Source organism: Cavia porcellus, unplaced genomic scaffold (genome assembly GCF_034190915.1).
Source record: "Cavia porcellus strain 051 isolate PalLab524CR breed Dunkin Hartley unplaced genomic scaffold, mCavPor4.1 scaffold_10, whole genome shotgun sequence".
In the NCBI taxonomy this organism is placed as follows: Eukaryota; Metazoa; Chordata; class Mammalia; order Rodentia; family Caviidae; genus Cavia; species Cavia porcellus.
In genome coordinates this window covers 16,069,822-16,141,910 of record NW_026947493.1, presented here as the reverse complement: position 1 = coordinate 16,141,910, position 72,089 = coordinate 16,069,822, and the positions used below count along the sequence as shown (strand labels likewise).

General features: G+C 37.0%; 1 pseudogene; it reads left to right on the top strand.

Annotated features, from left to right (window-relative positions):
- Positions 1-15,431: 15,431 nt before the first annotated feature.
- Positions 15,432-62,053, top strand: LOC111754622 (anaphase-promoting complex subunit 7-like; annotated as a pseudogene).
- The last annotated feature ends 10,036 nt before the right edge of the window (positions 62,054-72,089 follow it).

Below are 72,089 nucleotides of genomic sequence, written 5' to 3'. Positions count from 1 at the left end.
TAATACATTCCTGAGCAATCAGTGGGTCACAGAGGAAATTAAACAATATCTACAAGCAAATGAAAATACAAATACAACTTACCAGAACTTGTGGGATGCAATGAAAGCAGTCCTCAGAGGAAAATTTATTGTGGTGAATTCCCACATCAGGAAAAAGAACAAACACAAATAACCTGCTGCTACACTTCAAACATCTACAAAAAGAAGAGCAAGTCAAGCCCAAAGTCAAAAGAAGGGAGGAAATTCTAAAGATCAGAGTGGAAATCAATGCAATGGAGACTAAGAAAACAATACAAAGAATCAGTGAATCAAAGAGTTGGTTCTTTGAGAGAAGCCCTAGCCAATCTTATTTTTAAAAGGAAAGAAAAAACTGAAATTCATGCAATGAGGAATGAAAAGGGTGAAATCACTACAGACTCTGTGAAAATACAGATGATCATCAACACCTATTTCAAAAACCTCGGCTCTCATAGGTTCGATAACACAGAAGAAATGGACACATTCCTAGAAATATATGAATTACCAAAGCTGAATCAGGGTATAAAACTGCTCAATAACCCAATTTCCATTAATGAAATTGTAAATGTAACTAAAACATTATCAACAAAGAGAAGCCCAGATCCACTTAATGCTGACACTCCCTCAAACTATTCCATGAAATTGAAAGGGAGGCAATTATCCCTCACTCATTCCTGGAGGCAATGTTACTCTAATACCAAAACCAGAGAAAGATTCAACAAAAAGATAACTACAGGCCAGTTTCCTTAATGAACATGGATGCAAAAATTCTCAATAAAATATTGGCAAACAGAATGCAGCAAATCATCAAGAAGATTATACCCCATAATCAAGTGGGATTCACCCCAGGAATTCACGGATAGTTCAACATATGCAAATTAATAAATGTAATACACCATATCAACAGAACCAAAAATAAGAATCACATGATCATGTCTATAGATGCAGAAAAAGCTTTTGATAAGGTCCAACACTCATTCACAATAAGAACCTTACAGAAAATTAGAAAAGATGGTCTTTACCTCAATATGATAAAAGTCATCTATAACAAACCAACAGCCAGCATTATATTAAATGGCCAAATACTGAAAGTTTTTACTCTAAAATCAAGGATGTCCATTATCACCACTCCTATTCAATATAGTGCTGGAAATACTAGCCAGAGTTACTATACAAGAGAGAAAAATAAAAGAAGTAAGATTGGAAAAAAGAAGTTAAATTATCATTATTTGCAAACAACATGATACTCTACATAGAAGACCCCCAAAACTCCATTGAAAAACTCCTAGGTATAATAAATAAATTCAGTAATGTAGCTAGATACAAAGTCAGCACTCAAAAATCAATAGCATTCCTATACACTAACAACAAACTCACTGAGCAACAAATAAGAGAAGCCACACTCTTCACAGTAGCCTCCCAAAATATGAAATAATAAGGAATCAGTCTAACAAAAGAAGCAAAAGATCTAGTCAGGGAAAATTATAATACCCTGAAAAAAAGAAATTCATGAGGATCTCAGAAAATAGAAAGATACCCCTTGTTCATCAATGGGAAGAACAAATATTGTGAAAATGGACATTCTCTCAAAATTGTTATACAGATTTAATGCAATCCCAATCAAAATACCTCTAGCATACCTCACAAATCTAGAGAAATCATCGCTAAAATTCATCTGACACCAGAAAAGACCTAGAATACCAAAAGCAATTCTGAGCAGCAAAGGCAAGGCACGAGGCACCACAATCCCTGACTTGAAGTTGTACTACAATGCTGTAATAAAATTAACATGGTACTGGAATACAAACAGACCTGAAGATCAGTGGAATAGATTAGAAGATACAACTACAACTACAAATACATTTAGCCACCTTATCTTTGATAAAGGGGCCAAACACATTCACTGGAAGAAAGATAGTCTCTTTAATAAATGGTGCTAGAGAAACTGGCTCTTCATCTGCCAAAAACTAAACCTAGGCCATGCCTACCACCATGTATTAAACTAAAGTCAAAATGGATCAAAGATCTAAATATTAAAACACAAACACTAAATCTGTTGGAAGACAAAGTAGGTAGAAATTAAGACATAGGGGTAGGTAGAGAATTCATTAACAAAAATCAAACTACACAGGAAATACTTCCCAGAATCAATAATTGCAATCTCATTTTATTAAAAAGTTTTTACATCTCAAAAGAAATCTTGAATAAAGTAAAAAGGAAACCCATGAATTTTCAAAAATCTTAGTCAACTGTCCCTCAGACAAACAGTTCTGTCTAGAACATATTAATAATTTTAAAATATCAAACCCCTGAAATTCAAAGACCCAATCCATAAATGGGCATCTGAGATGAATACACAGTACTCAGATAAAGAAATACAAATGGCAAATAAATACATGAAAAAATGTTCAGTATCATCAGTCATTAGAGAAATATAAATTAAAACCACACTGAGATTCCATCTCACTCCAGAAAAAAATTGCCAAATACAAAGGAAATTAACAAGTGTGTAGGACTGATAACCATATTACTAAGTTTTTGTTAGATCATTGAGCAGAACTGTTTGCAGTGTCACTATTTGAATGTCACTTCACATACTTTAATTTTGTAACCTGAACAACTATTTCTAAGACGACAATATGTAACTTATCAACTGGTGATTTCTTACCATTTATTTTTCTGTAATTCTGTATTATTTCTGCCCTTTTTTTTTCCTTTTTTTGTGTTTTTTTCTCTTTAAATAAATAGAAAAATCAAGATAAAGGAAACTACCAACAACAAATGCTGGAGAAACTGGGGGGAAAAATGAACTCTCCTGCACTGTTGGTGAGGTCAGTCTGGAGGTTCCTCAAAAAGCTGGATCAGAAGTACATTTGAGCTAGCTATTCCACATCTGAGCATATTCCTAGAAAAATTAAAAGCATCATATTATAGTGACATATGTGCACCCATGTTTATAGCAACACAATGTGTAATAGCCAGATCTTGGAAACAACCTCAATGCCCATCAACTGAGGAGTGGATAAAAAAGATGTGGCATTTTTATACAATTGAGTACTACTCAGCTATAAAGAATGATCACATTGAGATATTTATAAGTAAGTGGATGCAACTTGAGACTGTACTTACAAGTAAAATAATTCAAACTCACATGAATAAATACTGTATTGTCTTCCTAATGTAAGAAATGGTAAGAGTACACAAGATACAAAATCCTCAATAAATACAGTGAAAAGGTAAGAATCTGCTCAAAGGGGGAAAAAAATAATATCTCAGGGAAAAGAAGGAGAAAGAAAAAGGAAGGGAAAAGAAAAATATTTAGATTTGTATAAACACAGTTATGATAGCAAATATGATTGTGCTATAAATTCTATAAGTTCATAGGACAAATCATTTAATATTCATAGGATTGGAACAATTTTGTATGTTTGTGTCAGGTGACCTGAGGAAGTCTTGAAGATCACTATGTAAAATATCAACCTTATTTCTGCTCCTACCATCGTGTTTTGAAAGACTATATCATTATTGTTTTGGAGTCTTTGCTATTGTTATTTATTTGTCCTTTGGTTTATTTTTCTAGTAATCTGTTTTGTTTGTTTTGTTTTGTTTTGTTTTGTTTTTCCCTCAAATGCAGAAAGGATAGATTACATGTAGAGGCTTATACATGTTTAGAACTTCTCCTAAACAATTTATGAGAATCGATTATACTATGTGTGATAAAATGAACAGCTACTTTGAAGAAAAACAGACACGATGATATCCATTGCTGATTCCGTATCATTATGCTGTGAAATCCAATAATGCTTCTATTCTTTGTTCAAAGTGATTTTAGTCTGTTTTGTATTGTTTAATTTCAGCATACATGAAGGTATAGACAGCTATTTTGAAGAGAACAAGAGACATTATGGCAGCCATTGTTAATTTTCATATTATCTGGTTTTGAAAGCCTGTAATGCCTGCATTACTCTGTTCTGATCAGTTTTATACTATTTTGTTTTGTCTGAATTTGTTGTGTGTAAAGACATAGAAAACCATTAAGAAGAAAACAAGAAACATTATGGTAGCCACTGTAGATCTCCTGTTATCTTGCTTTGAAATCTGTGTCACTTACATTGTTTTCTTCTGATCTGCTTTGTTCTGTTTTTTTATGTTTAGTTTTACCCTTTTTTAAAATAAAATAAAAAGAAATAAACCAGACTCACATTTGTAAATATCATATTGTCTCTTTAGTGTAAAAAAAAAATGAAAAAAACTGAAAGAGCAATAAGATCCAAAACATATAATAGCTATTGTAATAATGAAAGGAAAAAAAGTGCTCTAAAGGAAAGAACAACTTGTAGGTATACACATATAATTGTATGTATGTTTAAATGTGCAAGAGAGATAACCACACTACTAAGTTTTTGGTAGTTCGTCAAACAGAATAGCTTGTGCTGTCATTGTTTGATTGTTCATTTTTTTTCCTTTGATTTTATAACTTGAACAACTGCTTCTAAGATAAAATATGTAATATATCAACTAGTAATGATTTCTTAATGTTACCTTTTTTGAAATTCTGTATCATTTCTATCCTCTTTTGTTTTGCTTTTTTTATTTAAAAAAATAAAAATATTCAACCAGGAATAATACATCTATGACAGTTTAATTTAGGTGCAGTATAAAATAGTGCAATAACAAAAACTATGTCAAGGATTTCATCTCATACGCATCAGTGAGTGACAAGATTAACTAGAATACCCATTACCAAAGGCGGATAGCAGATACACACTTGTGTGTTGGGAGAGAGACAGAGATGGAGGCTGGGAGCTATATGTTGAGAATTGAAAAGGCAGAGAAGAGCTAACTCTTCTGCCTGGGATCTGAAGCCAACAGAAATATAGCACCTGAAGTACAGCACCTAGCCAGGTAGGAAAAATTGCCAAAGAGAGAAATCTTTTTCCCATTTTCTGATATTTAAAATTATTGCTTTAAACAAAGTGAAGAACCTAAAGCACTTATGCTTTATATATGATACCAGAATAACAGAACAGTACCTGGTAATGGTTGGCATGAGAAAACCAAGTGCTTTCCACTTATCTTAGTGAATCACCTAAAAATAGATATTAATACGCTCATGTCAGAACCCCAGAAAGATGTTGCTCATTAGGGTGAGAGACAGCCTAGTAAAACTAGCAAATTCTTAACCTTTTTTATGCAATCACCCCTTTTGATGTCCTGTGAAGTTCACGAATGCCTTCTCACAATTATTTTTAAATGCATATTGTTAGGCTTTCTGGCAGAGTTGAGAGACAGAGAGAGATAAAATGACCTTTACTGTGGGCACAGAAGGATTGCAGAAGAGTGCAAGTTCCCTTTCACCAGAAGGAAGGAGAGGTTGGGCTTTCATGAGCTCTGGATGGGGGTGGAGTTTGGGAGGTGGGCCAGGTGACATATTTGCAACTGATTGGAGGAGCACTGGCGCACATGAAAGAAGAAACTGAAAGTTTATTTTGGGTTGAGGAGAGAAGAAAGAAGTTGCTATGCTGTTATTTTTGGCTCCTCTATCATGCTGGACCAGCACCATAATGACACAGCAAATTTCATAGGGGCAGAAACCCACTACACATAGTTAACAGGTAAGATTATAAAGGAAAACAGCTGTGTGTGAATCACAGTTCTCTCCATAGACTCTGTGGAATCATGGTAAAGAGGGGTACAACTCCACACAAACAGAGAAACTGGGTGAGTTTGATAAAGGTGCTATTTATTAAAAGGTGGGTTGGTTTAAGGGAAAGGTCAAGTAGCCTGATTGAACTGGAACATTTGCTTTATAGCTCACAAAGGGGCAAAAAAAAAAGTAATAGTTTCAGAAACTCGTATGGGAAAACGAGTTCACTCTCTCCACCTTGCAAATCCTGAGAAGTCTGAAGGCCTCAAGGCCTTAAAGTACAGAGCAAGGAGGAGACAGGAGAGTAACTTGGAGAGACAACAGAGGCCAGCCAAAAGGAAAAAACAGCTAGAAAGAGGGAAGGAGAAAAGGAAGAAGGGAAAGGATTATATGTATAGAGGTGCATATACATATGCACATATATACACACAAGATAGCTAACAATAATGCTGATCTGTGTTAGTTCATCAGGAAGAACAGTTTGTGTTTTCACTGATTGATTTTTTTTCATGTCTTATTTTATAAACTGAACAACTATTTCTAAGATAATGATTCATAATATATTAACTAGTGTTAATTTCCTATTTTTTTGAAATTCTGAATTATTTCTATCCTATTTTCTATTTTGCTTTTTAAAATAAAATAAGAAATGTATAATTTTTTTAAAAAGGAAAGTGAACTCAGTTTTCACTATTTATAGGAAAAGGATGGCAAGTATTTTTTTCTTTTATTTAAAGAGAAAGAAACAAAAAATACATGGAGATTTAAAAAAGGGTAGAAATAATACAGAATTACAGAAAAATAAACAGTAAGAAATCAGCAGTTGATAAGTTACATATTGTCATCTTAGAAATAGCTGTTCAGGTTACAAAATTAAAGTATGTAAAATGACATTCAAATAGTGACACTGCAAACAGTTCTGCTCAATGATCTAACAAAAACTTAGTAATATGGTTATCAGTCCTACACACTTGTTTTATATCTTAAAGAGGGTGAGATTAAACATACCAAAACAGAACAAAACAGTTAAAAGAAAAACAATTTAAAGAAATACAGATTTCAAAGCAAGTCCACTGGAGATCTTCACTGTTTATCTAATTGTCTCTAGTTTCTTCCAAATAGTTGTCCCCATCTTCACACACATTAAATGCATACTGCATATTATAGAACTAATCAAATCACTACAGGATGATGAAGGCTTTTTAGGTCTTCAAGATCGGACATTGGGGAAGACAATAATAACTACCATCGCATCTCTCATTCTCTTCGTAGTAGCTGTCCTTATCTTTGCATATGCTGAAATTGAACTTAAGAGACTAGACTAATATCACTCTGATCAGTGAATAATAGTATTGCTAGATTTTATATCATAATGCTACAGAATTAGCATTGGGTTTCTTCTTCTTCAGAGTATCTGTTCATTACATCTTGCATTATATAATCTGTTCCCGTAAATAGTTTTTTTTTAATCTCCTCATGCATGAATTTCTACATGTATATCTATCCTCTCTGCATTATAGGGAAAAAAAAATCATAACAAGACAGCAAAACAAATTCTTAGAAAAATATGCAATAAATAAGACACATGAGACCACAATATTAGGTGATCTACTGTAGTTACTATGCTTTCTCTTGTTATTTTCAATAGACTTGTCTACATCATCAGGCTTAATATAGTTAAACATAGTATTACTAGCTATTTTTATAATAACACAACTTTGAAAACATTGTAGGACTTGAGAGCTGTTAATAATTAATACTGGTTTGGATATCTTTTACATCTTGTCATCTTCAGAGTAGTTGCCTCTACTTTTAGGGTTGATACTATCAAGCATACCAAATTCAAATAAAATCAGCCAAGGCAAAACCGTGGTCTTCTGAATTGGATTCAAATAAGATCAGTCATAGTAAGACAATGTAAGTAATACAGGATTTCAGTTTAAGTTAATAGGAAATTAAGGACAGTTACCATGGTATAACCTGCTGTTTTTGGGTCCGATGTCTGCCCTCAAATCTAATATGAGTGGACAGACCAGAACAAATTAAATTCAAACTAAGCAGGGCGATAAGACTACTGTGTCTTTTAAATCCCGATGCACTATTAACAATGACCTCTGCCTTTTTTATAGTGTATCAAAGCTATCTGTACTAAAGACTATAGCTTACCATCTCTGCCTCATGTCTGCTACTCCACTTTACTGCTATAATTTGTCCACCTTACTCCCTCATTCCACTGTCTGCCCTGTTCATTGAGGCCTCTCTGCCACTGTTACTGGAATCCTGGTATCCCTTCCTCTCTTTCTCTGGAATGTCCTTCAGCACTCTCTGTAGGGTTGGGTTGGTGGCCACGAACTCCCACAGTTCCTCCTTGTCTTGGAAGCATCTTATTTCTCCATTAATTTTGAGAGAGAGTTTTGATGGGTATATGAGTCTTGGTTGCATATTATTTTCTTTCAGAACTTGGAATATTTCTCCACATTCCCTTCTTGATTTAACAGTCTGTGTTGCTAAGTCTATTGTTGTTTTGATAATTTTCCCATTGTAGGTAATCTGCTTCTTTTCTCTGGCTGCTTTTAATATTCTGTTCTTTTGGTGGATTTCTGGAATCTTGATTATTATATGTCTGGGTGTAGATCTGTTTTGGTTGTAGGTAGCTGGTGTTCTGTATGCCTCTGTTATCTGGATATCATTTCTTTTTGCTATACATGGGAAATTTTGCTTTAATGTATCTGTGAATATTCTTTGTATTTCATTTTTGGTAGCTCCTGCTTCCTCACTCACATTCTTTATTCTTAAGTTATGTATCCTTTTATCATCTTCTAGCCTTTGAATTGTTTCTTTCTGGTTCCTTGTTATTTTTAAGAGGTCCTTTCTTTCATGATCATAGATCATAAATCTCTCTTCAAGTTTCAAAAGGCTAACTTTAGTTTCTGTCAAGGCATTTTGCCAATATTCAATGGAGTTTTTAGTTTCCTAGTAATCTCTTTGGATCTGTTTCATGTATTCCAAGTTATGTTTAAATTCTTCTTCAGAAGTTTCTCTTTCTTTTCTGATTTCCTCAGTTCTTCCATCTGTGTTCTCTTGGGTGGGGCTTGACATTTCTTTAATTAATCTCTTTATATCTTGCCTCACTTGGATCAGGAGTACAGCTTTAAATTCATCTATGAGGTCATGGAGGTATTTTTTTATTTCGGCTGATGCTGTGTCCTGTATTGGATAGTTACTGTGCTTGTTCTCTTCAGTGTTTACTTCTCCTGGGCTTATTTTCTCATGTTGGGCAGCTGGATTTTTTTTTTTATTTCTATCTCTTGTCATGTTTCTGGTTTCTTTCAGACTGGAGTGTCCTGGGGGTCTCTGGCCCTCTCTGTATTGCTTAGGGCCTTTCAGAAGTGTATTGACTTGAGGTTTTGCTGTCCTCCCCAATTTGCTGTTATCTGGGGTAGGCAGGGATGCAGGGATGATGCAGGCTAGCCTCCAGCCTCTGTGCCAGTCAATCTGCAAATTAGGCTCTACTTTGTGGATGTCACAGAGTTGTGACTGTTTTGTATCTGCTTATTGGGTCCCAACCAGAGGCTTGATTCAGCCCCAGAAGATCCTGCCAGTTCTCTCTATGCTAGAAGCAGCTGTCTAATGTCACCGTGGCACAGGGCTCTGCCCAAATCCCTCTGTCCTCTTCCAGACCTCTCTGTGCCAGGAGCGACTATCTAATGTCACCGTGGCAGTGGGTCTGCCCAATTCCAAGACGTCCTCCACTAGTTCTATGTCACTGATGCTGACACGGCACCGGGCTCTGCCCAATTTCAAGATGTCCTCCACCAGACCTCCCTACACCAGGGGCAACTGTCTGATGTCACTGAGCCGTGGGCTCTGCCCAGTTCCAAGATGTCCTCTAGCCAGCCACAGCAGCCATGGGACCCAGTCCCTAGTACTCACCAGGACTCCGTGCAGGTCTTCCTCTTGAGTCTACTGTACACTACGCCACTTGCCTTCACTGCGTTCCCAACACAGCACAGAATAGTCAGAAAACTGCACAGTGCCCGGCTTTAGAGCTCCTGAGCTTCTCACAATCTCCTCTGGGGCAGCCAGGCAGCCCTGGCTGCTTCATGGGGTCCCGGGGTCTCAATTTCCAGTAGTCACCAAAAGCCAATACAGCTTTTCCTCTTGGATCCACTGGTCAGTGTGCTGCGTTAAAGGTGCGGGATTTGCAGCCTCCCGTTATCAGCCATCACAGTCTCAGCATGACCTTAAATCCTCCAGCAGCACTGTCTTGGTTAATAAGAATCATTATCCATTCATTTGGCCCTCTCCATGTTGTCATATTTTAGCATCTAATATGATTTCTCTGGAGAGACTCTCCACCCAATCCCCTAGCAAGCCGCCATTTTTGAACAGCAAGTATTTTTTTAAGATGAAAAGATACATCTGCTAGCCTAATCTTATGGGAACGATATAAAATTTAAAATACAACTGGAGAATTTATATTCCTAGCCATATTCTTGTCATTTCTAAACAATTGATAAGAGCAAAGTTACATTCACAAGCTCCTGCTTTAAAGGGAAAACCAGTACAATTTAGATATAGACAAGACAATTGTATATGTTCCCGGTACTTTTTAAGCTATCTATTGCCTCAGATCAAATTCACACTTCACTGTCTGCTCTTTGAAAATATATATAGCCCTTTGAATGTTTTTACTTTGTCAATAGAGACAGCTTTGTTGGTAGAATGCCCTGAAGAGACTGCAGGAGAAAGCCATTTGCTCTGCAAAATAAAATTCATGAAGGGTCTCTGTTCTGAATTCCTGTTCTAGGTCCCAAGAGACTAGACCAAAATTGAGTAGAGTCACTGATAGTAAGTGTCTCATAAACTGTACTCAGAATGAGTCTGTTCTTAAAAAACAAACAAAATAAACAGAAGATTCACAGAAATCAATGAAAAGTGTCCCAACCAACCTAAACCAGCAAAAGACAGCCCCATACCCTGTCTCTGCTTCAACACCATGAGGAAAGCAACTTCCCAGTGACCCATCAGCCTCTTCCCATCAGCCTCACTTCCTTCAGCCTTTCCTGCCTAGAAAGGTCCCACTTCCTCTGAGCTCAGCAAAAACACTATTTTGCAGGTAGAATACTACCCAGCTCATCAATCACTAATAAAGCAAATTAAATCTTTAAACTCATTTCAACAGCAATTTGGAAACTCCACTATCTGACTTCTTTTCCAGTATCCACCTACTATAACACAACATTTTCCTGGCATGTATTTGCCACAATACACAATAATCTAAGATATTTGCCATTTGGATTTCTTCATCTGAGAAATGTGAATTCATCTCAGATGCCCATTTTTGGATTAGGTCTTTGAATTTGGGGGGCATGATTTTTTTTAAATTCTTTAAATTCTCTAAATAGAAGTCCTTGTCTGAGAGAGAGTTGGATACAATTTTTCCCTAATTTGTGGGCTTTCTTTTCACTCTGTTGGTGATATCTTTTGATGTGCAAAAACATTTTAATAAGGTGAGATCTCACAGGTTGATTCTGGGAAGTATTTCCCATGCAGTTTGGGTTTTGTTCATGAACTCTCTGCCTACTCTTGCGTCGTCAAGATTTCTACCTACTTTCTCTTCCAGGAGACTTAGTGCTTCTATTTTAATATTTAGAACTTTGATCCATTTTTACTTTAGTGCATTGTGATAATCATGCATCTAGTTTTCATCTTTGGCATGCGGAAAGCCAGTTTTACCAGCACCATTTATTAAAGAGGCTATTTTCTTCCAATGAATGTGTTCGGCATCTTTGTCAAAGATAGCATATCTGAGTGTCTTTGTAGTTGTGTCCACAGCTTCTACTCTGTTCCACTGATCCACAGGCCTGTTTTTTGTTTGTTTGTTTGTTTGTTTGTTTCCTTTTGGTTTTTTGCCAGTACTGTGGTGATTTTATCACTGTAGTATAATTTCAAGTCAGGGATTCTGATGCCTCCTGCCTTGTCTTTGTTGCCCAGGATTGTCTTTGCTATTCTAGGTCTATTCTGCTTCCAAATGAATTCTATGACTGTTTTCTCTAAATCTGTGAGATATGTTAATGGTATTTTGATTGGGATTGCATTAAATCTATATAACTGTTTTGGGAGTTCTTCCTATCCAAGAACAATGGATATCTTTCCATTTTCTGAGATTCCCTTCAACCTCTTTTTTTTAGAGTACTGTAATTTTCAATGTAAAGATCTTTTACTTTGTTAAATTCATTCCTAAGTATTTCATTTTGGGGAGAGTGTTATTGTGAAAGATATAATTTCCCTAATATCTCTCCCAATGAGTTTATTGTTTGTGTATAGGAATGCTATTAATTTCTGAGTATTGACTTTGTATCCAGCTACTTAATTTGGTTAAGTCTAGAATTCCTTTGGTGGAATTTTTGAGGTCTTCCAGGTAGAGTATCATGTGATCTGTGAATAATGATAATTTAACTTCCTTTCCTATCCTTATTTCTTTTATTTCTTTCTCTTGTTTAATTTCTCTGGCTAATGTTTCCAGAACTATATTGAATAGGAGTGATGAAGAAATACAAACAGAAAATAAATATATAAAAAATTTTCAACATCATTGGTCATTCGAGAAATGCCAGTTGAAACAAAACTGATATTTCATTTCACTCCAGAAAGAACAGCTGTTATCAAGAAATCAAGCAATAACAAATGCTGGAGGGACTGTGAGTAAAAAGGAACCCTGTTCCACTGTTGGTGGAAGTATAGACTGGTGCAACCACTGTAGAAATCAGTGTGGAGATTCCTCAAAAACCTAGGATTAGTGTTCCCATTCAACTCAGCTATTCCCTTTATGGGTATTTTTTCCAGAAGAATTTAAAATATTATACCACAAAAATATATGTATACTCATGTTCATAGCAGCACAATTTGTAATAATTAAATCTTAGAACTGATCTAGATCATCAACCAAGGAATGAATGAAAAAGATGTGGTAGGGCCAGGGATATAGCTCAGTGGCACAGTACCTGCCTGGCAAGCACAAGATCATTAGTTCAATACAAAAAAGTACAGAAAAAATAATAATGTGGTATTTTTATATGATGGAATACTACTCAGCTATAAAGAAAGATAAACCCAAGGCTTTTTTTTTATACTTTTTTTTCTTTTTTCTTTTTATTGGTACTGGGGATCAAACTCATGACCACCTGCTTACAAGGCAAACCCAAGACTTTTATAGGGAAATGAGTGCAACTAGAGACATACTCAGAAGTGAAATAAATCAGACTTGCATGTGAAAATATCATATTGTCTCCCTACTATAAAACTCTAAAAGAGTAAATAATATCCAAAAGGTACAAAAGATATTATATAAAGGAAAGAAACTGCTTAAAAGGAAAGAACTGGGATAGAGGGAAGAAGAAAAGGAGGAAGGGGGAAATTTTATATATACACATCCAAGATAGGTAAGACAATTGCACTGTTCATTCTATTAGTTCATTGAGAGGAACAGCTAGTGCTTATATGGTTTGATCAATTTTGCATGCCTATATCTGGTAATCTGATCAACTATTTTGAAGATAATAATATGTAATATAATAACCATTATTAATTTCCTATCACCTTGTTTTGAAATTCTGTATTTTTTATTCTCTTTAAAATAAAAAATAATAATAACCTACAACACTCAACAGATAATTTAGGTTTTTTAGATATCTCTGGTGAGATCTTCCCATGAAGAGCTTGCCCAGATAGCTTAGAAGACAAATTTCCAGCAGTGAGCCCCACAGCAATCTCTACCATTCAGTGAGCCAGAGCCACACCCTCACCAGGTCTGGAGCATAGCCCTAGTTTGGGGAGTGGTACTTTTTCTCTGGACTCCTACAGCTATTCTTATATTTCTTAGCAATCTCTTTACTTAGCAGCACATCCTTGTTATATGGTCCCTGCTGGGAATGATTTTTTAATTTGGTTGTTGTTGCTGAGGAAGACCAAGACTTCAGAAATGCTAGGAATGCACTCTACCGCTGACCTGTATCCTCAATCTGTGCTATTCCTTTATACTAAACTTTCACTGTCCAAATTGTCATGTAATCTCTCTCTCCTGGATGGATGCTGACAAGGTTCATTTCTCAATAATTTATAAGTTTTAGTATATAATTATCTAAAATAGCTCACTATATGTGATAACTTTCTTCCTCTAGTATGTTGCTGTCTTCATTCATATATTCATTTGATTGTCTATTCACTCAAAAAATGTTTATTGAACTCCTATGTACTAGGTGTTGGGGCTACAAAATGTTGCTTTCCATGAGCTTGTAATCCAAAGCAAAATAAACACTGAATAGTGCGGACCACATAGCATACCAAGATGAAATGGGTTTTTTCCCAAATCTTCTCTCTGATTATCCTAAGTTCCTCGTTCCCATAACAACATCTCAGGAAGATCTTGCAGCTTTCTGATCATTTCCAGACACTAAAATTCCATTTTTAAGCTCAAGTATGAATGTTTCCTCTCATCCCTCAGGTCAGGCATGACTCATAGCAAAAGGGTGAGAGGAGTGTGTGCTGTTTCTGCAGCAGCTTATTCCTCTGCCTCCTCTGTACTGAGGTGGGAGGGAAAAGAAAGAACAAAGATCTCATATACTCATGCCTGACCTTTAAGGAAACACATGGGGTGCTCCTTACTGTGAGATTCTGTGCTGAAGGCTTCTGACACAGAAGAGCCAGCACCAGCTCAAACTCTTTCAGGTACCCTGGCAGAGTCACCATGGCAGCTCTCGTTGGGGTCCCTTTGCTGGAATAGAGTCTTCTTGCCTGGAACTCCAGTAAGATACTTCATATCCCCATCTCTCTCCAGTTGCCTTGGCCCTGCTCTGGTGGGCCCAGGGCTCACCAACAAATCCTAATTTACTGTCTGAGCACTAATTCATCTGAGTCATGAGACTCCAGGCACCTATGTCTGCAGATACCTTCAGCCCTTGAATTTTATTCTACAGAATTAAGGAAGCAAAGCTACTACCCTCCCACTAGGCTGATGACCTGCATTTTTTTAACTTCTTATTTTTTTAGTATATATTTGTCATACATATCAATCACAATCATCATAGGGAATTTGTACCTGTATATAATATATCTTAATCCTTTGTTTTTCTTCCCCATTTCCCTCCCTTACCTTCAACCCTTTTGTCCTACCCTTTTACAAAAGCTGACAACTTGGCATTCTGAAACAACCCCTTCTACTCTCCCAAGTCTTCATTTCAAAATTGAGACTGGCTTTTAGGTTATGTGCAGAGGAAGCTTGGAGATAATCACAGTTGGACGGTATGTGAACACATACAGCATCCACTGGATTACTACCTAAATGGCAGAATAAAGCAGTGAAATACAGAAAAGGGGGGATCTAGAATAAGAAACAAAACTACCTGCAACCAGCTTGCAGTTCCCAGGCACAAGTCTGGAGTCAGCCATGCTGTCAAATGCACAAAATTTTCCAGGGAAGAAGTTAGGAAGAGGTGGCCTCAGCTGATCACTCACCCCAGATGCCAGTGTTGGCCAAACTTCAGGTTTCTCCCACCTGACACTGCCCAGAGTCTGAGATAATAATAGAAAGGTGCTTCCCTGTTCATAGACCCTGCTCCCAGTGCAGGTCTAAAGACCAAGTAATTCTGTGAAATACACAAAAGCTTTTGGGGGAAGTGACAAGGGTCAGGGATACCACCATCACCTTCAACTTATGCCCCAGAAGAGTGATTTTTTCCACAGGACACAACCCAAAATCAGAGATATGAACAAGAAAGAGTTCCCTATTCACCAGCACCTCAGAAACCACAAACCAGATGGACATGTGGAGCGCTGCAGCAGGGCCAAAAGCTGTGACTGCTGGAAGCACAGTGAGATGTGCCAGACAGTCTACACTCATACTTTCATCTCTACAGCAGCTGTCCCCGGGGGAAACATGATCAAACAGAGTCTCATGGCTCTGAGTCAGAGCCACAAGCAGTAAGTAATAGACCACACAATCTTGGCTCAGGATTCTGTCTCCCTGGCACCTGAGACAGCAGGAAGCAAGTACCAGAGAGAAGCACAGAGGTCTGTCACAGCAGGGACCTACACACTCCAGGAGTACAGAGAAACAGCCTTCTTAGCTGAAAAAGCCTCTCCTGGCCCTAAATCCTACTGCAGCCATGGGAGTCTAAATCTGCCAATAAATGGAAGCCAAGAGTTCCAAAGATAGACAGCACAGGTGACTGGTTGGGACACCAAGCTGAGAATGACTTGAAGGAACAGCACAAATCCTCCTGTACTGATGCTGAGAACATTAGAGGTGTCTGAACACAGTGGCCCAAAGACAGCAGCAGCACCATGAAGAAATCAAGCAATAACAAATGCTGGAGGAACTATAGGGAAAAAGGAACCTTCTCCACTGTTGATGGGAATGTAGACTGGTGCAACCACTGTGGAAATCAGTGTGGAGAGTCCTCAAAAACTAGGACTGGAGGTTCCATTCAACCCAGCTATTTCCCTTCTGGGTATCTTCCCAAAAGAATTAAAAACATCATACCAAAGTGATATATGTGCACCCATGTTTATAGCAACATGGTTTTAATAACTAGATTTTTGAAACAATCTAAATGTTCATTAGCTGAGAAATGGATAAAAAGATGTGGCATTTTTATACAATGGAATATGATTCAGCCATAAAGAATAATAAACTGGAGACTTTTGTAGGCAAATGAATGCAACTTGAGAACATACTCATTAGTGAATTAAATAAAACACATTTGTAAACATCATATGGTTTCACTAGTATGAGAAGCTGAAAGAAAAAACATACATATATGTGTATGAGTATGTGTGTATATATATATATTATATATATATAAAATAGTTGAGCTAAAAAACAAAGATAGCAGCAGCAAAAAAATTGCTGATTTATCCCAATCAGTAGGATAGGGCAGTTGTCCCTCCTGTCTTATGTTTATCCTTTTTGCCCTTTTATCAGTATATAGTTTATTTTTTATGACAAGGTTTAATCTTTTTTACATGTACATGTAGACACAGTATAGCTGTGTTGTTTGCTTTTACTGCATAATATCATACCTTGTATTATCATGTATTGCCACACTAAAGGTTAATGTTTAAGAATAGCTAAATGCCTTTGACTGATCAATAATTGTATACAATCTCCTTTTTCCCTCTTGACCTCCCACTTATAAACCCTTCCTTTCTCTACTCTCTTTACTTCCCTCCAGATACCTTCTTCTATCCCTCTACTCTCCTCACCTTTTCCCTTTTAAAATTTTATTATTTTTAATTTCTTTTTCTTTCTGTTTTTTCCTTCTTCTACTCTCTTTCATCTATATATTTTTGAAATATGCATAATATCATATGTCAATTTTTTTCTAGGCTACTAAACAATATTTCTCTCTCCCTACCCCTCAGTTATGAAACAGCAGAGACTTTTCTTACTTTTCTTACCAGGCTTTTCTTTCTTTCTTTACTTATCTTTCTTGTTGGTACCAAGTAAGCTATGGCTAGCTTCTTAAGTGCTGGAGTTATGGGGCCTGACTCTCTCCTTTCAAAGCACTGCTAAACCTAGCACCCAGTCCAGGTTGAAAGGAAACTCTCAGAGACACATCTATAACCCAAGGCACATCACAAAGAGAAACCCATCTACAAAAACAGCCCTGTGTGACAGTGGAAAAGATATTCTTCCCTATTGAGCTACAAACTTTAACACAGAAACACAACTGAAATGAGAAAATAAGGGAGCAAGATGTCTCCCATAGCAGATATACCAGTGCTAAAGTAGATGAAATTCTAGACAAAAAATTTAAAAGTTAATAGTTAAAATGATCAATGATCTCAGAGACAAATAAGCAGCTGTTTGAATTTATTTTTTTAATTTTATTTAAAGAAAGACTAAACAAAACAGAAAATAGGTAGAAACAGTACATACATTCAGAGAAAAAAATAAACAGTAAGAAAACACTAGTTGATGTTTACATATTGCTGTTTTACAAATAGTTGTTCCAGGTACAAAAATGGAACATGTAAAGTGGGAATTCAAACAGCGAGACTGCAAACAGTTCTGTTCAACTGTCCAAATAAAACTTAGTAACATGGTTGTCAATACTATGCACTTAAACATACATGCAGTTATCCATATCTTCATTTATGTTTAGATTAAACAAACTAAAGCAGATTAAAATCATTCTTAACAAAGAATAATAGTATTGCTGGATTTCACATCATGACACTCTGTGATCAGCACTGGGTACTGTAGTGTTTTTTTTTTTTAATTTAAAGAAAGACTAAACAAAACAGAAGACAGGTAGAAATAATACATAATTTCAAAGAAAAAAATAAACAGCAAGAAATCACTAGTTGATGATTACAGATTGTCTTCTTACAAATAGTTACAAATGGATACTAAAGTGGAGCATATAAAGTGGGGATTCAAACTGTGAGATTGCAACCAGTTGTGTTCAACTACCCAACAAAAACTTAGAAATATGGTTATCAATCCTATACACTTAAACATACATGCAGTTATCCGTATCTTCAATTATGCTGAGATTGAATAAACCCATGCAGACTAATATCACTCTGAACAAAGAATCATACTGTTGCTAGGTTTCACATTATGACACGCCAACATTGGGTACTTTAGTGTCTCTTTTTCTTCAAAGTATCTGTTCATTTCATCATGTGTCATAAGATCAGTTCTCATAAACTTTATAGATTCTACACATGCATGAGTCTTAACATGTATTTCTATTCTTTCTATATTAGAGGGAGAAACAAAACAAAGCAAGACAAAACAAAACATATTCCTAAAAACACATGAAATGAAAAAACATATAAGACCATTGTACAAAGAATTCTACCATGGTTCCTGTGTTGTCTCTTGTTATCTCCAATAGAATTGGCTATACCATCAGACATAGTATAATTGAATATATCAATACATAATAATATTAATGAAAACACAACTTTGTACATAGCATAGAACTTCAAAAACTGGCAGTTATCAAACCAGAATGTGTATCATAGAGTCTTGTCATGTTCAATGTAGTTGCCTATACTTTCAGACTTGATACTATCAGTTTTAAATAAAATCTTCTCTGCTTCATTTCTGTTATGCTCTTTTCTTGCCATCAGTTGTCTGCTTATCTTTTCCATTCTATTTTGTGCTCCATTCATTGAGGCCTCTCTGCCACTGTTCCTGGAATCCTAGTACTTTTCTCTCTCTCTAGAATGCCCTGCAGTATTCTCTGTAGAGTTGGATTGGTGGTTGTGAATTTCCCAAGTTCCTCCTTGTCTTGGAAGCATCTTGTTTCTCCATTAATTTCTAGACACAGTTTAGCAGGGTATATCAATCTGGGCTGGAGGTTATTTTATTTCAGGGCTTGGAATACTTCACTCCAGGCTCTTCTTGACTTAATGGTTTGTGTTGAGAAGTCTGCTGTTATTCTGATGGGCCTTCCTCTATAGGTTATCTGTTTCTTATCTCTAACAGCTTTTAATATTCTGTTCTTATATTGAATTTCTGGAATCTTGATTATTATATGTCTGGTGTAGCTCTGTTTTGATTGTAGGTGGCTGGAGTTCTATATGCCTCATATATCAGAATATTATTTCCTTTTCCTATACTTGGGAAGTTTTCCTTAATTATTTCCATGAATAACCTTTGTAGTTCCTTTGTTTGTTCCCAGCTTCTTCATTCACATTCTTTATTCTCAAGTTATAGATCCATTTGTCATCTTCTAGCCTTTGTATTGTTACTGCTTGTTTCCTTGTTATTTTTTTAAAAGTCTTCCCTTTTATACTTCCACATTGCAAAGTTGTCCTCCAGTTTGGATAATCTATCCTTAGTTTCTTTCAAGCTGATTTGCCATCTTTCCTTAGCGTTTTTAATATCCTGGTGATCTCTTTGAATCTGCTTCATGTATTCTATTTTTTATATTCTTCATCAAATGGTTCTCTCCTTTGTTTGAGTTCCTCCCTTCTTCCATCTGTGTCTGCTTGAGGGGTGCTTACTATCTCTTTTATTAATCTTCTTATATCTTGCTTTATTTGGCTAAATATTTCACTTTTGAACTCATCTATGAGGTTCTGAATATATCTCTTTATGTCCACTAGCACTGTGTCTGATATTGCATGTTTGCTGTTCTCATTCTCCTTTGTATTTACCTGTCCTGGGTCAATGTTCTCAGGGTTGGGACCTGGGGACTTTTTATTGTTGCTTCCTCTTCCTATCTTTTTTGCATCTTCCAGGAGGCCCTAGTTTCTTTCTTTGTTGGTTACAATTCTTCTGATGCACGCTGGCAAGATGACTCTTCACACTGCCATGTGCTAGTGAGTTGCAGACAGGGACAGCATATGCTGGCCCCTCCCCTCCGGATCAGTCAAGCTGCTGTGGCCTGCACTGTATTACTTTACACCGCCTTCCCTCCAGGTGGCAGGCTGGAGTACAGCAGCAGCAGACTTTGCGCCACCTCCCCTCTGGATCAGCAGTGGCGGCAGCAGGGCAGGGGTGGGTCAGCCGGTGGGTGTGGAGTCACTCTGCTCCCCCAGCCTCTGGTGGGCCCCTGGCAACAGGTCTGGTCGGCAGCCCAGAGGTACCAGAGGTGGCTGCTGGAGTGCAACAGTGCTGGGATCAGTCAAGCTGCTGTGGCATGCACTATATTTCTTTGTGCTGCCACTGTTTGAATTTAAAGATTATGCAAAATATAAAAGACCACTTCACTGGGTATTATACTGCAGACCAATAATTTCAACACTCAAGAGGCTGAGACAGAGAACTGCTGGGTGTTCAAGACCAGCCTGGATTACATAGCAAGACCTTGTTTCAAAAATAAATAAATACTTCAGTAAAGAAATAGATGTTCTGAAAAGGAACCAAGGAGAAATCCTATAAATGAAAATTTCAGTGAGTCAAATAAAAATGTGGACTGAAAATCTAGGCAGTAAACAACATCAATCAGAAGAAAGACTCTCAGGAGATTACAATGGAGCGGAAATGCTAGAACACCCAGATAGGATTACATAAAGATGAGTAAGTACTACTGCATAGACTACACAAGAGTTTCTGGGTGTATCTGTAACTTAAGGCTCATGGGCCTAGAAGAAGCCATTGAAATATGAGGTATTATCTTTAAAAATGTATTCACTGAAATTCTTGTGGAAATTTTCCAAACTCTGTGTTCTGTTCAAGATAGATACCCATGTAAAAGAGGCATTTAGAATCACAAATAAACATGATCAGAGAAGAATCTCTCCATGACACATCATAGTCAAAATGCCAGAAACTCAGAACAAAATAAATTAAAAGCTATTAGAAAAGCCAAAGCATTTATAAGCCAAGCCCATCCAGAAAAACAGTAGATTTCCCAACAAAAACCTTAACAGACAGAAAATTTTGGAATAAAGGTTTTCATGCATTGAAAGAAAATAATCACCAACTCAGATTACTATATCCTACAGAGATATCCTTCAAACTTGAATGAAAAATAAAAACCTTTTAAAATTAAGTATAAACTAGAGATATTCATAACAATTTATGAGTGCCTATATTAGAACAAACAACTAAAACAAATAACTTCAAGCAGCTGAAGGTTCCAGAAAAACAAGAATAAACCAAACACCAAAACAATAGATGGAAAAAACCAGAAGAGAAAATAATGAAGTTGAAACTAAAAAATAAAATTACAAATGATCAATGAATTCAGTATTTGGGTCTTTGAAGAGATAAAGATTGACAAAATCTAGCAAAATTTACCAAAAGAAAGAGAAAAGCCTATGACCATATGGATTTACTGTGAGATTCTGCAGTAAGAACTATCAGAGAAGATAGAGAACTATCATTAATGCTCCTCACCTGTTTCCATGCACCCTCCAAAAATCACTCTATGAAGACAGCATTATACTGATACTAAGATGAGCTAAAGCTACAACATAAAAAGAAAAACTATAGATTCCCATAGATATCCAAGAGAATTTTTAAATCCATTGAAAGTATACTCAGCAGAATGAACCAATAAGAGGGAAAAAATACCACATCTAGAAGACAGGATTGCAGTTACTGATCATGAAAAGAAAGATTTTTTAAAGTAGTAATGGGCCATGAGAAATCAATAAAGCAGCTACTAGATGTTGTAAACAAGAATAACATAAGATTGATCAACATAAATAAAAGAGCAGGAGATAGTGAAAATGACATAAAACCTCTCAAAAAATTAATAGCAAAAAACTTTTCTGACAGGGAAAAAAGAATTTGACGTACAGATAACTGAGGCATATATAATTCCAATTAGCCATGAAAAAAAAATCTACACCAAGGCATATAATAGTCAAGATTCCAGAAATTCAACATAGAATATGAAAAGTTGTGGGAGAAAAGAAACAAATAGCTTATAAGGAATGCATGGAGAATTACAGCTGCTCACAAAACCTCAACTCAAAGAAAGCTTGGAGTGAAGCATTTCTAGCCCTAAAAAAAAACAATCTCCAGTCCATATTGATGAACCCCACTATGACAAAGAAATTCACAAACACAAAACCAACACTCCAAAATGTTCTTAAAAAGCCAGGGATTTAGCTCAGTGGTATAAGTGCCTGCCTGACACCACGAAATCATGAGTTCAATCCCTGGTACCAAAAAAAAAAAAAAAAAAAAGAATGAATCATCCAGAATGTTCTTAAAGACATTCCAGAAAGAGATCACAATGATTACATCTCCCTGAACCCCAACAGAATGAATCCACCAGGCAAGCAAACAAAACAGGGAGCCAAAAATAGGGGAAAAAACATGACAAGCATAAGTCAATACATATCAGTTATAACCATCAATGTTAATGGTCTCAATTCACCAATCAAAAGAAATAGACTGACAGAATGGATCAGGAAGCAAGATCCAGAGCTGGGAATGGTAGCACACACCTGTTATCCCAGCACTCAAGATGCTGATGCAGGAGGATTGCTCTGAATTCAAGGCCAATCTGAGCTACACAGTGAGTTCAGGACCAGCCTGAACTACATAGTAATGCTCTGTCTCAAAAAACAAAACCAACAATATGCTACATATGAGAAACACATTGAATTCAAAAATAAATTCTCAAACTGAAAGTCAAAGATTGGAAGACAATATTACATGCAACAGGAACTTAGAAAAAAGGAGCTGTATCTTCTATTTGGAGACAAAGTGGATTTCAAGGCAAGAATGATTAAGGGAAAAGAAGGTCACTACATCCCTCTGAAGAGGAAGAAGTAACAATAATAATATATATACACCAAATACTAGTGCACCCAACTATATAAAACAAATATTAATGAACATGAAAACTCAAATAAGCAATAATACAATTGTAATGGGGAACCTTAAGCCACTGTCACAAACAGACAGATAAACTAGAAAAAAAATTATCAAAGAAATATTAGAACTGAACCAAACATTTGAATAAATGGACTTCATAGATATCTGCATAGTGTTCCTGCCCATGACATTAGAATATACATTCTTCTCAATTGTACATGGGATATTTTCCAAAACAGAACCCATACTAACTCATAGAACATGCTTAAGTAAATGCAAAGGAATTAAAATTATGTCAAGCATATTATCAGACCATAGTGCAAGGAAATTGGAAATCAATGGCAAAAGAAACCACAAAACCTTCATAAACGTATGGAAATTAAATAACACTGAAGCTGGGGCTATAATCCAGTGGCACAGCACCTGCTGGCAAGTGCAAAGTTGTGAGTTCAATCCTCAGTACAAAAAAAAGAGAGAGAAAACCAAAAAAAAAAAAGAAATTAAATAACATACTTCTGAATAACAAATGGGTCATGGATGAAATTAAAGAAAAATTAGACAGTTTCTACAAGTAAACAATAAAGCAAATAAACATACCAGTACTTACGGGACACAATGAAAACAGTCCTGAGAGAAATTTACAGTGGTGAATCAGGAAATCTGAGTGATCTCAAAGAACCTAATGTTAAACCTCCAGCTTCTAGAGGAACAAGAGCAAGCCAAGTCCAAATCTCCTTCAAGGGAGGAAATTATAAAGAGCAGAAATTAACCCAATTGAGATTAATAAAACAATATGAAGATTCAATGAATTGGAGATGATTCATTGAAAGTTTAAACAAAATTGACAAACCATTAGCCAATCTTATCAAAAAAATTCACATCCATGTTATTAGAAATGAAATGGATGAGGTCATAACAGGTCCTACAGAAATCCAGAAGATCATTAATAACTACCTTGTGAACCTGTATTCTAATAAGATGAAAAACACAGAAGCAATGAACAGATTCCTAAATGTATATGAATTATGAAAGTAGAATCAAGAAGGTATAAATATTCTAAATAACCAAATATCAGTCAATGAAAGTCAAGATGTAATTAAAAGCCTAAAAAGAAACAAAAAACAGTCTTAAGTTCTGATGGATTTATTGTTGAATTCTACAAGAAATTTACAGAAGACCTAATGCTGCTACTCCTCAAACTGTTTAATGAAATTGAAAGGAAATAATACTTTCAATTCTATTCCTAGAAGAAGCAAGCATTACCCTGATACAAAAATCAGAGAAGGATCCAACCAAACACGGAGTACTACAGGCCAATCTCCTAAAGAGTACAAATGCAAAAATCTTCAATAGCACACTGGCAAATAGAATGCAGCAAGTCATCCAGAAGATTATACACCATGAAATAACTACTCAGAAAGTTAGATGCCCTGTTTTCTAGAAAAAACCTGAAACAGACAAATTAACAAGTAAATAAACGAAAGACAGGAAACCAGGAGAAAGATTTCTGCAGATAGGAAAGGGAATTAGCACTGGGGCTGAATTCTCAGTTGAAATGAACAGTCAAGATTTCCTGTCATGCCAAGCTTTCAATTCTAAGGTTACTTTTTTTTAAATTTTATTTAAAAGGAAAAAGAGAAAAAACAAAACAAAACAAAGCGGTGTAAGGGTACAAGTAATACAGAACTACAAAAAAAAAAAAAACAGTAAGAAATCACCAGTTAATAGATTACACATTATCATCTTAGAGATAAGTTGCTCAAGTCACAGTATCAAAGCATACAAAGTGGACAGTCAAACAGAGAGAGTGCAAACAGTTGTGTTCAATGATCCAGGCAAAAACATTAATATGGTCAGCTATTTAACACCCCTAAACACACTTGCAGTTGTATCCTTTAGAGCACTTTTTTCCCTCTCTTTTTTACAACAAAATTTACACATTTTGGGTTTTATTACTCCTTAGTTCTTATTACTTTTTTTGGAAGAGAATAAAGTCAAATATGGCAAAACAAAGCTGTCAGTCAAAACCAAAGATAGACATAGCACATGATGTAAAAACAGAGTACAAGGTTATCGACAATGGTTACCATAATGCCTCTTGCTTCCTTAAAAAGAATTGTCTATCTCATTAGGTATTATAAAGTTGAACAAAACAGTAGAGAACATGACCAATAAAACTTAAACATTGCAAACATTACAGACCTTCCAAAGGAGATAATAAACCAGAATAGGCAGCTTAGTGAATCTTATTGCCCTCAAAGTAGTTGCCTATACCCTCAAACTTGATACTATCATACAGAATGGAACAGAGTCTAATCAGTCAAAACAAGATAGTAGGAGTATTACAGGACATTAAATCAAGCTAATAGGAAATAAAAAAGTTACTATAATATATCCTGCTAATTATTAAAATTTTTCCCCTTAATTAAAAAAAACATAAAAAATAACTAAATAATTTTTATGAATAAGGGAGTGATTGAGATAAAAGAGAACATAACAACATAACAATACAGGTCAAAGCATGACTGTTTAAGCAACCTAGTGCTTCACCACCAAATAACCCGACTTAATAGTAGTTACCATAGTGTCTGTCTTTTTCCTTGAAATATTTGAATAAAACTTCATATACTATAGCTTCAAATATTTCCATATCAAGAAGCCCAGAATAAAGCCTTTCCAATTAATAAGTGAAAACTTTGTAAGGCTTCAAGGCCACATAATGAGGAATCATGATTACCACATACTTTTATATATTTGAATCATTACTTACATTAGGGAAGCTATTTGGTATTCACACATGCAAGATTGATTTATTTCACTTATGAGGATGGTCTCAAGGTGCGATTTATTAATAAATATCTCAATGTGATTCTTCTTTATAGCTGAGTAATACTCCATTGTATAGAAATACCACACTTGTTTATCCATTCCTCAGTTGATGGACACTTGGGTTATTTCCAAGATCTGGTGATTACAAATTGTGCTGCTATAAACATAGGTGCACATATATCACTGTGGTATGATGCTTTCAGTTCTTCTGGGAATATGCCTAGAAGTGGAATAGCTAGAACAAATGGGACTTCCAAACCCAGCTTTTTGAGAAATCTCCAGACTGACCTCCACAAAGGTTGTACCAGTCTACACTCCCACCAACAGTGTAGGAGAGTTCCTTTTTTCCCCACAGCCTCTCCAGCATTTGCTGTTGTTGGTTTTCTTGATTCTGGCCATTCTTTCAGGAGTGAGATGGAATCTCAGTGTGGTTTTAATTTGCATTTCTCTAATGACCAATGATGATGAACATTTTTTCATGCATTTATTAGCCATTTGTATTTCTTCATCTGAGAAGTGCATATTCACCTCAGATGCCCATTTTTGGATTGGATCTTTGAATTTTGGGGTCTGAGTTTTTTTTAATTCTTTATATGTTTTAGACAAAAGTCCCTTGTCTGAGAGAGAGTTCACTAAAATCTTTTCCCAGTTTGTGGGTTTTCTTTTCACTATGCTGGAGATTTCTTTTGACATGCAGAAACTTTTTAATAAGAAGTGGTCCCACTTATTGATTCTGGGAAGTATTTCCCATGCGGTTTGAGTCCTGTTCGTGAATTCTCTACCTACCCCTATGTCTTCAAGGTTTCTACCGAATTTGTCTTCCAATAGATTTAGCGCTTATGTTTTAATATTCAGATCTTTGACCCATTTAGATTTTAATTTAGTACATGGTGATAGGCATGGGTCTAGCTTTAGTTTTTGGCAAATGGAGAGCCAGTTTTTCCAGCACCATTTATTAAAGAGACTGTCATTCTTCCCGTGAACCTGCTTGACTCCTTTATCAAAGATAAGGTGGTTTAGTGTGTTCGTAGTTGTGGTTGTATCTTCTAATCTATTCCACTGATCTTCGGCTCTGTTTTGATTCCAATACCATGTTGATTTTACTACTGTTGCTTTGTAGTATAACTTCAAGTCAGGGATTGTGATGCCTCCTGCTTTGTCTTTGCTGCTTAGAATTGCCTTTGCGATTCTAGGTCTCTTCTGGTTCCAGATGAAATTTAGGAGTGATTTCTCTAGATCTATAAGGTATGTTGATGGAATTTCTATTGGGATTGCATTGAATCTGTATAACAGTTTTGGGAGAATGGCCATTTTCACAATGTTTGTTCTTCCTATCCATGAGCAAGGGATGTCTTTCCATTTTCTGAGATCATCTTCAATTTCTTTTTCAGTGTATTATAATTTTCCCTGTATAGGTCTTTCACTTCTTTCTTAAGAGTAATTCCTAAATATATCATTTTTTTGCTTGCTAGTGTGAAGAGTGTGGTTTCTCTTATTTCCCTCTCTGTGATTTTGTTGTTAGTGTATAGGAATGCTATTGATTTCTGAGTATTGATTTTGTATCCAGCTACATTACTGAATTTATTTATTATATCTAAGAGTCTTTCAATGGAGTTTAGGGGGCTTTATGTAGAGTATCATATCATCTGCAAACAATGATAATTTAACTTCTTTTCCTATCTTTACCCCTTTTATTTATCTCTCTTGTCTAATTGCTCTGGCTAGTACTTCCAGTACTATATTAAATAGGAGTGGCAATAAAGGACATCCTTGTCTTGTGCCTGATTTTAAAGTAAAGGCTTTCAATCTTTGGCCATTTAGTATGATGCTGGCTGTTGGTTTGTCATACATGGGCTTTATTATATTGAGGTAAAGACCATTTATTCCAATTTTCTGTAAAGTTCTTATCATGAATGAATATTGGACCTTATCGAAGGTTTTTCTGCATCTATAGAAATGATCATGTGATTCTTACTTTTGGCTTTATTGATATGGTGGATCACATTTATTGATTTGCGTATGTTGAACCATCCTTGCATTCCTGGGATGAATCCCACTTGGTCATGGTGTATAATCTTCTTGATGATTTGCTGCATCCTATTTGCCAATATTTTATTGAGGAATTTTGCATCTGTGTTCATTAGGGAGATCGGTCTATAGTTCTCTTTTATAGTTGGGTCTTTCTCAGGTTTTGGTATAGAGTAACATTTGCTTCCAGGAATGACTTAGGAAGGATTGCTTCTCTTTCAATTTCATTGAATAGTTTGAGGAGTGTCGGCATTAGGTGTTCTTTGTATTTCTTGTAGAATTCTGCAGTGAATCCATCTGGGCCTGGGCTCTTCTTTGTAGGTAAGGACTTGATTACATTTTCAGTTTCATTAACAGAGATTGGGTTATTCAGCAGTTTTACATCCTCTTGATCTAGCTTTGGTACTTCATATGTTTCTAAGAATCTGCCTATTTCTTGTGTGTTATCAAACATTTGAGAGTAGAGGTTTTCGAAATAGGTGTTGATGATCTTCTGTATTTCTGTAGAGTCTATAGTGATTTCACCTTTATCATTTCTTATTGCATGAATTTGAGCTTTTTCTTGCCTTTTTTAATAAGGTTGGCTAGGGGCTTATCGATTTTATTTATTCTTTCAAAGAACCAACTCTTTGATTTGTTGATTCTTTGGATTGTTTTCTTAGTCTCTATTGCATTGATTTCTGCTCTGATTTTTATAATTTCCTCTCTTCTTTTGGCTTTGGGCTTGACTTGCTCTTCTTTTTCTAGCTGTTTGAGGTGTAGCATCAGGGTATTTATGTGTATTCATTCTGTTTTCCTGATGTGGGAACTCAATGCAATAAATGTTCCTCTGAGGATGGCTTTCATTGCATCCCACAGATTCCGGTAAGTTGTATCTGCATTTTCATTTTCTTCAAGGTATTGTTTAATTTCTTCTTTAATTTCTTCTGTGACCCACTGATTGCTCAAGAGTGTGTTATTCAGTTTCCATGTGTTTGTGGGACTTTTGCAGTATCTTTTATCATTAATTTCTAATTTCAGAGCATTATGATCCAATAACATGCAAGGGATGATTTCAACTTTTTGCATTTGTTTGAATATGTTCTGTGAGCTAATATATGGTCTATTTTAGAGAATGATCCATGTACTGCTGAGAAGAATGTGTATTCTGATGTTGTTGGGTGCAACATTCTGTATATGTCCTTCAAATCCATTTCTTCGCAGGTGTGATTCAGTTGTTATTTCTTTTTTTTTTTTTTTTTTTTTTTTTTTTTTTTTTTTTTGTCTTTTTCGTTTTATCGGTACCAGGGATCGAACTCACAACTGCCTGCTTGCAAGGCAGGCGCTTATGCTGCTGAGCTAAATCTACAGCCCCAGTTCAGTTATTTCTTTGCTCATTTTCTGTCTGGTTGATCTGTCCCTTGGTGTCAATGGCGTATTAAGGTCTTCTGTTACAATTGTGTTACTGATGATTTGAGTTTTCATTTCTGTTAATAGTTGTTTTATATAACTGGGTGCTCTGGAGTTTGGCGCATATATATTTAAGATAGTTATCTCTTCCTCTTGGAGTTTTCCCCTAACGAATATGTAGTGACCTTCTTTGTTCTCTATGGTCATTGTTGGTTTAAAGTTCATGTTGTCTGCATACAGAATGGCTACTCCTGCTTTTTTTTTTTTTTTTTTTTGATTCCTGTTGCACGAAGTATTGTTTTCCATCCTTTGACTTTCAGTCTGTGAGTATCCTTCTGGGTTAGATGGGTTTCCTGAAACAGCATATGGTTGGATTTTGTTTCTTGATCCATTCTGCAAGTCTGTTTCTTTTGATTGGTGCATTGAGACCATTTACATTAATGGTTATTACTGTTAAATGCTGGTTTATTGTTGACATGTTATCTCTCTGCTGTTGCACCTTTATCTTTCTGTTCTGTTTAATTATCTGCTTTGCTTAGTGGTTTTTTTTCCTTTGTGTATCTAAACTGTCCTTCAATATTTTTTGCAGGGTTGGCTTGGTGTTCATGAAGTTCTTCAGCTGTTCTTTGTCATGGAAGTATCATATTTCACCATCCATTTTGAATGATAGTTTTGCAGAGTACAACAGTCTAGGTTGGAAATCACTTTGCTTTAGGATCTGGAATACTTCACTCCATGATGTTCTTGACTTTATTGTTTGTGCTGAGAAGTCTGCTGTGATTCTGATAGGTTTTCCTTTATAAGTGTTCTGTCTTTTCTCTCTGACAGCTTTTAATAATCTATTCTTGTGTTGGATTTCTGGGATGGTGATTATTATATGTCTGGGTGTAGTTTTATTTTGGTTATGACTATTTGGAGTTCTATGCTTCACTGATCCTGATGTCGGTTTCTGATCTCATGCTTGGGAAATTTTCAACTATTACTTCTCTAAATATCCTCTTGACATCCTTTATGTTGTCTCCTTCTTTTTCATTAATCCCTATCAATCTTATGTTATTTTTCTTTGCATCATCTTGCAGTTGTTGAATTGTTATTTCCTGGTTCCTTGTTATTTTTAAAATATCTTTCCTTTCCTGTTCACTAGCTGCAATCCTGTCTTCAAGGTCTGAAATTCTATCTTCACTTTCATTGAGGCAGTTTTTACAACTTCCAGTGGAGTTTTTTATTTCCTGTATATCTCTGTGCAACTGCATTATGTATTCTGTTTGTTTCTTATATTGCTCATCTAGGGATTCTATCTTTTTGTTTAGTTCCTCCAATTTTTTAACTGTGTTTTCTTTAGGTATATTCAGAATCCCTTTCATTTCTTTTATCATTTCTTCTTTTACCTGGGAGATTATTTTGAGTTTGAATTCCTTTAAAGCTTCCTGGAGTTGCTTGTTTATTTCAGTAGCTATTATGTCCAATATTTGAGGTGTATGGCATATATTTTCTTCTCTATACATCGCTCCTAGAGTTTCTTGAGATGGGCTGGAGGTTTGAGGTTGTAATTTGGTCTTTGTTTTGTCATTTTCCTATATTTCTGTGGTTCAAGTGTTATTTGAAAGCTTCCTCTGGGTCTGTTGGAAATCCACTTCTATGTTCCCAGCTCCTGGGACTCTGGCACCCAGTTCCCCCAAGCCACTGGGCCTGTAGAACCAATGGCCCTCTTCTGCCTGTTTAGAACTCCGTAGTTCCAGATAAGTTGGGCTCCAGGGACACTGTGCGCCCATCTGCTTGCTGGAAGCTCCACAGTTCTCCAAGTACAGCCAGAATGGGGAGGCGGATGTAGATGCCTCAAACCCACTTATGCACTTCACTGCACCCAGAAGCCTGGAGGGTCCCAAACAGTTTGGGCTTGGGGCAGAGTGCACTGAGCACTTACCACAGGCCACGGGGCCTCTGGAACCTGTGATGCTCGCCTGCTTGTAGTCCTCCAGACACACTGGGAGGCGAATGCAGGTGCCCCAGATCCACCCAGCCCTTCCTTTGCACCCAGATGGTGCGGTGCAGGAGTCCCAAATAGGGTGGGCTCCGGGGACAGTGTGCGCCCACCTGCTTGCTGGAAACTCCACAGTTCTTCAAGTGCAGCCGGAATCTAGGTTACATTTTTGTCCCCAGTCATTTTTCCTAAAGATGAATATCTCCCCCCCTCCCAAAAAAGATACAATCAGATCAGAAAAGAAAGGTCCTGCACAATTTATGCATGGGAGAAGGCATCTCTAAAGAGAGGAGTGGTCTTCTGAGGAAAGGCCCAAGTTCAGAGGGGAGAAAGAAAGTGAGCAGCACCAGATAGGGTACAACTGGGGCAGCTGATTGTGTGCTTGATGAGGGTGACAGATAGAGGCAGGCAGGTGTTTCACCTGTGAGATGTGGGCCTACAGAGTAAAGCAGAGGAATACACACTTGGGTATAAACGATCTACAGTCCCTGGGACAGATGCAGAGACCCAGAATTGCATGGGATCTGGCCATTATGTAACTGAATACTAGCATCCAGTTGATCTCACATCCCATTGTTCTCCACTAGTGGCAGAATGACTTTAGTACAGCATTCACAGCCAGGCTAGTGGGAAGATTTGACCATGCAATGAACATATAAACAATGAAGTGCTAACATTTGCAGGAAGCAAACACCAGGAAAACAGAGGTGCTATGCTCAACAGATAGAATTGACAACCAAGGAACAAAGTTAATGGCACAGAGAAAAATATTTTTAAAAAGACTGGGAAAGGAGAAAAGAGGAAATCTTAGGGGGAAAATTAAAGGCATAATGCACACAGCAGAGGAGCAATTAATACATCCAACACAGAATGCAGCACAAAAGAACAAAGCATTAAAAATATGAAAGTCACAGTGCCATTTAGACTGCATTCTATTGAAAAAAAATCAGTGACAGACTCAGCTCAGAAATACACAAATAAAGCTGACAACAGATGATTAGTAACAGTGAAGATTTAAATAGTGTAGTCATACATTGACTAAGGTTATAAACTAGAATTTTGCAGCCAGTTGTGTTCCAACACACATGGTGTATTTTCAAAACATAGCATCCCGAGTGCGTCCACTATGGCGCAGATGGAGGCCAACCTGTTGCGCCAGTTCTCCCTGCTTCTGCCCCCAGAATCGGGCGAAAACGGTGTACGCAAGATTCATTTCATTTCAGGGAAGAGACTTTCACCTTAGAATTTTGTTGCCTGAAGATTTGCAGCTGAAGAATGCAAGATTATTGTGTAGCTTGCAGCTGAAAACTATCCTTAAATGATACCATTAAATAGTCCAACAGAAAATGCAGCATGCTCCTGATCCAATGAACTTCATGATGGATTTGAAGATGATCTTGGTAAGATTTTTCTAACATCGTTATCACATTCTATAAGTCTTAAAAATTAACTGCGCCAAGCTGGGACCTGGAGCGCTGAGAAACCAAGCAACCCCTCCCCTCCCTAGTGAGGGGCTGTGAGCCTGCTGGCCAGCGGGCTGAAAATCAAACATCACACCCCTAAACCCGTGGTAGCAAGTGGGAGCCAGTGATCTGGACATCCCTTGAGAGGCTGACCACAGGCAATGTAGCAAATAGAGGGGATTTCCTTTTACCATCTCTTTGAAGGCAAATACTTCTATCGCTGCTTTGCTTTGTTCTAATTAATGTACTTTAACCTGTTTTGTTTTGTTGAACTTCTATGTACATGAAAGTATGAACAGCTATTTTGAAGAGAACAAGAGACTCTATGACAGCCATTAGTGACTTCCCTATTGTCTGGTTTTGAAGACCTAAAACGCCTTCCTCATTTTGTTCAGTCTTATGTCCTACTTTGGTCTGTTTTGTTGTGTTTAATTTTTCCACTTTAAAAATAAAATTTTAAAAAATAAAACAAAATGTAGCATCCCATAAAGACCTCAAAAGCTCAGTTCCAAAACAAAAAAACTTGGGCTGGGGATATAGCTCAGTAGCACACCACCTGCCTGGCAAGTGTGAGGTTGCGAGTTTGATACCTGGTACCAAAAAAAGAAAAAGAAAAAAAACTGCATAAATCAGTCTATAACACAATCTAAGATTCATTACCCCCCCCCCAAAAATTGACATCCTTCCTCAGCAAAGAATCTAGACACTTAAAAACTAGCTGCACCAAGCTGGGACCTAGAGCGCTGAGAAACCAAGCAACCCCTAAAGTGCTGAGAAACCATGAGTCTAGACACTTTCAACCTAAAGAGAACACAAACAAAATGAAAATTTAAAAATAAAGATAATCAAAAGTCTCCTCTCTGAAATTGTATCAAGTTCAGATAATTTTCCAGGAGGGTTCTACAAAGTTAAAATAGTGAAAAGCTTTTTAATTGTTATGTAAGGTTAGCATAATACTGATAATAAAATCAGAAAAGGAACATACACCGAAAAATCATAAGCCAATCTCAAGTATGAACACTAATAGCAGAATATTTAAATAATGGAAAAATACAATTGATTCCAGGAATTCAATGTTAAATCACATTTTAAAACACATGATGACTGAATTACGTTAATAGATCCAAGAAGAAAATTCTCATAAACATGTCAACATATGATGGAAAATTTGGTTGTAAAAGTTAGTACCCATTTCTTTAAAACACAGAAATTTAACAAGTCAGAATAGAAGAAAATTTCAAAAACCAAAGCTAACATGGTGAAAATCAGAAGTTTTCCTCTAAGTCAGGTACATTTGAGGATGCCTGATAGCACTATTACACATAAAATGTAACAATAATAGCCAATTCATTGGCTATATAAATTATTATAGCCAATTAAATATAATTGGCAACAGAATTGTATGTAATGGTAATATAATTATATAATGTGAAAAAAAAACAAGATAACTGACAAAACAGTAAAAGAAAGGTAACTGGAGATAAAGTCAATATGCAGAATTCCACAGCTCTAATATAAACCAATAACAAACTGGGGAAAAGACATATCCCATTTACAATAATAATTATTATAACCACAAATAAATTAAAAAGTATGATACCTATAGAAAGAAACATATGACTGGGATTATAGATCGGTGACAGAGTGCTAACCTAGTATAAATGAGGCACTAAAAAAGAAAGAAAGAAAAAACCTATGCAAATTTAGTGACTTTACTGCATAAAGGCAGCTGTCAACATATCTTATCAAACTAATTTACAATTTGAAAGAACTCTCAATTTAAAATTTCCAAAAGAATTTCATGGAAAGGTACATTCTAACTCAAAATTTATCTGGATAAGAAAATGTCCAAGAATAGACAATTTTACTTTTTCAGTATTAAAAATAATGGTGCATTAGAGCAGAAACAGATAAACAGATAAATAGTACAAAACAAGAAAAACCTCTACCATACCCATATATGTAATAGAGACTTAGTATATTATTTTAAAATATGGTACAGTGAATCATTGAAAAAAAGATAAAGTATGCAATAAGCTTTTACAACTATCAACTATCAGTTTTGAAGAAAGTAATTGAATTTCCTATTATTCACAAAAATAAATTCCAGATGGATTAAGCAATTGAAATTAAAAAACAAAATCATAGAAGAAATTCTAGAAAATGTTTATAACCTTAAGACCCTTTAGAACTAGATTTTTAGATAAATTACAAAATCTGGATGGTAAAATATTAATAACTTTAGCCACATGAGAATTAAACATTTCCAAAGCAGAAAAACACCATAATTGAATATAAAAGATGACAAATTACAGAATTTTGGTAATATTTATGACAAAAGATTAATGTCCAGAATTTACTAATCTCTTTTAAAGTTGAAACAAATAGAAATATGATCCAGTAGAAAATGATCCAGCCAAAGAGAACAACTGGTTAATCTATTTAATGAACATAGAAGCAAAAATTCTCAATAAGATACTGGAAAGTAGCAGCAACCCATCAAAAATATCACTAAGTAGGATTCATCCCAAGGACTCAAGATTAATATGCATAATCAATAAATGTAATATACCACAAAAACAGAAGCAAGTGCAAAACTCACATGGTCAACTAAATAGACATAGAAAAACATTTGACAAAAACCAACACCCACTTGTGTTGAAGAAAAATCTTGAAGAAAATAAGGAGATATAGGTCTTTCCCTCAATCTAATAAAAGCCATATATGACAAAACAACAACCAACATCATCCTAAATGTAGAGAAGCCAAAAGCTTTCACTCTAATACCAGAAACAAGGCTCCCCCATGCCCAAAAGATCTCAGCAGCTCATGGGATCATGGGGCACCCTGCACTCCACCTGGACGACCTCAGCTGCCCTTCCCCCACACCTAGATGACCTCAGCAGCTGAAGGAGCCTCACTCCCCCGACACACACACCCAGAAGACTTAGCAGAAGCAGGGAGCATCTGCTGTCCTTCCCCAACACCTGGATAAACACAGCAGCCAAGGGATTCTCAGTGCCCCTATGCCCTGCACCCAGAGTCCTCAGCAATTGAGGGCAGCCTCAGCCCTCCCAAGCCCCCCAAACTCAGATGACGTCAGCAGCCCATGGGATTGTTGGTTGCCATTCCTCTGCACTCAGAGGACATCAGCAGCTGAGGGGAACCCCAGCTGCCCTTCCCCTACACCTGAAAAACCTCAGTGGTCAATAGGATCATCAACCACACTTCCCCCACACCAGGATGACCTCAGCAGCCCATGGGCCATCAGCAACCCTTAATAAACCTGCAGTACCTTGGTGGGCTACTGGGAGCCATGGCAACCCCTCTCTCAACCCTGAGATGGAGGCTAGCCACAGTGCAGCAGGCTAGCCACAGTGCAGTCAGTTTCCACCTCAAGCAGAGGACCTCAGTGAGTCAACAGGAGCTTCAGTGATTGCTTCCCCCACCCGGAGGACTGTAGTGAGCAGGCAAGAGCATGGGTGAGACCTTCTTCCATACAGAGAATCCCAGGTAGGTTGGCAAGAGTGCCAGTGAGGCCTCCCAGAGGAATCCAAAAGGGCCTGCGAGACACTGGGTGATACTGTAGGGACCCAGGTAGGGCACATACTATAGGAAGCCTGGAACAACCTGAAGTCACAGTAACAATATGAGCTAAGGGTTGGCTTACATCAATACTCCTATCCTGTCAACCTAAGAAAATAGGACTCATGCAACAAGTCCCATAAGAGGAATTGAGGTGACTGGTCCCTCCCCTACATTGTAGGGCATAGCAAACATCAACTACACAGTAGGACTAATACACACATGACGGACAGTAGAGACAACATGATTGAAACAACAAAAATATTAACCTAAGAGGTGAAAATGACAAAATGAAACAGCAAAATGCAATCTCAAATGCCTAGCCCATCAGAAACAAGTACAGGAGATATCAAAATAGAGGACATTGGAAGTTATATGCATGAAATTTCTGAAAAGATAGCAAATGAAATAAAGAAACAAATTCATGAGGCTATAGAAGATATCCAAATAGAATAGAAATAATCTCTTGGATAAATAAAGAAATGACAACCTTAATAAAGGAGCTGTTCAGCATAGCTAAATAAGACATAGATTTTTTAAAAAGTACAGGATCTTGGGAAGATGATGAAAACCTTAAATGAACATTATAGGAAAGAAATACAATGCATGAAACAAATTCAAAAAATATCCAGGAAATTAAAAATTCCATTGAAAGCTGGCAAAACCACTTGAATGAAATGGAAGACAGACTTTCAGACCTTGATAACAGATCACAGCTAATGATCATGGAAGCAAAGAGCTCTTAAAAATAACAAGGGATCATGAAATAACAATTCAACAGCTTCAAGATGATGCAAAGAAAAACAATATAAAACTGATGGGTGTCAATGAAAATGCAGAAGTCAATGCAAATGACACACACAAAAACTATTCACAGAAGGAGTAGCAGAAAATTTCTCAACCACAGGAAAATAACCCGACATACAGATAAGTGAATCGTATAGAACTCCAAACACACATAACCAAAATAAATTTACACCCAGATATATAAAAATCAAAATCCCAGAAATTTAGCATGAAAACAGAATACTGAAAGCTGTTAGAGAAAAGACATGACTCAACTGTCAAGGAAAGTCCATCAGAGTCTTAGCCAACTTCTCTACACAAACTCTCAAGACAAGATGAGCTTGGAGTGAAGTATTTCAAGCTCTGAAAGAAAACAACTTTAAACCCAAATTGATGCACACTGCAAAACTTTCTTTGAAAATTAATGGAGAAATAAGATACTTCCATGACAAAGAACAACTGAAGAAATACATGTCCACTGACTCAAATCTAGAAAGTACTGAAAGACATACTAAAGAGAGATAAAAATGACTACAATGCCCAGAATAGCAACAGAAATAAGCCACCAGGCAAGGAGAGCAATTAAATAAAGGGGGAAATCAGGGAACCAATGACAGGAAAATTACACAAGATAGATATCTATCCTACAAAACTGTTAGTTCATCAAAAAGAACAGTTTGTGCTTTCATTGTTTGATAATCTTTTTCATGCCTAGATCTTGTAACTTGAGCAACTACATCTAAGATAAAAATATGTAATATATTTAGTTTTAATCTCCTATTTTTTTAAATTCTGTATCATTTCTATCTTTTTTTGTTTTGCTTTTTTAAAATTTAAAAAATAAAGTAAAATCAGAAACAAGATAAGGATGTCCACTATCACCACTCCTGTTCACTGTAATTCTCCAAACATTAGCCAGATCAATTGGACAAGAGAAATAAAAGTGATAGAAACCAAAAAAGTTGAATTATTATTTGCAGATAATATGATCCTCTACATAGAATGCCCCAAAAACTTCACCAAAAAACTGTTAAGAGTTAATAATCAAATTCAGTAGCATAGTCAACACTTAGGACTCAGTAGTATTCCTGTACATCAATAAAAAACTCATCAAAAGAGAAGTTTAGGAAACAATATCTTTCATGATACATCAAAAATGAAATAATGGGAACCCAGAAAATCAGCTGGTGACTGCGGTGAGTCCACTCCCCATCCAGAGAGGGGAGACTGTGTTAAGATCATAGCTCCCAGAGCTCAAGGGCCCACCCAAAGCCCAACCACATTAGGCTGTGATCACCTGGCAGGTTTCAGGCCTGCCCAGGACATGCTCAGCGACCTTCTCTGAAACCAGAAACCAGGAAACTCAGCTGGCATCTGGGATGAGTCCCTATGCCATCCTAAGCCCAGGACATTGTGTTAAGATCATTGCTCCAGAGCTCAAGGACCCGCCCAGAGCCCACCCACACTAGACTCACCTTGGGAGGTTTTGAAGACTGACTAGATTACCCCCAGCAACCTTCCTCAATTACAGGAGTTGAGAGCAAGTGAAGTGAGTTCCAGGGCATTGGTATTTTCCTGGGGAGAGCTTTAGTCCATCATCCAGAGGAGTTAGGTGCTTACCCAGCTACCTGGAACACTGAAGGTGGCACGGGAGGGCCTGAGGGTTTGGCTGGACCATGCTCAGCAACCTCCATTCAGTACCAGGAGCCTAGGGCATAGGAGATGCTTTCCAATAAATCCAGGGGAAGCCTTAGAAAAACACATGAAACACAGAAATATAGAAAATGACAAAACAAAAGACCAAAATGCAATCTCAAACCTCCAGCCCATCCCAAGAAAGCCTAGCAGCCATGTACATAGAAGAAAATATATGCCATACACCTGAAATACCTGTAATAATAACAACTGAAATAAAGAAGCTACTACAGGAAGGTTTAAAGAAATTCAAACTAGAAATAATCTCCCAGGTAAAGGAAGAAATGATAAAAGAAATGAAAGAGAATCTGAACACATCTAAAGAAGACGCAGTTAAAAAATTAGAGGAACTAAACAAAAAGATAGAATCTCTGGATGAACAATTTAAGAAACAAACAATACATGAAGCAGATTCAAAGAGATATACAGGAAATCAAAAATTCCATCGAAAGTTGTCAAAACCAACTGAACAAAAGTGAAGATAGAATTTCAAACTTCAAAGACAAGAATGCAGCTTGTGAACAGGAAAGGAAAGATCTTTTAAAAAAACAAGGAATCAGGGAATAAAAATTCAACAACTGCAAGATAATGCAAAGAAAAACAACATAAGATTGATAGGGATAAATGAAAAAAAGGGGGACAACATGAAGGATGTCAAGAGGATATCTACAGAAATCATAGCTGGAAATTTCCAAAACATGAGAATGGAAACTGGCATCAGGATCAGTGAAGCATATAGAACTCCAAATAGCCATAACCAAAATAAAACTACACACAGACATACAATAATCACTATCCCAGAAACCCAACATAAGAATAGAATATTCAAAGATGTCAGAGAGAAAAGACAGATAACCTATAAAGGAAAACCTATCAGAACACAGCAGACTTCTCAGCACAAACAATAAAGTCAAGAACAGCATGGAGTGAAGTATTCCAGTTCCTAAAGGAAAATGATTTCTAACCTAGACTGATGTACCCTGAAAAACTGTCCTTAAAATGGATGGATAAATAAAATACTTCCATGATAAAGAACAGCTGAAGAACTTCATGATCACCAAGACAACCCTGCAAAAAATATTGAAACACAGCTTAGATACACTTAGGAAAAAAACACTAAGCAAAACAGACAATTAAACAGAACAGAAAGATAAAGATGCAACAACAGAAAGATAACATGTCAACAATAAACCAATATACAACAGTTATAACCATTAATGTAAATGGTCTCAATGCACCAATTAAAAGAAACAGACTGGCAGAAAGGATCAAGAAACAACATCCAACCATATGCTGTCTACAAGAAACCCATCTAACCCAAAATGATACTCATAGACTGAAATTCAAAGGATAGAAAACAATATTTCATGCAACAGGAACTCCCCAAAAAGCAGGGGTACTATTCTGTTTGCAGACAATGTGAACTTCAAACCAAGAATGATCAGAAGAGATAAAGAAGATCATTACATACTAGTTAGGGGAAAACCGCAAAAGGAAGAGATAACAATCTTAAATATATATGCACCAAATTCCAGAGCACCCAGTTATATAAATCAAATATTAATAGAAATGAAAAACCAACTTAGCAATAACACAATTATAACAGAAGACCTTAACACACCATTGACAATAAGGGACAGTTCAACCAGACTGAAAATCAGCAAAGAAATAACAGAACTGAATCACACCTGTAAACAAATGGACTTGATAGACATATACAGAGTGTTCCATCCAACAACATCAGAATACACCTTCTCAGCAGTACATGGGACATTCTCTAAAATAGACCATATACTAGCCCACAGAACACATTTAAATAAATGCAAAAGAGTTGAAATTATCCCATGCATGTTATCGGATCATAGCGCCATGAAACTAGGAATTAATGATAAAAGATACTGCAAAAATCCCACAGACACATGGAAACTGAATAACACACTCTTGAGAGTAATCAGTGGGTCACAGGGGAAATTAAAGAAGAAATTAAACAATGCTAACAAGCAAATGAAAATACAACTTACTGGAATCTATGGGATGCAATGAAAGCTGTCCTCAGAAGAAAATTTATTGCACTGAATTCCCACATCAGGACAACAGAATGAATAAAAATAAACAACCTGTTGCTACACCTCAAACATCTAGAAAAAGAAGAGCAAGTCAAGCCCAAAGCCAAAAGAAGGGAGGAAATTATAAAAAGCAGAACAGAAATTAATACAATAGAGACTAAGAAAACAATCCAAAAAAATCAATGAATCAAAGAGTTTGTTCTTTGAAAGAATAAATACAATTGATAAGCCTCTAGCCAACCTTATTAAAAAGACGAAAGAAACATCTCAAATTCATGCAATAAGGAATGAAAAAGGTGAAATCACTACAGACTCTGTGGAAATATAGACGATCATCAACACCTGTTTCAAAAACCTCTACTCTCATAGGTTTGATAACACAGAAGAAATGGAGAGATTCCTAGAAATATATGAAGTACCAAAGCTAGATCAAGAAGATGTAAAACTGCTGAATAACCCAATCTCTATTAATAAAATTGAAAATGTAATTAAATCCTTATCTACAAAGAAGAACCCAGGCCCAGACGAATTCACTGTAGAATTCTACAAGAAATACAAAGAAGACTTACTGCCGACACTCCTCAAACTCTTTGATGAAATCCAAAAGGAAGCACTTGCTCCTAAGACATTCCTGGAAGCAAATATTACTCTAGTACCAAAACCTGAGAAAGACCCAACCAACAAAGAGAAGTACAGGCCAATCTCCCTAATGAACACAGATGTAAAAATCCTCAATAAAATATTGGCAAACAGGATGCAGCAAATCATCAAGAAGACTATACACCACGACCAAGTGGGATTCATCCCAGGAATGGAAGGATGGTTCAACATACATAAATCAATAAATGTGATCCACCATATCAATAAAGCCAAAAGTAAGAATCACATGATCATTTCTATAGATACAGAATAAGCTTTTGACAAGGTCCAACATTCATTCGTGATAAGAACCTTACAGAAAAGTGGAATAGATGGTCTTTACCTCAAAATGATAAAGGCCATCTATGACAAACCTACAGCCAGCATCATATTAAATGGCCAAAATCTGAAGGCCTTAACCTTAAAATCAGGCACAAGACAAGGATGTCCCTTATCACCGCTCCTATTTAACATAGTACTGGAAATACTAGTCAGAGCAATAAGACAAGAGAGAGAAATAAAAGGGGTAAAGATAGGAAAAGAGGAAGTTAAATATCATTATTTGCGGATGACATGAAACTCTACATAGAAGACCCCCAAAACTCCATTGAAAGACTCCTAGATATAATAAATAAATTCAGCAATATAGCTGGATACAAAATCAGTACTCATAAATCAATAGCATTTCTATACACTAACAACAAAATCACTGAGAAAGAAATAAAAGAAGCTACACCCTTCACAGTAACATCAAAAAAAAGTGAAATACTTAGGAATTAATCTCACAAAAGTAGTAAAATATCTATACAGGGAAAATTATAATACTCTGAAAAAAGAAATTGAAGAGGATCTCAGAAAATGGACAGATATCCCTTGCTCATGGATGGGAAGAACAAATATCATATAAATGGCCATTCTCCCAAAAATGTTATGCAGATTCAATGCAATCCCAATAAAAATACCATCAACATACCTCATAGATCTAGAGAAAACACTCCTAAAATTCATCTGGAACCAGAAGAGACCTAAATAGCAAAGGCAATTCTAAGCAGCAAAGGCAAGACAGGAGGTATCACAATCCCTGACTTGAAGTTACACTATAAAGCAAGTGTAATAAAATCAATATGGTACTGGAATCAAAACAGAGCTGAAGATCAATGGGATAGATTAGAAGATACAACCACAACTACCAACACACTCAACCACCTTATCATTGATAAAGGGGTCAAACCTGTTCACTGGAAGAACAACAGTCTCTTTAACAAATGGTGCTGGAAAAATTGGCTCTCCACATGCCATAAACTAAAACTAGACCCATGTCTATCACCATATAGTAAACTAAAATCTAAATGGATCAAAGATATGAATATAATCTGTTGGAAGACAAAGTAGGTAAAAATCTTGAAGACATAGGGGTAGGTAAAGAGTTCATGAACAGGAATCAAACCCATAGGAAATACTTCCCAGAATCAATAGCTGGAATTACATCTTATTAAAAAATTTCTGCATGTCAAAAGAAATCTCCAACATAGTGAAAAGAAAACCCACAAACTGGCAAAAAAAATCTTAGTGAACTGTCCTTCAGACAAAGGACTTCTGTCTAAAACATGTAAGGAATTTTAAAAAATCAGACCCCTAAAATTCAAGGATCCAATCCAAAAATGGGCATCTGAAATGAATACACAGTTCTCAGATAAAGAAATACAAATGGCAAATAAATACATGAAAAAATGTTCATCATCATTACTCATTAGAGAAATGCAAATTAAAACTACACTGAGATTCCCTCTCACTCCTGAAAGAATGATCAGGATCAAGAAAATCACCAACAACAAATGCTAGAGAGGCTTGGGGAAAAGGAATTCTCCTGCCCTGTTGGTGGGAGTGTAGACTGGTGCAGCCATTGTGGAGGTCAGTATGGAGATTTCTCAGAAAGCTGAGATTGGAAGTCCCATTTGTTCCAGCTATTCCACTTCTAGGCAATTCCCAGAAGAACTGAAGACATCATACCACAGTGATATATGTGCACCCATGTTTATAGCAGCACAATTTGTAATAGCCAGATCTTAGAAACAACCTAAGTGTCCATCAACTGAGGAATGATAAAAAAAAAAAAAGCTATGGTATTGTTATACAATGGAGTACTACTCAGCTATAAAGAATAATCACATTGAGATATTTACAAATAAATGGATACAACTTGAGACCGCACTCATTAGCAAAATAACTTAAACTCACATGTATAAATACCGAATAGTCTCTCTAATTTAAGAAATGGTAAGAGTACATAAGAGTTTATAGTAATCATGATTCCCCATTATGTTGCTCTGAAGCCTTATAATGTCTACATTCATTAGTTAGAATGGTTTTATCCTACTTTGTTTGATTTTATTATCTGTGACAGTATAAACAACTATTTTAAAGAAAAGAAGACATTAGAATAGCCAAAGTATCATCTTACTCTGAAGGCCTACCATGCTTTTGTTTTTCTGTTGCCTTTGGTTCTATCCTGCTATATCTTATTGGTATTATGTATGATAATATAAACACATTTTCTATGGAAAATGAGATAATATAGTAGCCATTGCTTATTCTCTGCTATTTGGTTCTGAAAGCTCTGTAATGCTTTCATTCTCTTGAATGGTTTTATACTGCTTTGTTATGCTTGATACTATCGTATATGAAGCTATGCTCAGCTACTTCAAAGAAAGAGAGACTATGGTAGTTACTGTTAATTATGGGTTGTCTTGTAGTAAAATGCTGTATTATTTGCATTGTTCTGATCTGATCTGCTTTGTTATGTCCTCTTTTGTCTTAATCTCTTTAAAATAAAAAAATTTTTAAAAATTAAAAAATAAAAAAGAGATACTTAGGAACTGACCTAATGAAGACAGTGAAAGATCTCTACAATTAAAACTGTAGTACTGTGACAAAGAAGATTGAATAGTACACCATAAAATGGAAAGATATTCCCTGTTCCTGGATAGGCAAACCATAAATAGTCAAAATAACCATATTTCCAAAACTGTCATATAGATTTAACACAATCCCAATCAACATACAAACAACATTCTTCACAGAACTAGAGACTGCAATTCTAAAATTCATAGGGAACCAGAAGAGACCTAGAATAGCAAAAGCAATTCTGGACAACAAAGGCAAGGCAGAAGACATCACAATCCCAGACTTCAAGTTATACTACAAACTTACAGTGATTAAAAATTTTTAAAACCAATGTAGTATAGACCACAGTACAAACTAGAGGATGAAGAAACAACTCCAGACACACTCTCCTACCTTATATTTGACAAATGGACCAAACATTTGAACAAATGGTGCTAGAAAAACTTCCTGTCCACATGGTAAAGATTGAACCTACACACATATCTCTCACCACGCACTGAATGACGTGTTTTCTTATGAAGTGAAGTAATAGCCTAGAGAGGTGAAAAATGTTTTCAATTAATACCTGATTATTAAGTACAGTTGGTGGTTTAAAAGCAAAATTTAAAAGCATTTTTCTTGGTAACCAGGTCAATATATTTAGGGAAAGAGTGGTAGTGGGACTAATAGTTTTAATGTGAGAATGGGGAATGAGAAACTTTAAAAATCCAAGGTTGACATGAAAAGGGGGGGGTAATGAAATGGTAAAATTTTGGCATTTTTTTTCTACTTCCTAAAAATATAACCTATTTTTAGGATTCTGATTACTTACTAAGTCAGTAAGTACCCTTGCTAAATGATCATGAGCATCACTTCTGTTCTAAGCATGATTTTTTTAGCTGCCATTGGTGGCTGTAATCCCAGCATTTGGGAACTGAGGCAAGAGAATCACTGAGTTTGAAGCCAGTCTGGGCTACAAAGTTAGTTTCAGGCCTGCCTGAACTGTGCATTGAAACCCTGTGAAAGAAAAAGGAGAGAGAGACAGAGAGAAATTCTGCGAAGATATTACGACCACTATAGAAATCAGTACTATACTGAGATTTCCCAAAAATCTAAAAATAAACATTCTGTTCAACCTAGCTATTCCCCTTCTAGATATCTTCCTGAAAGAGTTAAGACATCATAATGGATAAATCTTGGCATCAGCCTATATACTTATCAATAGATGAGCTGACAAAGAAAATGTAGGATTTATACACAATGGAGTACTTCTGTGACATAAACAAGTTTAAATTTAAGTCATTTTTAGGAAACTGGATGCACCTTGAGACCATAATGTTAAATAAGATAAATCAGACACAGAAGCTTAAAAAGTACATGGCTTCTCTTACATGAGAAACCCAAACTATAAATAATTTAAAGGAAAAATAAAAACAGATGATAGGAAGCTTGGAGACATCTTTAGAAAATGTTAAGGCCTTCAGTTTTTGGCCACTTAATATGATGCTGGCTGTTGGTGTGTCATAGATGGCCTTTGTCCTTTTGAGCTAAAGACCATCTATTCCAATTTTCTGTAAGATTCTTATCATGAATGAATGTTGGACCTTGTCACACGCTTTTTTCTGCATCTATAGAAATGATCATGTGATTCTTACTTTTGGCTTTATTGATATGGTGGATCACATTTATTGATTTATGTATGTTGAACCATCCCTGCATGCCTGGGATGAATCCCACTTGTTCATGATATATAATCTTCTTGATTATTTGCTGCATCCTATTTGCCAATATTTTTGCATCTGTGTTCATAAGGGAGATTGGACTGTGCTTCTCTTTTTTAGTTGGATCTTTCTCAGGTTTTGGTACTAGAGTAGTATTTGCTTTCAGAAATGATTTAGGAAGGATTACTTCCCTTTCAATTTCATTGAAGAGTTTCAGGAGTGTCAGCATTAAGTCTTTGTGTTTCTTGTAGAATTCCATAGTGAATCCATCTGGGCCTGGGCTCTTCTATGTAGGTAAGGACTTAATTACATTTTTTATTTCATTAATAGAAATTGGGCTACTTAGCAGTTTTACACCTTCTTGACCTAGCATTGGTACTTCCTAAGTTTCTAGGAATCTGTCTATTTCTTCTGTGTTATCAAACCTATGAGAGTAGAGGTTTCAAAATAGGTGTTGATGATCTTCTGTATTTCTACAGAGTCTGTAGTAATGTTAACTTTTTCATTCCTTATTGCATGAATTTGAGCTTTTTCTTCCCTTTTTTAAATAAGGTTGGCTAGGGGCTTATCAATTTTATTTATTTTTTCAAAGAACCAACTCTTTGATTCATTGATTCTTTGGATTGTTTTTTTAGTCTCTATTGCATTGATTTCTCCTCTGATTTTATAATTTCCTCCCTTCTTTTGGCTTTGGGCTTGACTTGCTCTTCTTTTTCTAGATGTTTGAGATGTAGCAACAGGTTGTTTATTTGTATTCATTCTATTTTCCTGATGTGGGAACTCAGTGCAATAAATTTCCCTCTGTGAACAGCTTTCATTGCATCCCATAGATTCCAGTAAGTTGTATTTTCATTTGCTTGTTAGCATTGTTTAATTTCTTCTTTAATTTCCCCTGTGATCCACTGATTACTCTCGAGAGTGTGTTATTCAGTTTCCATGTGTCTGTGGGATTTTTGCAGTATCTTTTATCATTAATTCCTAGTTTCATGGCGCTATGATCCGATAACATGCATGGAATAATTTCAACTCTTTTGCATTTATTTAAATATGTTCTGTGGGCTAGTATATGGTCTATTTTAGAGAATGTCCCATGTACTGCTGAGAAGGTGTATTCTGATGTTGTTGGATGGAACACTCTGTATATGTCTATCAAGTCCATTTGTTCACAGGTGTGATTCAGTTCTGTTATTTCTTTGCTGATTTTCTGTCTGTTTGATCTGTCCCTGGTGTCATTGGTGTGTTAAGGCCTCCTGTTATAATTGTGTTATTGCTAAGTTGGTTTTTCATTTCTATTAATACTTGCTTTATATAACTGGGTGCTCTAGAATTTGGTGCATACATATTTAAGATTGTTATCTCTTCCTCTTTAAGTTTTCCCCTAACCAGTATGTAATGATCTTCTTTATCTCTTTTGATCATTCTTGGTTTGAAGTTCACATTGTCTGCAAATAGAATAGCTACCCCCACTTTTGGGGGAGTTCCTGTTGCATGAAATATTGTTTTCTATCCTTTGAATTTCAGTCTATGAGTATCGTTTTGGGTTAGATGGGTTTCTTGTAGACAGCATATGGTTGGATGTTGTTTCTTGATCCATTCTGCCAGTCTGTTTCTTTTAATTGGTGCATTGAGACCATTTACATTAAAGGTTATAACTGTTATATATTGGTTTACTGTTGACATGTTATCTTTCTGTTGTTGCATCTTTATTTTTCTGTTCTGTTTAATTATCTGCTTTGCTTCATGGTTTTTTTCTAAGTGTATCTAACTATCTTTCAATATTTTTTGCAGGGTTGTCTTGGTGATCATGAAGTTCTTCAGCTGTTCTTTATCATAGAAGTATCTTATTTCTCCATCCATTTTGAAGGACAGTTTTTTAGGGTACATCAGTCTAGGTTGGAAATCATTTTCCTTTAGGAACTGGAATACTTCACTCCATGCTGTTCTTGACTTTATTGTTTGTGCTAAGAAGTCTGCTGTGATTCTGATAGGTTTTCCTGTATAGGTGATCTGTCTTTTCTCTCTGACAGCTTTTAATAGTCTATTCTTATGTTGGATTTCTGGGATGGTGATTATTAAATGTCTGTGTGTAGTTTTATTTTGGTTATGGCTATTTGGAGTTCTATATGCTTCACTGATCCTGATGTCAGTTTCCATTCTCATGTTTGGGAAATTTTCAGCTACTATTTCTCTAAATATCCTCTTGAAATCCTTTATGTTGTCCCCTTTTTTCATTTATCCCTATCAATCTTATGTTGTTTTTCTTTGCATTATCTTGCAGCTGTTAAATTTTTATATCCTTATTCCTTGTTATTTTTAAAACTCTCTCCTTTCCTGTTCACTAGTTGCAATCTTGGCTTTGAGGTCTGAAATTCTATCTGCACTTTCATTGACGTGGTTTTTACAACTTTCAATGTAAGTTTTGATTTCCTGCATATCTCTTTGCATCTGCTTCATGTTTTCTGTTTGTTTCTTATATTGTTCATCCAGGGATTCTATCTTTTTGTTTAGTTCCTCCAATTTTTTATCTGTGTCTTCTTTAGATATGTTTAGCATCTCTTTCATTTCTTAGCATCTCTTATCATTTCTTCTTTTACCTGGGAGATTATTTCTAGTTTGAATTCCTTTAAAGCTTCCTGGAGTTGCTTCTTTATTTCAGTTGCTATTAAGTCTGATATTTCAGGTGTATGGCATATATTTCCTTCTATGTACTTAGCTCCTAAGCTTTCTTGGGATGGGCTGGAGGTTTGAGATTATATTTTGGTCTTTTGTTTTGCTATTTTCCTATATTTCCATGTTCCAAGTGTTATTACAAGGCTTTCCCTGGCCCTGTTGGAGATCCTCTTCTCTGCCCTCAGCTCCTGGTACTCTAGCTGTCCAGATCCCCGATTGAAAGAGGGTCACTAGGGGTGGGGCTAGCAGGCCCAAGCCCTGTGGGGCTGGTGGAGTGTAGCAGGAAGCTGTGAATGAAGTTCCTGGGCTTGTGGGAGCAATGATCCCAAACTCCTGGGCTCGGGATGGTGCAAGGACACTCACCCCAGGCCATCCAGTCTCCAGAGTTGAGGGCGCAGGCAGGGCCAATTCCCCGGAGACCCCAGTATGGGAAGTCTTTGTGGGTCTGGTTTTATAGTCTGATGTTTCTCTTGGTTCTCATTCATGTTCCACTGTTTCTGTGTGTTTTGTGCTTTTAAACTATAAGCTAATCAGTTTCCGGTGAACTTTATTTTGAGAACATATTGAGTCCTGGGTTGAATATATTAGTAAAGATTTCTGTTTTATGTTTGCTTCAGTGTTTTGCCTTGGCATATTGCTAACCTAGAACTAGCTTTACCTTTGATTCTGTACTTCTGGGGTGGGTGTGTGTGTTTACCACATAGCATCAGTTTGGCCCACAAACCTGTTGAGAGTTGGACAGTGATAGTGAATTTAAATATTAAAATAATAATATATTTATCTTCAGGCAATAAAAGGATGAACAGGCAAATGTCCTTCCTTTCTTGGTTCACTTAATTCCAATGTATTTTTCTTGATGTTACTATGAATATTGTTTTCCTAATTTCTTTCTCGGTGAGTTTATTATTGGTATGCATGAATGCTATTGATTTTTGTGGGTTGACTTTGTATCCTGCTACATTGCTGAACTTAGTTATTAATTCTAAGTAATTTGGGGGGGAATTCTTTGACTTTCCTGGGTAGATAGAGGATCATGTGATCTATATACTGATAATTTGACTTTTTTGTATATATACCTTTTATTTCCTCTTATCTGATTGCTCTGGCCAATGTTTTGAGTACTGTGTTAATCAGAAGTGGTAATAATGGGTATGCTTGTCTTGTTCCCAGTTTTGAGGGAAAACTTTTAGTTTTTCCCCATTTAATATGATGTTAGGGAGATCCACTCAGCAGCTTCCAAGATCCAGCCATAGTGGAACCCCAGTGGCTGCACAAGAAAGCAATTTACCCACCCTCTTGGTAAGCATCTCCCTCTGGCATGAGCCAGGAGGAGACCCAGTCAGTGGTTCCCATGAGTCTACCATCACACAGGCTGAGAATCAAACATCCCAACCCTCCCCTCTCCACATTAACAACTGGGGACAAAGGTCCAAGCATTTCTTGGGAGGCTGACTGTATACAATATAGCACATAATTCCTTCCATCTCCTGTTTGAAGGCAAATGCTGTTTTCACTGTTTTGTTTCATTATGATTAACTGTTTTTACTCTATTTAATATTCTCTTTGGACTGGTTTTATAATGTTCTGTTTTTGGTTTGATTTCACTAAACCTGATTGAAAGAACAACTATTGTGAAGATAACGAGATATACTATGGTACCTATTACTATTATCCCAGTAACCTGCTGTGAAGTTCTATACGAGTTTCACTGCATTGTCTCAATTGGCTTTGTTCTGTCTTGTTCTATTGTATTTTTACTATCTTCAAAATAAAAAAATATGATGTTAGTCATAAACACCTTTGGTTTTGGTTTGTCATAAATACCTTTAATCAGATTAAGATAGGAGTTTTAAGATGATATCAGGTAATGGACAGATGTTCTCTGTCCCTAGACTGGCAGAACCAACATTGTCCAAATGGCCCAAAAACAATACACAGATTCAACACAATCCCAATCAAAATGCCAACAGCATTCTCCACAGAACTAGAGAAAATAGTTCAAAATTCATATGGAACCAGAAGAGACCCGGAATAGCAAAACCAATACTGGGCAACAAGAGTAACACAAGAAGTAACACAGTCCAGGACTTCAAGGTTTAATTCAAAGCTACAGTAATTTATAGAGAAAAAAACCCATGGTATCATTAACAGTGGCGGGAGAGTCCCCTCTGGGTGCTTGTCTAGCAAGACTCCCCTGCAGGTAAGTTAGCATCTCCCTCATCTCCTCATGGGCTGCCATGGTGTGGACTAAAGCAGGCAGTGTCTCAGGAGAGTGGTGGACTCTCGAAGCCCCAGAAGGTGCTGGGTCCCTCCACCTCTACAACGAATTCTACATTGCTTTTGTCCTCAAGGAAAGCTGAAAATAAATATTCAGGAGGGAATCCAGTTTGTATGTGTCCAACTCCCAAGTGGCAAAAAGAAATTGGAGAATTGTTCAGGCTTTCTCCTAAAGACTCTGAAAAAGAGAATCGAATTTCTGAAGAGCCAGGTAGTAATATCTTGGGGAAAGCAAAGAGAAAAGCAAGTCCTTTGCAATCTGATCATGGCAATGATGAAAAACAATAGAAACTTCTTACTCATCTTTAAATAATATCTCCCATTATGCTGCTATTCTAGGGCCTAAATTTGTATAGATGTGTTTGTTCAATTAGCTTTGTTGAATAGACATTTAATTTTAAAATGAGGCTAAAATTTAGTAATACAAAAGCAAGCAATTATGATTGGAGAATTTGTAAAAACTATGGTTATGTAGCTTAATACTGTATTCAGTATAATACCATACGTTTCTTTTACCTGGTACTAAACTTGTAGTTCTTAACTAAAGCAGTGTGCTCAGATCTTTGTACTGATGCCATTTTTATTGGCAACTGACTTGAAATAGTGCCATATTTTTATGCCTATTGGCTTTAAAAAGCAGAGTTGGGCTTTTACTTAGTTTTTAAAAATCAGTATAATTAAACTTAATCTTTATCATTCTTCAGGAAGGGGGCCAAATGCATAATGTTGACAAAATTTGAACAGATATCTTTCTTGTGGATAAAATTAAGGACAATTTGGCCTTGAAGTTTTAAACAGTTGGTAATCAAAGCTTTTTTTATTTATTTAAGGAGAAAGAAAAAAACAGAAAAAGGGTACAAGTAATACAAAATTCAAAACATAAACAGTAAGAAATCACTTGTTAATAGATTATATATTCTCATCTTACAAATAGTTGTTCAAGTTACAAAATTAAAGCATATAAAGTGGACTTTCAAACAGTGAGACTTCAAACAGTTTTGTTCAATGATCCAACAAAACTCAGTAATATAGTTATCTATCTTATACACTTAAACATATAAACAGTTATAACCTTTAGAGCACATTTCTTTTCCTTTCTTTTGTAAAATGACAATTACACTTTTGGGTTTTATTACTCCTACAGTTCTTATTACTTTTTTTGAAGAGAGTAAAACCAAATGCGACATATCAGAACAGAGTCAGTCAAATCAAAAGGATGGACATAGTAGATAATGTAAAAACAAAATGTGATTGGGGCTGGGGATTTAGCTCAGCAGCATAAGCACCTGCCTTGCAAGCAGGCGGTCCTGAGTTCGATCCCCAGTATGGATAAAAAAGAAAAAGAAAATAAATAAATAAATAAATAAAATACAAGGTGATCAACAATGGTTACCGTTGTTGCTATCTTAAAAAGAATTGGCTATATCATCAGTTACAATAAAATTGAACAGAACAGTAAAGAATAAAACCAAAAAATTGGAGATATTACAGGACTTTAAAAGAAGATAATAGTCAACCAGAATGGGCGTCATAATGATTCTTACTGTCTTCACAGTTGTTGCCTATACTTTCAAACTTGGTACTATCAAACAAAGCAGAATAGGGGAAAATCAGTCAAAACAAGATGGTGAGGGTAATACAGGGTTTCAAATCAAGCTAATAGGAAATCAAAGTAGTTTACTATAATGTATCCTGCTATTTTTTTATTTTTCCCTTAATTAAAAAGATAAAAATAAAAAAGTAAATAATTTTAAAAAGGAGATTGAGATAAAAGAGGGCATAACAACAAAACAGCGCAGGTCAAAGCATAACCATTTAAGCAAAATAGTGTTTCACCACAAGATATCCTGACATAAAAGTAGTTACCATAGTGTCTCTTTCCTTGAAATCTTTGAGTATAACTTCGTATACTGTAGCACCAAACATATCAAGACAATGTAAAACCATTCAAGAGAATGACATTATTACAGGGTATTTGGAACCAATTAACAGAAAATGAACAATGGGGGGCTGGGGATTTAGCTCAGTGGCATAAGCGCCTGCCTTGCAAGCAGGCAGTCGTGAGTTCGATCCCCGGTACCGATAAAAAGGAAAAAGACAAAAAAAAAAAAAAAGAAAATGAACAATGGTTTCTGTATAATCTCCTTGTCTATGAAAGCTTTTGCTTATATTATCACATATAATAAAATCCAATAAGATACAACATGTTAAGACCGATGGAGACAAAAGAATAAAAGCTTGATGGGACTTCAAAACAAGATGATACTAAATCAGCACTAGCTATTATGATGTCTTGTTTTCTCCAAAATAGCTATTCCTACCATCCAATCTTCTCTGCCTCATTTCTGTTGAGCTCTTTTTCTGTCATTAGTTGTCAGTTTGTCTTCTTCATTTTTCTTTCTGCTCCATTCATTGTGGCCTCTCTGCCACTGTTTCTGGAATCTTGGTATTTTCCTTTTTTAGAATATCCTGCAGTATTCTCTGTAAAGTTGAATTGGTGGTTGCAAATTCTCCTAGTTCCTCTTTATCCTGGAAGCACTTTGTTTTTCCATCAATTTCCAGGGACAGTTGTGCAGGATATATCAATCTTGGCTGGAGGTTGTTATCTTTCAAAGCTTGAATTATTTCCCCCCACGCTCTTTGTGATTTGATGGTTTGTGCCAAGAAGTCTGCTGTAATTCTGATGGGTGTTCTCTTGTACGTGATCTGTTTCTTGTCTCTGACAGCTTTTAGTATTCTGTTCTTATATTGGATTTTTGGAATTTTGATTATTATATGCCTGGGTGTAGCTCTGTTTGGGTTGTAGGTGGCTGGGGTCCTGTATGCCTCATACATCTGAGTATCTTTACCTTTTGCTAAATTAGGGAAATTCTCTTGGATTATTTCTGTGAATAGCTTTTGTAGTCCATTTGTTTGTGTCCCTACTTCTTCTTTTATGTTCTTAATTCTTAAGTTATAAATTCTCTTATCATCTTCTAGCCTTTGTATTATTGCTGTTTTCTTGTTATTTTTAAGAAGTTTTTCATTTCATGCTCCCACATTACAAATCTGCCCTCCAGTTCAGATAATCTATCCTTAGTTTCTTTCAAGCTGTTATGCCAGCTTTTGATAGAGTTTTTAGGTTCCTGGTACTCTCTTTGAACCTGCTTCATGTATTGTTTTCTCTATATTCCCCATCAAACAATTCTCCCCTTTTTTCTGTTCTTCCATTCCACCATCTGTTTTCTCTTGGGCAGTGCTTAGCATTTCTCTAACTATTCTACTTATATCTTGCTTTAGGTTGTTAATAACTTCATTTTTGAACTGGTCTATGAGGCTCTGGAGATATCACTTTATGTCTATTGGTGCCGTGTCTGATATTGCATGTTTCTCAAGATTGGGGGCCAAGGACCCTTTCTTGTTGCTCCCTCTTTCCATATTTTTTGTTCCTTCCATACAAGCATATATAGGAGGCCCAGTTTCTTTCTTTGTCCGTTACAGTTTGTTTGAATTGCGCCAGCTAGGTGTTTCCACCCACTGCAGTGTACTAGAGAGACTCAGACTTGAGCAGCCTATGCTTGGCCTGCCCCTCCAGGTCAACCTACCGAAGGCTTCACTGCTAGGGTGCACCTCCAGGTGCTGGGACCTGGTTTGGGCTAGCCTACTGGGTCTTAAGTCAGCAGCGACACCCAGGCCAGGCACTCCCCTTCAATCCCAATTGAGAGGGGAATATGGGACCAAGGACACTGCAGCGTCCTGTTACATCTAGTCTGCCCGGTCCCAGTATGTCCTTTGCTGAAGCCTCCTACTCTGGAAGGGTCCCCAATCCACTCACTCACTGCAGGTCAATGCAAGGCTCCCAGCCAGTTCCACTCTTAACTCCATTCGCCGCTTCCCACTCTCAGAGCTTTCTTGCCTCTCTCCCTGCTGTGCCAATTGGGATGCAGCAGCGGCTGCAGGAAATTCAAATCGCGGCTTCCAGTGGGGTGGGCTCCAGCTTCAGCGCTGAGACCTTATCTGTTCCTGTTATAGCACCAGGATTGCATTTCCAGTTGGTTTCTCTTAGTTTAGTTCATTCCTGGGTCGGCAGGGTGTATCTGCCCTTGCTTAGGACTTCTCGCCCCACACCATTCCTGGATTTTAAGTGGGGTATCTCAGAGAGCCTCCGTAGCAGCTGCTATTTATCCACCATGGTCTCCCGGAAGTCCAGTAATCAAAGCTTCATAAGTGCCTGCCTGGCAATCGCAAGGTTGTGAGTTTGATCCTCATTACCAAAAAAAAAAAAAAAAAAAAAAAATCCATCACAGCCAGAGCCAGAGCTGGGCATGGTGGTTCAGGCCTATAATCCCAGCACTTGGGGCTGAGGCAGGTGGATCACTCCAAATTCGAGACCAGCCTTGGCTACAAAGTGGCTCAAATCCAGCCTGCACTGCATAGTGAAACCCTGTCTCAAAGAAAGAGAGAGACAGAGATAGAGACAGAAGAGACAGAGACAGAGACAGACAGAAAGAAAATAAAAGAAAACCAAAAAACAACCACAGCCGGGCCTGGTGTACACACCTGTAATCCTAGCATTTGGGAGGCTCAGGCAGCAGAATCACTGTGAGTTTGAGGCCGAGTTCAAGGCCAGCCTGAACACACAGAGACCTTTCCTCAAAAAGACACACACACACACAAACAACCACAGAGCTTGAGTGTGGTGACAAACACTTGTAATACCAGCATTCTGGAGGCTAAGGCAGGATCACTGTAAGCTCAAGGCCAGCCTGGGATAGCACAACCTTGTCTCAAAATAAATAAATATTTTTTTAAAATCACAAAGTTAACTGTGGTGGCACACACCTGTAGTCACAGCTACAGAGGAGGCTGAGGCAAAAGGGTCATAAATTCCAGCCAGCCTGGGCAATTTAGTAAGACTCTGTGTCAAAATTAACAGAAAAGTAAAGAAGACAAGACAAGACAAAACAGGACAAGTCTGGGTGTGTTGCTTACACAGAGCCCTTGCTTGACACCTGTAAGGCTGTGTGTCCGGCCCTCAGTGCTGGAGGGTGGTGTGAGGAAAAAACCAACAGAAAGATAAATACTAGCATAGAATCAGAAATAGACATTGCATGGAGTACTAGAAAGAGAGAATTTCCCCTGGATATGTATTTGGTACAGTTTCACAAAAGCTTATACTTTTAAAGTGGAAATAAATAAAACATGATAGGCAAACCATGCCAAAGCTGAGAGCTATATCTGGAAATCCTTGGCATTCTCTCCATTTCTCAAGACAACCAGCAATATAGGTAAAGAAGGGTGTGTAATATTACTCGTTAACGGATGGCTTGCTTCCTTATAACACGTTTTGCTTAGTGTCAGGCTGTCACTTTTCAAAATTAACCGTACTTTAATAGGCATGTTTTGGGCTGGGGATGTAGCTCAGTGGCACAGCACTTGTCTAGCAAGTGTAAAGTCATGAGTTTGAGTCCTAGTGCCACCACCCCCCACCAAAAAAATTGGCATGTTTTCCTGAAATTTGTTTGAAATAAATGTTTATTTTTACAGTACACTTTAAAAAAAGACATGTGAATCAGTGGAACAAATAGAAGATGCAAAATGACAGGCACACCCAGCTATTTGATTTTTTTTTTGTTGTACAGTACAAGTCTGCCACTCATGACGTTCATATTCATCTTAGGAAGTTGTACATACACTTAACACACGTGGATTCCTTCTATCCCCTTCACCTCTTCACCTACCTATCTCCCTGTCTCTAAAGCCCCTTCCCCATTTTCATTATTACTAACAGTAGGTCAGGTTTATAACATATAAGGTTTACATTTATTGTGCATATTCATGAAATTTATCTGACATAAAGAAGGACAAACTTCAGTCATTTGTGGGAAAATGAATGCACTTTGAAATCATAACATTAAGTGAAATGTCAGACACACAAGCTTAAATATCATCTAATTTCATCTCAGAGTGAGCCCAAAATCAGACACATCTTCCATACTAACAAACACTTATAGGCTGAAGATGGTTAATAGGAAGTTTTAAAAAAGAGAAATTAGAAGAGGAAGGAAATGCTCTAGGGAAAGAGGGGGAAATTCATTTTTAAAATCTCATAGAAATTGAGAATCAAATGGTGAGTCCAAGGAAACTAAGGAGGAGGGAGAAGTTAAAGAATGGGAACTGAGTTATGGCAAAACAGAAGCAAATAATCCTGGCTGGATAGAATGGTGTGGTGGTGCTATAACTCTAGCAGTCAGGAAGCTGAGGCAGGAGGATCATGAGTTCAAGGCCAGCCTGAACTACACAGTGAAACTTTGTCTTTAAAAGAAAAAAAAACCTGGAAAAAAGAAATAAAAATGTTTGAGGTGATATGTTTCATCTAATTTAAACATTAATATATATATATATATAAATATCACATGGTGTCTCATTAATTCCACTAATACATACAGTTTCATGCTTTTATATATCAGTTTTAGAAAGAACAAAGAATAAAATAACTTAAAAATGTCCGTATGTCAGACTTGACGACCCTTCGTCTAGCATACAAAATATCTCAGTACTGCAAATGGAATCTCAGTACTCTGGGAGACTAAAACAGGATCACAAGTTAGAGCCCAGTCTGGGTCACTTAGCAACTTAGCAAGACCTTGTTTCAAACTTTGTAAAAGGTCTAGTGATACAGGTCAGTGCCAAGGCCTTGGACTTAATCCTCGGTACCAAAAAGTCTTTCCACATATCACAGCAATCCCACTCCTGCCTAGACATACATCTGAAGGGCTTGAAATTGGCTTTTCAGAAAGACACTTGCACTGCTACACTCACTCTGTGCTGTCCACATTAGCCAAGACATGGAATCAGCCCAAGCGTCCATCAATAGCTGCGTGGATAAGGACATGTGGTCCCTATACACAATGGAACAGTATTCAGCCTTCAGAAAGAAGCAAAACCTGTCTTTTGTGACCATATGGATGAAACTGGAGATGATTATGCTAAGTAAAACAAGCCAGACACTGAAAGACAAACACTGCATGACCTCACTTATAAATGGAAGTTAAAGTGGCACTGACAGAAGGAAAGCAAAGAAACCTGGTTGTCAGAGATGAAGGCCAGGAGACTGTGAGATGCTGATCAACGGACACAAAATTTCAGTTAGGAGAAATAAGTTCAAGAAATCCATTGTATAACAAACATAGTAATTATAGTGAATAAAAATATGCATTATTATTACAAGAAAAGTAGATTTTAACTGTTCTCACAACAAAAAAATGCTAATTTTGTGAGGTTAAGAATATGTTGACTCCTTGATTTAGTCAGCCATTTCATAAATGTAGACATATTTCAACACAACATGCTGTATGCATACAAATCTATGTATACACATATACAATTTTGTCAATTTAAGTGACTAGAAATGTTAAAAATTGGATGAAACGGTAAAGTGAACATATGTGCTACCCTCTGTCATATTCTAAATGCCTCAAAAGTAACAGAAAAAAATTTAAACAATTTTTTAATCTTTTTGAGACAGGGTCTCACCATGCATTTCAGGGTACCTTGAACTCACAGTGATCCTCCTGCCTCAGCCTCCTGAGTGCTGGGATTACAGACCCACACCTGGCCTAAATTATAAAATTTATAATGATGTTAGCAAAAATGAAAAGTGTCATTATCAGAAATTTTTAAGAATTCCTAGAAGTTGGGGAGGAATCAGAATGTGGTGAAACCATAACAATAATGATCTATCATCCAAAACAGAATGACAACATAATCCACAAAGGAGAAGATATTTTATAACTGACAAAGGATTTTATTTATATATATATTTATATATATATATATATATATAAAGAGAATTTAAAAACCAATAAGGATTTTTAATGTACCCAGATAAAAACAGGCAACAAACACACTAAGCATTTCAAAGAGAAAACACAATTACCCAATTAACATATTTGAATGCTTAGCCTCTGCAATAACTTGGAATTGCCAACTAAAACCACAATGCTGAACTTCTACAAATAAACTGAACCAGTAATCATGTTTACATTTGACCATGATGAGTGCTGCAGTATATGGGGAGCAAGTGGAACTTCACACTGCAAGTGAAATAGAAATTGGTGTAACCATGTTAGAAACCATTCACATTATCAAGTCAAGCTGAGCATGGTGGTGCACACCTGCAGTTCCAGTATTTGGGAGGCTGATGCAGGAGGATTGCCAGCCTGGACTACATAGTGAGTTCAAGGCCAGCCTGAACTATATGGTGAGATTCTGTCTCAAAAAAATAACAACAACAACAACAAAAAAAAAAAAACTAATGAAGCCAAAGATAAGCATACTCTGTCACCTACAAGTTCCTCTCCTAAATCTATACCCTAGTGAAATTCTTGTACACAGGCTCCAGGAGGCACACATAAGAACATTTATCAGTAATAGCCAAAAAGAAAAGAAATAAACTAAAATAAAATGTTCATCAATCATAAAACAGATAAATTGCAATACTAAATGAAAATCATAGAATACTAAAGATGAAATAATTATAGCTACATGCACAGTTTTGAATTAATCTTACAAACTGAAGCAAAAAATAAGCAAATAGAAAAACACATATGTAAGCTATATATTATAAATAATATACTTATATACATATAAAAATATATCTGGATAAACTATTACCATGTAGTAAAAGTTTAAAGGAAAAGTCAAGAGTTCATTTACACACACAAAATAATTTTTTTTAGATAGAACCTTGCTATGTAGTTCAGGCCAGCTTTGAACTTACTGTGTCACCCAGGCTAGCACACCTGTACCATCACACCCAAAATTTTGGATGAAAGCCAAGAAATCATTCACACAAAATTCAGAAGAGTATAAACAGGTAGGCTCAAAGAAATCAATAACACCTGATATGTTAAACTAGGAGGCAGATATAGGATGTTAATTTTGCTATTATTACTAAAAACTACATTCAAACAGTAAATGTTTTTTGATGCATAACACTTGTTTTTTTTTAAAAATTCACTATAGAGATAAGAACAGTTCTTTAAAACCCCAGAAAAAAATCCCTAACTTAGCATCAACATATGTTTAAAAATGGAGAATAACCTATCCCAAATATTACAATAATAATTAAGGATCTAACTTGAAAGACCTGAGCCCATCAGACTCCACTTTGCCTTCTACGCATGCTCTTCTGCTGATGGAAGCATCTGCCTCCTGGACAATGACTCCAAGATTAATATCTGTAGACCAGGGGCAAGAGCTCACAGAGCAAGTGCTGGAGTTCCTGTTGATATGGAAGAGAGAAGCTAACTGAAGTCCGTGCACCAAAGCACTAGGCCTGGAACCTTGGCCACAGGAGGAGCCCGCTGCATGCCAGGCTGACCACAGCACGTGTCTAGTGTGTGATGCACTTGGCCTCCCCGTTCTATCCCCTCCATCGCAACCCCTAGAAACAGACTGCTGTATTGGGTTTTAGAGATCCGTGTTTTATATCTAAACTTGCTATAAATGTGCACAGACAATCAGGAATCCCAAAGTATCTGACAAAACTCAGCACTACGCAAGAGAAGTCCTAATGAGAACTAATAACCAAGGAAACCCAACTAATAAGGATCATTTATATTACATTCGAGAAGATTCAATACAATATTAATCATCATAAGTTTTACCAGAATAAAATGTTACATTTATATTGTAATGAAATTCTAAGAAAAACACCACATTTTGAATCAGCCATTAAAATAGCAAACTGATTCTCCCAGAACCAATACAACAGAAAGATTGGCAAAAAGGCTTTGGGAATCTTCCCTAAGAATCTCCTATCTGCTTTTCAAGTCACGCAGCCTCAGCGTGGTCTGGGGCAGGAAGGACTTGCTGTGAGCAGACACACAGCCGCAGGGCTGCCCTCCAACCTGCAGCTGCTCAGCTTGTACCTGCAGCCAGTAACAACAGCCTGGGGCATGCTTTCTTTGCTTGGTAATGAAGCTATCTTCCTCATTCCAGAATATAACTTTTGGTGTATTCTATGGTCTTTGTTCCATGACAGGGAATAGCGTGGCTTTACAACAGAAGAAAGCCCTAAGAAAAACTTTAGAAGTGACACCCTCACCTGGAAAGCCTGCGCCTACTGTACAAATCAGGTCTTCCACCTGAAATTGGAGTGGAATATAAAACAGCTAACCAATGCTAAAACAAGATGAAGATGCCATTGCTATACTTGATGGGATCCCTTCGGCTTCAAAATAAACATGACAAGGGCAACCCTTTCAGAAGGGCACATCCATTGCCAGCCTCAGGGAAGTCCTGCGGCAGGGCTCATGGCCCTGGATGCATTTCCTGATTTCCGCTCCTTCCTGTAAAATGTGCAGAGTGGCACCAGTGACCAAGAATGTGATCCAGACTGTGCCCAGCTTGGACTGATTCTCTGTGGGGGTCAAAGCCTACACTTTTGTGCACACTAGGGACAACTCAAGAACAATCAATACCATTTGTTCACTAGGAAGAAGTATTTATTGTGAAAGAATGGGGCTTGCTGGGAAGCTTAGCAGAACTGTACTTCAGAGCTCGCAAGAATAAGATGTTGGATATTTATCTGATGAAAGGAATGGATGTGTATTGCAACCTGCAGGCAGAAGAGTGCCAGGGAGGCATGGAGAAAAAAAGGCGTTTGCCTTTTCAGTACTTTATCAGCAGAAACCTGATACCTGATCTCTGCGTGTCACAGCTTCTATAGCAAGTGCTACTGCTGGGCCCTGAACTTAGAAGCCAAGGCCATTCACCTGAATAGTAACAGTGCCCAAGCCCAGCCACTTAAAGGAGCACCACTTAGGAATCCAGGCAGAGTCCAAGAACCAACAACCCATTTTCAGGAAGCCATGCCACTTGCACCTTGTTGCTTGGCCTGTTCAAAGTTCTCATCACATATTACTTAGCCTCTAACATGGAGAAGCAATGGTAAGAGCTAACAGTGTCTGCAAAACTCTATGCACAAATGCCCAGATCCTTATGCTTTTAGCCACTGTTTCTCTGGATGATTCAGTGACACAGGTGAAAACCAAAACTCTCAGAAAAATCCTTGACCCAGAGGCCAGATTAAGACTAGTAGTTTAAAAAAAATAAAGCAGGACCCCTTAGAAAAGAACAGAAACACAAAGGTAGAATTACTTTGCTCAGCAGTGCACTCGCTGAACACCTAGGACTGCACTGGGTCCTAGGACGTTACCTCGTAGCTGTCAGTGAGGACAGGACTGTATCGCACTATGGCAGGCACTTAGCCTCCCATTGGGGAAGGTAATGAGGAGGCAGAGGAGGCAGTGAATGTCAAACAGGAATTTGGAAACACACACACTTGGTGCCCCCAGATAAAAGCAGAATAATAATAATGGTAAAAGAATTATTTGTGAACTCATGGCTTCTAAAATTATTTCTTACCGTAGATGAATAGTGTAAGGAACTATTTCCCACATAACTCCCACACCACACTATGCATGTTCATTTGTATAGATCTTCCTGTCCTTATCTTCACACACATTTTTATAGGGTTATCCTAGTACACACTTACACTCTGCTTTCTCAAACAAAGTATTCTAGGTACATTCCTGTGTTTTACCTACCCTAGCAATTAAGAACTCAAGTTCTGAGTGTGAATGCTATCTTTGCTCTCATCTTGAGCAAGTGACACATATCCTTGTCTCTAACTACTTGAGTATTAAATAATTGAATGAGACAAATAGGGTTATGTTAAATTAAAAAGCTCTGGCCCACCAAAAGAAACAACCAACAGAGTGAAGAGATGACCTACAGGATGGGAAAATAATTGTCAGCTATTCCTTGGACTGACGGCTTATTTCTAGAATATATAAAGATCTCAAAAAAACTGGACCCTCCCCAAATAAAAAAACCTGGTCAAAGAATGGGAAAGTATAATCGTAGTACAGAAATAGTAGCACAAGTAGTTAATACATACATGAAAAATGTTCATTAGCTCTGCTCATTAGAGAAATGCAAATTAAAACAACACTGAAGTTCCACCTTACTCTAGAAAGAATGATGATCGTCCAAAAAATGATAGGAGCTGGGTGTGGAAGCACATGCCTGTAATCCCAGCACTCTGGGAGGCTGAGGCAGGAGGATTGCCTCATTACATAGCCAGCCTGTATTACATAGTGTTTTTTCCACAAAAAAAGCAGTAAAAGAAAAACAGAGAAAGACTGCAATAATAGTGAATAATCAATACATCTCAGTAGTATCTCTCAATGTTAATGACTTCAACTCTCCAGTTAAAAGACACAAATTGGCAAACTAGATGAAAAAACAGAATCCAGCAGTCCATTTCAGTCAAGAAATTGATCTAATCCAAACAGATACCTATAGACTAAAACTCAAAGAGTGAAAAACAGTATTTCAGAATCCTCAAAACAAGCAGAGGTAGCAATTTTAATCTTGAGCATGGTAAACTTCAAGCTAAAACTAATGTATCAGAAACAATGAAGGTCACTACATATAAGAGAAGAATCCAACAAGAAGAGATAACAATTATAAATATTTCTGCATCAAATACTGGAGCATCTATCTTCATAAAACAAACACTGAAGAGCATAAAAGATCAAATAAATACACAATCATAGTGGAGGATGTTAACACTCTACTTTCAGAGAGATAGATCAACTAAACAAAAAAAAATCAATAAAGAAATATCAGAACTGAGCCACACCCTTGAACATACGGAGTTAATAGATATACACAGAGTATTCCATCCCACAACAGGACATACATTGTTTTTTGCAGTGCACAGTTCTTTCTCCAAATTAGTCCATAAAGCCTGCTTAAATAAACATAAAAGAATCACAGTCACCCCCCCATGTGTACTATCAAACTACTGCACAATGGAAATAGAAAACAGTGGCAGAAGAAATCATGGAAAATGAGGAAGCACCTAGAAAATTAATAACACACTCTTAAATAACCAATAGGTCACAGAAGACAACACAGAAGAAATATTTAAATTTCTGGAAATTAATGCCAATGCCTATAATAATAACCAATCAAAACCTCTGAGACACCATGAATGCAGTCCTATGAGGGAAGTTCATTGCAATCAAAGCTTACATTAGGATAACACAGAAACATCAAATAAATAATCATATAAAGAAGTTTAAGACACTTGGAAAACAACAACAATCCAAGCCCAAACTGAAATTAAGGAGGAAAAGCAAAGAGTAGAGCAGATATCAATTAAATCAAGACAAAAAGAATTACAAAGAACCAATGAATTGAAGAGCTGGCCCTTTGAAAAAATAACAAAATAAACCCTTAGCTAAACTTACCAAGAAAAAGAGAAAAAAGACTCACATCAATGCAATTAGAAGTGAAAAAGATGAAATCACAAGACACTATAAAACTCCAGAACATAGTAACTATTACAAAAAATTGTATTCCAACAAATTAAAAGTTTTTGAATAGATGGATTGCTAGGCCTATATAAATTACCAAAGCTAACACTAGGAGACAAAAATGCTGAACAATCCAATAACAAGCAATGAAATTGAGACAGTAATAAAGAATCTACCACTTAATAAAAAGCCCAGGATCCGACAGACTCATTTCTGAGTCCTACAAAATTTTAAGGATGTTATAGTACCTGTACTCCTCAAATTCTTCAAAAAAATTATAAGGGACAGGCTGCTTTCAAATTCTTTTATGGAAGCCAACATCACTGATTCCAACCAAAAATCTACAGTTCACTCTCCTTAATGAACATAGATGCAAAAGTCCTCAACAAGATACCAGAAAATAGAAAGTAGACACATCCTCAAAAATATCGTACATCTTGACCAAGCAACCTTCATTCAAGAAATGCAATGACAGTTCAAAACATGCAAATCAAAATGCAATATATCACATAAACAGAAGCAAGGTCAAAAACTATACAATTCTATCACTACATTTGACAAACTCCAACTCCTCTTTATGAATAAGAACCCTAAAGAAAATAAGTATAGAAGGACCATACATGAATTTGATGAAAGCCATTTATAACAGACCAATGGCCAACATCACGTTAAATGGGAAAAAACTAAAAGAATTTCCTCTAAAAACAGGGGGAAAAAAACAAGGATTTCCACTATTCCCACTTCTATTCAACACAGTACTCAAAACAATAGCCAGAGCAATCAGGGAAGAGAAAGAAATGAAAGGAAGAACTCAAATTATCATGATGTGCAGATGACATAGTACTCTACATAAAAGATCTAAAGAACTCTGCCAAAAAACTCTTAGAATAACCAGCCTCAACAACGTAGCAGGATACAAAATCAACACACAAAAAGCAATAGTATTTGTGTATATCAAATTTTGATGAAAAACAGTACTATTCATTGTAGCATCAATAAAAATAAAATACATTAACCTAACCAAGGAAGTGAAATATCACTTACAAAGAAAAATACTCTTAAAAGGAGATTGAAGAGGACATCAGGAAATACAAAGATGTCCTCTGCTCCTGGATAGGTAGAATCAATATTATCAAAATGGCCATTCCCTCAAAATTGTTACACAGATTCAATGCAGTCCCAGTCAAAATACTAACAGTGTATTTCACATATATAAAGAAAATAATCTAAAATTCATAGGGAACCAGTAGAGATGTGGAATAGCAGCAGCAAACTTAGGCAGTAAGAACAAACCAGGATACATCACAATACCTGACTTCTGCTATATTATTACAAAGCAACACGGGTAAAAACAGCTGTTAGAACAAAAACAGGCATATGGATTAGTGGGACGATTATTGGATACAGGAATATCCCCCAGACACATTTATATTACTCTGCCATAAACATGATAAATTTTAGTCATTTGTAGGAAAATGATGCATCTTGAGACCATAACATTAAGTGAAGTAAGACATATAAGCTTAAAATAATTGAATAAAGATCAAATCATTATTCTGTGTAAAGCTCTTAGCACTGTGCCTAGTACAAAATAAATGCTAAATAGTGGGTTTGTTTATTTTTCCCTGTTTTTGTTGTTATTTCCTTTTTTATAAGTATATGTTTGCAGTACATAATGATCACATCCTTACTGGGAATTTGTACCTGTATGTAACACATCTTCATTCCCTTTTCATCCTCCTCTTCTCTTTCCCCTCTCCCCATCCCTCCAACTCTTGGTCCTTTTTAATCCATAAGGATGATAAAGATGTCATAATTCACCTATGCCAGATTGCTTCACAAGTTAGAATGAGACTTGCCAGGGATTTAGCTCAGGGGCATAAATGCCTGCTTGGTAAGCTCAAGGTGGTAAGTTTGATCCTGGGCACCAAAAAAAAAAAAATCTTGCAGGAACTGACAAATGTAGAAACCATTACACCCAATACAGTTTTGCCATTGGACTCACACTCATTAGTTTCTGTCTAACAGAAAAGCTTCCAGTTAGAAATACATATACGTCCTTTGACTCTGAAACAAATAATACTGTACTGACTACTCATTGTATGCTTTTTAACTTCTCTCAAACTGAGACGCTTTGCAATCTCAACGTATTATTAGTCAGGTTGAAGCAGAATACCTTAAAATAGCTTGCCATTCCCCAGGATTTGGGCTTTAGCTTTAAATCACTTGGATATCAAAGTGATTTGTGCTTGTCTTCCTACGCAATGTCCAAACAGCTGTTTTCAATTATAAGCCTTACATTTTTCCCTAATTGAAATCCTCCAGTTGCTTCCCAAGGCTGTATTTCTTAATGTAATTTGGCAGGGCCTGTAAGAAAGGTCCAAGCCTATGGTCCTCTCACTGCTCCCTGTATGCTGGCCACAGTGACAATTTCAAAATCTTCACAAGTTCCATGGTCCTTGAGCCTCAGCATCTTTGTGTTCCCAACCGTTGCCACATTTCTCACTGTCTCCTACCTCTCATCTAAGCCCAAACTTCACTCTCTTGTAGAGGAATGAATACTCTGGATACCCAAATTAGAGAGATTTTCTCATCTGCATGCTCAGTTGAGGTCCCAATATTTTCTTTCAAATCATTTGTCACAGTTGGAGAGTGAGAGAGGATAAATTATTAATCACTGTTGTATACTACACTACCAGGGCTATGAGTGCAAGCACAATAGAATACCACTCATCACTTTACCCTCACAACCTAATGTTATTCAGGATCTAGTAAGTGCTCAAGAAGTATTTTGAATGAAAAAAATAAATATATGGCATGGTAGTTACAGCTTTTCTCTATATATGGATGAAATTTTATTACAAACATAAACAAGAGAATTTCCAAAAACAAGTGACATTTTAGGGGCTGAAGATACTGAGATATGGTAATCTGTGCTCTCAAGAAGCTCACAATTGTGGGGAGTGGAGAAAAGGAAGGCAACATAAATAAGTAGATGAAGGAGTCTTAGGTAACACTGAGAGAAATCCAAGACTTCCTATGGAAGATGGTACTGTAGATGAACTAAGCCTTAGAAGCCAAGCAGGAAGGAATTAACCAATTGAAGGGGTGCAGATTACTATATCCACTCAAAGAAAATAAATAGTGGAGGACAAATCCTCTCACTGAAATCAACTAGAAAAACCACACAGAGCAGTTGACCCTGGGCAGAGTAGGACTGTGACCCCTAAGGGACGCCCTCTATTATGGCTCATGTTTAAACATCCACCAAAGCCTCATGCGGTCATGGGTGAGTAGGCTGCATACAATACAAGGGAGAGGAGGAGGCATGATCTTCCCTTTTCCACTCTTGTCATTTGCAGCTGCCAGAAACAGTGGCCCCTTAGCCACACCACCCCTTGGAGCCAGCTGAGGAGGGACTGAGGTCTCCACAAACTGTAAGCTAAATAAACCTTTCCTTCCTTCATTTTGGGCATCAAGTATTTTGTCTTAGCAACAAAAGAAAAGTGACCAAGGCATCCACCTCACAACTGCTGTGGTTTCCACCTGAAGGCAACATCTGGATGTTGGCTCCAAGAAGGGAAACTGGTCAACACACCCTGACAGACTCACTGGGTTGAGGAGACAAAGACAGGCACTTGGGCTTTGAATGTGGTAGTTGATTTTATGTTCACGTGATAAGGGTAGGGGATCTCAACCACTGGCAAGACATTATTTGTGGCTGTGGTGGGTTTCCAGAGGAGATCAGCACTGGAATCAACAGACTGGAAAAGAAGATCTACTCTGGCCAGTGTGAGTGGTCATAACCTAACCTACTGAGGACCCAGATAGAACAAAAAGGTGAAAACAGGCAACACCTCCCTCTCTTTGGGAACTAGGACATCCTTCTCTCAGGCTGGACACTAGAGCTCCCGGTTCTCCTGCCTTTGAACCCTGGGACCTACACCAGGGCCCTGCTCTTCAGGGCTTTGCTAGGAGTTACCCCACTGCTTCCTCTAATTCTTGGTCCCTTTGACTCAGACGGAACTATACCGCCAACTCTCCTGTTTCTCCAGTCTGAAGAAGTCATGGGATTTCTCATACTCCATAATTGCATGAGCCAATTCCCATAATAAATATCTTCTTTCATATACCCAAGTATCCTATCTGTCTGTTTTTCTGGAGAACTCTGACCTATAGTTGGAGGCTAAGGCCTCTGGAATTCATGGGCCCAAGTACCACAAAGGAAGGAGCTAAGCAGAAAAGTTTCCCAGGAATGTTCATGAAGGTCTGTCTCCCGGTCTTTGACTAAATACTAATCTTCACACACTTAGGGTAAATCTGCTGCACAGTAAGTCCCAGAAACCTTTAGGAGCAGGACTGAGTCCCCTAGCACTGGTGCAAGAGCCTTGCTGGTGAGTTTTCCACTTTCATTACAGAATAAAGCCTACTTCAGGTCAGACCTAACAAAGCCAAGAAACAAGCACAAAACAAGTTAGGCCAGTGTGCAAGTGTTCTGCCTACCAAAGCAAACTCCAGTGCTACTTAGACAACAAAATCTAAACTCTCAACAAAATATTATTCATAATGTCAAATATTTAATTTTAAAATTATTAGACATGCAAAGAAGCAGGAAAACATGACCACTATCCAGGGGGAAAAAATTAGCCAATGGCATGTACCTTTTCTGTGAGTTGGCGCAAGTCATATGGGGCGCAGGAGGAGAAAGGAGCCATTTCTCCCTTCCCATGAGTCAGCAAAAGCCATGCTGGGCCTGGGAGGAGTAACAAGAAGCTTTTCCATGAGCCCATCAGCATTCAGGCTGGGAGGCAATAACATACCCCCGCTCACCCCAGCCCCTGGTAAGCAATCAGATGATTCAGAGGACAGGCTGGGTTGATAGCATCTGAGGCACAAAACAAATTAATGCTTGCATTGTTTGATTGACCTTGCAGACCTAAGGCTGGTAGTCTGAGCATCTATCAAGAGGATAACAATATGTAGTATAGCAAATATGGGGAATTTCCGTCTTGTTTTTGAAATCCAATATTGTTCTGTTTTGTTTTGCTCCATTTTATTGTTTTGTTTTACTCAATGTTGTTTTAATAGGCTTTAATGTTTTGTTTTGTTTGATTCTATTATGTCTGATGGTGTTGTGGGCAGCAATTCTGAAGATAACAAGAGGTATTTTATGGTAGCCATTGTTGATTTCCTATTATTCTGTTTTGAAATCCTGTATCAGTTTCACTATTTTGTTTTGATTGGCTTTTTTCTGTTTTATTGCATTTGGTTTTATTCTTTTTAAAATACACTTTCGTTCTTTTGTTTTGACAGGTTTTATTCTGTTTTGTTTTGTTCGATTTTATTATGTCTGTATGGACAGCTATTTTGAAGAAAACAAGAGGCATTACAATAGTCATTGTTCATTTCCTATTTTGTGTGTGTGTGTGCTAGTGATTGAACTCATGACCTCACATTTGCCAAGCAGGTGCTTACATAGCTGAGCTAAACCCCTGGCTTGTTACCTATTATCTTGTTTTTAAATCCTGTATCACTTTCATTGTTCTGTTCTGATTAGCTTTACTGTTTTGTCTTGTTTTGTTTGCTTTTATTCTCCTTAAAATATTTTTTTAACAAGCCAATTGAAACAGACTCAGAAATAATGAAGATAATGTAGTTACCAAGTAAATGTATATGGGGAGGGAATGATTGCTGGCAGCTGGAATTGAGTGATAGCAGTTGCATCTGTCATAAGGCCACATTAGGCCGAGCCACAAAAAATAAACAAAGTAAACATAAATATGTACAAAAAATGAACGTTTTATATTCCTGAATGTGCTGACTGTAGCATGATCATATTTTTCTTTAAAAAACCTTGTTCTTAGCCCAATATGTAGGGCACACCTAGAATCCTTGTACTTTGGGAGACTGAGGCAAGAGGATCACAAACTTAAGCCCAGCCTAAGCAATGTAAGGCTTAGAGAGGTTGTCTCAAAAAAAAAAAAAAAAAAAAAAAAGCTGCCCTTTTTCTTCAGAATTACGTACTGAAGCAGGAAAGGGTATATGGACATGATATCCTACATTCAGATGTCAGCTTACATTCTTATATTCAGAGAAATAATATACTATGTAGGTCTATGTGCACGTTTATATGACCGAGACATAGGGGAAGGAACAGGAAAGAGAAAATATATTGTGAAATGTTTGAAATACTACCGCAACCAGGTGTGGTGGCGCACACCTGTAATCCCAGCACTTGGAAGGGGAAGGCAGGCAGATCACCAAATCAGAGGTCAGCTTGGGCTGCACTGTAGATTCAAGATCAGCCTAAACTACGTAAGTGGAAACCTGTCCTGGAAACAAACAAACAAAAAAAAAAAAAATGGAGTACACTGGAGCTCAATACTATTTTACTTTTGAGTTTGAAATGCCTTTGACACCGTGGGGGAGGGGGGTTTGCTGGAATGCACGGGCTTCTGGGTGACCTGTGGAGAGTGTGCAGAGCTCCTTTCAGCTGCACAGGATGGGTTAGGACAGGACAGACATCCCTGCCCTCAAGGAGCTGGGGGCCTGAGGCGGATGTCTCTTTGCAGGGAATTAGAGGACTCATGTGGGTCTTCTTGCTCACTAATGAGTGGCTCATTCTCTTCTCACTAAGGTGCTTCAAATTTCCTGGGGCAATCCAGGAGAACATGGCGGATAGATAGCAGCAGCTTCGAAGGCTCTCTGAAAAACCGCACTTAAAATCCAGGAATGGTGTCAGGCGAGAAATCCTAAGCAAGGGGAAATATACTTTGCTGACCCAGGAATGAACTAAACTAAGAGAAACCAACTGGAAACACAATCCCAGTGGTATAACAGGAACAGATAAGCTCTCAGCGCGGAAGCTGGCCCCTGCGCCACTGGAAGCTGCGATTTGAATTTCCTGCAGCCACTGCTGCGTCCCAATCAGCACGAGAGAGGTGCGAAAGCTCTGAGAGTGGGAGGCAGTGAATGGAGTTGAGAGTGGGACTGGCCGGGAGCCCTGCATTGACCTACGGTGAGTGAGTGGAACGGGGACCCTTCCTTAGAGTAGGAGACTTCAGCAAAGGACATACTGGGACAGGGCAGACTTGCCGGAACAGGATGCTGCAGTAATTTTAGTCACATATTCCCCTCTCAAGCGGGATTGGTGGGGAGTGCCTGGCCTGCGTGACGCCACTGACTAAGACCCAGTAGGCTCCACATTCTTCACATTAGCAAGCAAAAAAATGAAATATTTAGGAATTACTCTTACGAAAGAAGTGAAAGACCTACACAGGAAAAATTATAATACACTGAAAAAAGAAATTGAAGATGATCTCAGAAAATGGAAAGACATCCCTTGCTCATGGATAGGAAGAACAAACAGTGTGAAAATGGCCATTCTGCCAAAACTGTTATACAGATTCAATGCAATCCCAATAAAAATACCATCAACATACCTTATAGATCTAGAGAAATCACTCCTAAAATTCATCTGGAACCAGAAGAGACCTAGAATAGCAAAGGCAATTCTAAGCAGCAAAAGCAAGGCAGGAGGCATCACAATCCCTGACTTGAAGTTATACTACAAAGCAACAGTAGTAAAATCAACATGGTACTGGAATCAAAACAGAGCTGAAGATCAATGGAATAGATTAGAAGATACAATCACAACTAAAAACACACTAAACCACCTTATCTTTGATAAAGGAGCCAAGCAGGTTCACTGGAAGAATGACAGTCTCTTTAATAAATGGT